Below are 72,089 nucleotides of genomic sequence, written 5' to 3'. Positions count from 1 at the left end.
ATGCTACAGCTTAAAATCTGGAATTTAACATAATGTTTCACACACCGCATGGTGTATATATTTAATTGGAATCCTTTTCTGGGGCAAAAGGAGCTTAAAATATGATATCTTGGGGTAATGTTCAGTAGCAGCATAAGAATGGTAGACTGGCCTCTAAGAGCAGTGATGTGTGGCAATTCAGAACATTTAAAAAAAACAATTTTGGACAAACAACTAATGATCACTTCTCCATATCTAAGCCATTCACTCACACCCCTAATCAATTGTAAAATGACCTAATACCTAACCTCGATGCCCTCTCTGCCCTCTTAGTACCTCAGTTATTCCTCCAAAACTTATTCCATCTTCACCAGTGAGCACACAGTGAAATGTTACTATTAGGAGGAGGCACACGAGAGGTCCGCCTTTAGATGCTGCAGAGCGGCTGAGCAGTTTCCTGCCTCACTGGAACACTTTCTGATCTACCTTAGTGTCACTAATAGTATACCTGATTTACAAAGCATTGTCAATGTCTGATTCAGTGGAGAAGTGTGGCTCACTGGTTAGAGGAGGCAGACCTGGAAGCAGAGGTCAGCCCGGGACCAGGGTTCAATTCCCGGCTCGGCGGGGTCTTGAGTCCTAAAATGTCCATGGACTCGACAATTCTCGCTCCGGTGCCTACTCGATTCACGGGTTCACACTCTGCGACTCTGGGCAATAGCTTGCTTAATCTCCACAACGGCCCCTCACGGCGGGATGCCTGGCTTTCACCTTGTGGATACCCTGCCGGGGTTATCTCACAGGGGAATACCAGGACGGGTTCCCTAAGCAAGCGCTTAGAAACCGCTTGGTGATTTGCGCTATATAAATTCCTGTACATTTACATTCTTCTCACTGTCACCCCCAAAACCTACTTCCCTCCAATCATCCCTCCTGCTACCCTCTGCGTCTCCTTTTCTTTACTCCCTACCTGTTGTAAGATGCCTCTGGTTAGTTACCTACAAATCACTTTTGCCTAGCCAGTGAGATACCATTGTGTTGGGCGATACCTGCTTCACCCATAAGTATCATTTCTTATTGTTTCTGCTTTGCCCATGTTTTCTCTCTTTCGCTTTGTGCTTTTAGAGGATCCTATCACAGCTTAAAAAGCTACACAAATGAGCAAAGTAACATTTAAGACAGACAACAACAGAAGTCCCTTCATTCTAAACATATAAAGTAACAGTTACTTTACTTTGAACAACAAATATGCTTCTGTTTCTCTTTGTGTCTGTCTGGGTATCTCTCTTATTAACTTTTTTTTTTTAATTTTAAAAGACCTTTGTTGAAAATTGTGCACATCAGGTTACAATATGAAAAATAGTGCTGCAACACATGACAGAAGGAAGTAAAAACATTGCATCGATCATAAACAGCATGGAGGCAATGATACAAAGGCGGCACATCGTGTAAGAGAGTCACAGTAGCTGAATGCTGAGCATGGGAGAGCAGGAAGAGGCAACAAACGGGGCGGGATGGGGCGTGGGGGCCGCAGGAGGACAGCAGCGGGCAAGGGAAGGTGGGGGGATACCTTTGGACCATCACCGGTGGCCGCCGTCGGCAGAGAGGACACCGAGGGGGAGGCATTCCGGGAGAGAAGGTACGCAACAAGAGGGTCCCATATATCGCACGGCCGACCGGAGGCCGGCATTAGTTCCCAAAATTCTGAAAGAAGCGTCTGACAGCGCCCAGCATATTCGAGCCATGCACTCGCCTTGGGTGCGGGATCCGACCCCAATGTATAGCAACTCTATGGCATGCAAGAACGAGGAGCGTAGCCGTGAGACGGCAGGAGGCATCAGGGCATTGTCTCACCAAGCCGAGTAGGCAGGTCATGGGATCTGGCAAAACAGGCAAGGAGGTTATCTCTGTAATAATAGTGCGCACGTCCGCCAATATGTAGAGACCAAGGGACACAGCCAAGCTAGATGAGAGAAGTCCGCCGCGGGGGCTGAGCACCTGAGACATCTATCACTAGGGAAGAGCCCCATTCTGAATAACTGAGCGGGGAACGGTACAGCCGGTGTAAGTATTTCAAATGATTAAGGCGCAGGCTGTAGTTCGGAGACAAGAGTATAGTCTGCTTACAACAGTACAGCCAGTCCTCCTGAGAAAGATCAATGCCTAAGTCCTCCCTCCAGGCCATGCGGGTGCGATTCGCAGATAAAGAGGAGGCCTCTAGCACGGTGGCATAGAGCCTAGAGACCAGTCTACGAGGAGAGGGAGAACTGTATGTCAGGTTGAGGGCAGCCATCGAAGGATGGGACTGCGGGAACATGGAATGCAAATCCCGAGAGGACGCTCGAAGTTGGTAATATAGCAATGTGTCCATAGGGCCAGACTCAGCCAGTAGCGAAAAGAACGCGTCGTTGGGTAGAGGTCAGATAGCGTAGTCAGATCCATGCCAGCCGCTCGTTTCGCCATTCCTGTCGTGTGCAGTGAAGGGAAGGCCGGGTGGTATGCGACAGGCATGGCACCGGCAGAGAGCAAGACCGAGCCTGAATATTTGCGAAGACCGTCCCAAGCCCAGTGCAAGGTCTCCACTGTGTTGATTTCTCTACGTGGTGACTTGGTAGGGGCGAAGATCGCAGTCTGTAGGGGCAAGGGGGCGGCCAGGACGGCTACGACCGCCATGTGAGGCTGCAACAGCGTCGGATGTAGCCAGAAATGAAGGAAGCTGGCCTGGGCACTGAGAGCGTATAATTTAAAATCTGGGTCACCCATCCCGCCGCACGCAAGGGGAAGCATGAGGATGTCATAAGCGATTCTGGGCTGACGCCCGGCCCAAACAAGGGAGATAATGAGGGAACTCAGAGTGCGAAAAAATTGAGCTGTGAGAAGGAAGGGCACATTCAGAAACAAATACAAACATTTCGGGATCTTGGCGATGGTGATACGCCCCGCCTGGGATAGAGGTAGGTGCCGCCAAAGGGGAATCTTGGTCTCAGCCAATCAACCGCCCGGACAAAATTGGCTCTCCAAAGTTCTTCCACATTCCGTCTGAGCCAGACGCCCAGGTATCTGGTGGGCCCGATGCCCACACAAAAGGGTAGTCCGGAGTAAAGGGGATAATGGCATCTGTCAAGGGGAATAGAATAGACTTGCTGCAATTAACCTGGATGCCGGATAGACCCCCGAATCGCACCACTTCAAGGACCAGGGGGCTGAGGTTCTCTTGCGGATGGCGGACATAGAGGGTGACATCGCCCACTTACATTGAGACGACCAGAGCTCGGGCCGCGAAGCCCAGGCCCCTCTGAGTGTGGTGCTGCCTGAGCCTGGCTGCAGGGGGCTCCATGGTCACAGAAAAAAGCATAGGCAAGGGTGGGCACCCCTGCCTAGTGCCCCTCGAGACTCGGATGGGTTCAGATATCTGACAATTGATCCGGAGTCGGGCGACCGGGAGGGCGTAGAGGAGAAGAACTTTGCACAGAAAACCCGGGCTGAAGTCAAGGCGGGGAAGGAGATCAAAAAGGAAGGGCCACTAGAGAGTATCAAATGCTTTGGTGGCATCTAAAAGAGCCGCCATGGCTGGAAGAGCGGGATTGATCTGATGAAGTACAGCAAAGATCGTGCTGAGGTTATGTGACGTTGAGCGCCCGGGGATGATTCCGGGCGAGCAATTAGGGGCATGAGGGGCAGAAGGCAGGAGGCCAGAAGCTTGGCGAAGATCTTATTGTCTGTATTAATAAGGGATGGGGGGCAATATGAGTCCAGAAGTTCAGGGGGCTTGTCCGGTTTTAAAAGCAGCGTCAACAGGGCCTCACGAAGTGAGGGGGGGAAATGGCCTGATTCGAAGGAGTCATTATACATGGCGGCAAGATGGGGAATGAGGACGGGTACAAATGAGAAAGAAGCGGGCAGACCGTCGGAGCCGGGCGCCTTGTCCCCAGGCAGACTATTGTTGGCAGCTAGGATCTCTTCCTTAGAGAAGGGTTAATCGAGGTATTCCCAATGACCGTTGCTCAGCCAAAGGAGCTCAAGAGTATCGAAGTACTGGTCCAGGAGGTTGCGCGAAGGAGCAGGCTCGGCGGTATAAAGTTGAGTGTAAAAAGGTGGTGACTCGTGAAATGACCTCAGTAGGAGAGGTTGTGCGTTCCGAACCCCCGTCTTGCAGTGCCGTGATGTAGGATGCAGCATGAGGCAGTCGTAGAAGATTGACTAGGGTCTTACCGGGGCGGTCACCCTCGCCATAAGGGCCCGCCCTCGCCTCCCTACCCAAAAATGAGAGCTCCCTGTCAGTAACTGGGAATTAGTGCGAGGTAGGAGCACCGGGCATAAGGATCTTTGAACTTTACTGCTTACTTTGCCAGCCTGCTGAACTGCCTCCACCCACCCATACTCTCAGGGCACCCTTATCGCTACAAGGAAAGTCTAAGGAACACACTTTACTTTTTAAAAATCGCCGCATTCACTTGAAATTGTTTTTAAACCCACTCACCTCTTTCTGGAACCACACGGGCACTAGGCTGCGCTTCCTCGGTCCACCACGGAGTGTTGCCGTTGAGTGTAGGGAAGGCTACGCAGACCGGAAGTGCTCGTGTGCAACGAGGTTAGCGCTCTAGTCTCCAGCGCTAGAGCTTAAAACCCCATGGCCACCGCGACGTGCAGCGGACGCGCTGAAGGACAGTAACTGGGAATTAGTAAGAGGTAGGAGCCCCGGACATAAGGACCTCTGAACTTTACTGCTTACTTTGCCATCCTGCTGAACTGCCTCCACCCACCCATACTCTCAGGGCACCATTATCGCTACAAGGAAAGTCTAAGGAACACACTTTACTTTTTAAAATCGCTGCATTCACCTTAAATTGTTTTTAAACCCACTCACCTCTTGATGCAACCACATGGGCACTAGGCTGCGCTTCCTCGGTCCACCACGGAGTGTTCTGGTTGAGTGGAGGGAAGGCTACGCAGACCGGAAGTGCTCGTGTGCAACGAGGTTAGCGCTCTAGTCTCCAGCGCTAGAGCTTAAAACCCCATGGCCACCGCAACGCGCAGCAGACGCGCACAGCAGGCGCGCCGATGGCGCACCAAAGGCAAGCCCATCTGCGCCTGTCCGTGCCAGATTGGGCCTAGGGCCAGGAACCTCTGCCCCCTCCATCAGCCCCCATTAGCTACACACGGAATGCATTACTACAATGGAGGCTGGCCACAAACCCTTCATGCCTCCACAAACTTTCCCCAGAGGAACCACAAAGTCCCTGTGCTCACTGCCAGTACTCTCTGTCTCCAAAGAATACCCCACCTCACATCGAAACCCCAGTCAGCATGGCCCTGCTGAACTGCAGATCCCTGCCCAAACACTCCCTAGAAATCTCCTTACTCCTTCATGACACAAAATTAGATATGTTGTTTTTAACAGAAACCTGGTTGTCCCCTAACTCCGACCCTGATATTGTCCAGGCCGTTCCCCCGGGATACCTAATTCAGCGCCTTGACGGATCAAGCGGCAAGGGTGGGGGGGGACTGCAATTATCTATAAAAATAACCTCTCCTGCCGTTTGTTGGACAGCCCCATCCGAGACTGTGAGAACGCCCACTTTATTATCCAACTCTCCCCCACAAAAACACTTGCGGGTATCCTCCTGTATCGCCCCCAGGGAGCATTGGGGCAATTCTGTAGCTCCCTGTCAGAGATGATCACCTCTCGAGCCAGCACTTCCTCCAAATTCTGTTGGGCGATCTAAACCTTCACTTCGACGACCCCTCAGACAAAGTTGCAGGCGAACTAACACTCGACCTAATCTCTTAAGATCTCCACCTTAAGAGCCCTCAAGCCACCTATGTAAAAGGGCACCTTTTAGACCCGATCTTCTCAAACATCACTGCATTAGAAATCAGGGAGCCCTTACCCATCCCATGGTCAGACCACTTCCTAGTTCCATTCACTTGCCAAACCACCATTGAGACCCCCCAGGCACCGGTTACACGCAATCCAGAACGACATTGGTCCAAACTCCCCCTGGATGAATGGAGACGCAAACTAGAGCTTACTGCCCCCACACACGACTCAGATCCCCTGGTAGCAGACAAGAAATTCACAACCTGGATTGAAAACTCACTTGACCTAGTTTTGCCCAGAAAAAGTCTACCAAAAAAAAGCAGAACCTTCAAATCCCCTTGGTTTACCCCAGAACTCCGCGACCTGAAAAAACAATGCAAAAAGTTAGAGCGTTCCTGGAGGAAAAACTGGGCCACTAATAAAAAACCAGAATATAGAGCAGCCATCAGGTCCTATAAAGCCTCCCTAAAACTACCCAGGCAGCCTTCTTCGAAGAGAAAATTCAAGCCTCCGCGAACTCATCTAGGGACACATTCCGCATTGTTAAAGAACTCCTCAAAATCCCAGACCCTCCTCCCGCCCCGACATCTGAGGCCGTAGATGTAACGAACTTGCAGAATTCTTCTCAACTAAAATTCAAAATATCATAAAAACCCTCCCAACCATCGATCAGCTACCAGATCAGCTACCAGAACTCTTTCCCCCAGTCCCTTCAAATGACACGCTCCGCCTAGATTCATTCTCCCCCCTAACAGTGGAGATGCTTCCCTCAATCCTAGAGTCAATAAAAAGTGGCTCTCCTTTAGACCCCGCTCCCCTTAATATCCTGAAGCTAGTGACACCCACTATTGCCTCTTCCATCACTAAGCTAATTAATGCCTCACTAACTCATGGCACTGTCCCACCGAACTGGAAAAGAGCCACAGTAAGAGCCTTGTTAAAAAAAAACATCTAGACCCCCTGGAGATGGCGAACTACCGGCCCATCTCTTTACTACCAGCAATCAGCAAGGTTGCAGAAAAAGTTGTCAACCAACAACTCTCCGCTTTCCTTGAGGCCGGTGAGCTTCTATGCTGCTCCCAGACAGGCTTTCGCCCCGGACAGGGCACGGACACCGCCCTGGTGGCAGTCGTAGAAGAAGCCAGGAAGATCCTGGACTCAGGAGGATCAGCAGCTGTGATCCTCCTTGATTTAAGCGCAGCCTTCGATACGGTTGATCACTGTATCCTCATTCACCGTCTCAGCAGCCTGGGAGTCACAGGATCAGCTCTAGGATGGCTCAAATCATTCATAGAAAACAGAACCTATCAGGTCTCCGAGGGCAACGTCCGCTCCAAAGCAATCCCTCTCCAATGCGGGGTACCGCAGCGCTCGTCCCTGAGCCCTACACTTTTTAATGCATACATGTCCCCACTGGAGGATATCGTCACCCCTTTCGGTATCAAACTGATCACGTACGCAGACGACACCCAACTGGTCGTCTCACTAAACCAGGTGGATCACTCCCCTGATCACTCCCCTGAAAATATACGGTCCTGCCTCTCAAAAATCTCCAGTTGGATGAATAATTCCCTTCTCAAACTCAACGGAGATAAAACTGAGCTTTTGGTGCTGGGCAATAAAGCCACATTCACCCCCAACTCCATGTGGCCGACATGCATGGGGCCAGCACCCCTTCCAAAAAAAAGAAATAAAAAGTCTTGGTGTCTGGCTCGACCAGGACCTCACCTTCCAAACCCAAGCCAGGAAAACCGCTGGTGTCTGTTTGGCCTGCTCCGCACCGCACGGAAAATCCTCCCCTTATTACCACACCACTCTAGAAAACTCCTCATTCAGGGTCTCATCTTGTCTAGACTAGATTACGGTAACACTCTTTATTTAGGCGCCCCGAAGTCTGTCATAAACAAACTCCAACTCATCCAGAACTCGGCAGCCAGATTGCTCACAGGGACAAAAAAGCGGTTCTCAGCCAAACCTGCCCTGAACTCCCTCCACTGGCTCCCAATCCGGGAGAGAATTTAATTTAAGTCCCTATGTATAACACACAAAATCCTCCAGGGCAAAGGCCCCCCCATTCTAAGAGCCTTGATCACTTCTTACAAAGCCAACAGAGATCTAAGATCTGATCACCTCTTCCTTGCAAACACTCACAGAATTAAGAAGGCACCTACAGGTGAATGCCTCTTCTCCCACAACGCCGCAAAGCTCTGGAATTCTCTCCCCATTAACATTAGCAAAGAAGGTGATCCGGCGCTCCTATTGAAAAACTGTCTCAATAACGCTACCTATCACCACAATACTCACCATTAATCATGAAACACAAATAAGGCCCATAACACCAATGAGACAATTTTTGAGCCCATGAATCATGTGGCCTGATTAATAATACTTCTCTTATACTATTTACACTATTATATACAACTGCAGTTTATCTATTTTCACCATGGATTTTAAAACATTTGTCATTTATAATCAAGCCACTAATGGCGATTAAATCAACTGATGGTAACTAGATCATGAATAAACAAGACCAGCTTGTCATTTCAAATCTATTTTATTAACTTTATTCATAAGGATGATTAGCAAAAAGGTTTAAAATCTTTATTTCATAAGCAACTTGAAAGCAGCATTTTATTATGGAGTTAAATCAATGAACTGACATTAAGAAGCAAGTTCAGCATCATGAGTTATTAGCAAATAATAGTTTCCATTCCCTAAACCCTATTTCCCTGTCTAATTCTCTCTTCACCTAGAAAGGAAAAATCAATTAAAGTCTGCTATCCTTACGTGCGCCAAAGTCCAACAGCATGACACGTCAATCTGGAAACGGAAGGCAAGAGCGCCCTCCTGCCCATGAGGTCAGGTTTTATACCTTTCTAACTAGCTAAATTGACTACATTTTGCATACTTTCTCAAAAATCCTGTTTCGCCATTGGCTGAGCCATGTCAGTCCACCATTAGGTCATCCGATTCTGACCAAGTCCAGGCTTCATCATAAGTCCTATTGTTCATAAATTTCTCCATCCTTCTAGCTTCCTCTAGAATGTAACTTTTCTTCGAGTTCAGAACATTACTTCCTAATCTTGGCAATGTCGCTTGACTTCCTGTCCTTGAGCCTGTCTCTCCAAGAGCACGTTCAGCACAGTTAATAGACTGCATTCTTTGTTTAAAATATCAACGTGGTAAAGGTTTCCACTTCTGCACAAACGTAAGGCTCCACTCTGGACAAGCTTTCACGACCACAGCCATTTCTCTGTAAATCTTAGGCCTCTCTTGGAAACTATTATTTAAACAAACACAAGACATCAATTAATTGAAGAATTGAGACCCATTCTGTTACCCACCCCCTTTGCTAAATAAAAACCCGTTAATTTATGTTACCTAGCTGAAGCACACAAAGCAGCATTTATATCTACGTTCTTCTGGACTGCAAGAATTCTCCACGAGCTTTTGTCACAGAAAAGACATGACATAAGCACACAAATAAGCACATGCCATTAATTAAATAGCCGCATTTAATACTGACAAAGACAATAGACAAGGTTAGTTTATTATTTCTCTTCACATTTGCAACATAGAGCACATAGATTAGTCCCGCGTGTTTTCTGAAAAGTGCATTTTAAAACTAAGTTGATTAATAATTTCACCACATGCTTTTAGTACAATTACATTGATTATGGAAGTTTAACTTTGCAAGTTTGAACAAAATATTGCTCATCACCTTGCTCCATCAACTCCCTCATCTGGTGATTTCAAAATCACCAAACTACACCCAAAATTTTAAGAGAAAATTTTCAACCCTTGAACATATTTTGGACTTTCTTAGTATTAGTATTTCTAAAGACTTGATTCAGCTGTTTGTCTGCTACTCTTATATTGAGTTCTACGAAACTCTTCTAATTCTGTTTCTTTTTCTTTTTCTTTTCTGAGTTTGTAAATTCTTTTCTTTTCCCTTATATGTTTCTTTCTCTTGTGTAACATGCAACTAATTTTTAACAAAAGTATCACTATGATTATGACTATTAAAGGATAAAGTATTTTGCCTAGAATTGAACTAACAATCTCTTGAAACCATTTCCCAATTGCTGCAAATCTTTTGCCCAAACGTTCTGAAAAACTTTCATCTTCTATAGGTTCTATCTCAGTATGTAATTCTGTTATATTCTTGATATACATTTCTATATTCTGACTCTTGTCTGGAATGTATGAGCAGCAATGCTGGACATGTAAAATTCCACAGACTCCTCCTTCTTTTGCAAGCAGTATGTCTAGTGCAAGACGGTTCTGCATTACCATAGATCTCATAGCGATGAGCTCTGTGTTTACTAATTGAAATCCACTAGCAGTATCAGTAGACAATCTATCAACAATTGTAGACATTTTTCTAATATTGTTTGCATTCAGGGTTATTCCTACCATAGGAATTAGTGCACCAAATATGTCGCCCATTATTTCCGAAAAGCTTTCTCTTCTGAATCTACTCAGATGATTACTAATTTCAAATGAACCTTTTATATTTCTATCTACATGAAAATTTTTAGGAAAAACTAAACCAACATAGCAGGTCCCATCCCATACCAGTGGTCTGGGAGACTAAAATAAGCTTTGTTTCCACAAACAAAATAAATCCCAGGGAAAATTGGATCTTTACCTCCTTTAAATCCCCATCCCCCTGCGATACGATAAGTATCTTCACGTTGACTAGCACCTACAAAATAATTGTCAAACTGAGTATTATCTCTTCTTATACAGAGTTTTCCACTATCAGGTTTAACTATATGAATCGCAACATTCTCATTTCTTCCATTAAGCTTTTCATCTTCAATTTGCCAAAACTTAGATTTGGTTTGTTTCAGCATTTCATTTCGTTTATAAATTGACCTTCTCTCTTCAACCAAATTCAAAAATAATTTTTCCTCAGTTCTCAATTTACATGTTAAATTATTTCTAAAAGCATATTCATAAGTAAGTCCATTAGTTACTATGAAAAATTCCCTCATCTGTTTAGCATGTTTCAGTTTATTCAGGCTGTTATCAACTCAGCGAAATTTGAGTAATAGTACTCTAAACGACCCGTTTGATAAAACAAACTAGTTATTACACTATAAGTAATGCCATAAGTAAGAAGAAGCATATTATATGTAATACCCTCAGACACAAAAGTAGGTAATTTTACACAAATGTAGCAATCTTTTACATCCATTACCTTAACATATTCAGATAAAAGTCTTGAAAAGGTATTTCTAGAAAAGTCTCCTACAGATCTATCTTGGTGTATTTCTGGTTTATGCTCAATGATTTTATTAGTCTTGCCATGATTATCATGATTAACCACAGCTTTACTGGTCATATTAGTTTTATACATTTCTTTATCTATTCCAAAAGGAAAAATTACAGCTAAAATTAACCAAACCAAGATTAACAAAATCAGAGGCGTGGCCAGCACCATGACTGGCTAGGACGTGACTCTCCGGAGCTCTGGCTAGCTGCCTCACTATCCGGCTTCCTTACCGTCCCAAGTCACACCAAATTGACGCAGGAGCTGCCCCTGACCAGTCGGACCCCGAGGTGACCACTTTCCCGCGGAGCCAGCAGTGGACTGCACCACGGCGCCGACTTGAAGGCGAGCCCCCGGGAACCCTGTGGTCGACAAGATGGCGGCTGCCGAGGCGAAGGTCCGTGATCGGCGCTGACCTGGGGCCCCCCGATCCGCAGGAACCACACGAGCGTGTGGCGTTGTTGCCTGGCCCAGATTCGAGTGCCCCCGCGAGGGTTTGGGCCGTTTGGGGGCCGCTGGTGGAGTATTTGGGGGCCTCGTCGGGTCCGGCACCCTACACCAACATGGCGGCGGCCGCGGCGCTGAGGAGCTGAGGCCGTCCTACAAGCCGCCCCCACACGGGTCCAGCGGAGCACGGGGCGTGAAGGTGAGGAGTGCCTGGAGGGCCCGGGGGGCAGCAGAGACTGTAGGGGAAGGCCGCCTGATCCCCTCTGACCATCGGCGCCTTTACCAACATGGTGGCCGCTACCGCGAAGTAGTGCGTGGTACACCTCGGCTTGACTTCCGGCTGCCGCCCGTCCTTCGGCACGCGACCCCCCCTCCCCCCCGTCTGGCGCCTCCCTTGTTGAGACTGGGACCGCTAGGGGGGAGAGTCATCCAGGACTGGTGAGCCCTGCGGGGGGTTCGGCGACATCAGTAAGGGGCACACCTGGAGACACGGGAGGAGATCGCCCTGCGACCTGTGAGGGGGTCCTCGGAGACTGTCACCGCTCGGCCGCGGGTGAGAGTGACCCACGTCCCAGCCTGTGGCCCCTGGCGGCCCGGACGCTTGTGGCGGCCCTGCCACGCATGGACATTCTCCTGGTGGGGCGATCCGGCGAGGCGGTTCTCCATCGTGCGCCTGCCTATCTCAGCTGACACCTGGCCTGGATACAGGACCTGCCGCTCGTAACCCCGGGGCCGGGGGGCCAGACTCTTGGAAGCGGCCAATAGAGAAGAGGAGATTGATAGACCTCCCTGACACCGCCCGCCGGAGACCCGGACAGCGGGACAAGTGAAAGGTGGACGACGGTGTCCCGTGCGACCCGCGCAGTGAGGCTCCTACACCGACACCCTTGAGAAGACGCGGAGTCGGCGAACCGTCCTCCTGATTGTGAATGGCGCCCGGGGCCTAGGGTGACTCGCCGTTCGCCCAGAGCGCTCAACGAGCTGACCCAGCGAGCCATGGGGAAAAGAGATATACCACCAAAAGGGCCCAAACAGGGGACCATGGACAATTTTACCGCCCCGCGTACGGCGGCGGAGGGTCTCCATAACGCGTCAAGCGCACGCTCGGACACCGAGTTGCTGATGGAGGCCATCCAGGCCTCACGAACAGATATTCAAGAGTCCAGAGCAGCCCTGGAAGTAAAGATAGGAGAAGTGTGCTCGGAGGTGACACTCCTGCGACAGGACTTCCGGAACCTATCCGACAGGGTCACCTCTGCAGAGACGCGGATGGGCGAGGCAGAGTACTCAATCACTACCCTTCGCAAGGACATGGCAGAGCTCAAGGCATCCCATCGCCAACTTCTATGGAAGGTCGACGCCGCCGAAAATAGAGCGCGACGTAACAACCTCCGCTTTGTTGGCTTTAGGGAAGGAATTGAGAAAGCTGATATGGTATCCTTCCCGCGCACGTGGCTCATGGAAACTTTCCCAACGGTGCAATTCTCACCCTGTTTCATTATTGAGAGGGCGCACAGGGCCTTCCTGGCAAAACCTCCGAGGGAGCAAGACCGCGACCAGTCATAGCACGTTTTCCTAATTTCGCTGACAGGGACCTTATCCTGAGAGAGGCGAGGAAACTGGGTGAGATCCGTCTAGAAAATGCACATATCATGGTCTTTCCGGACTACAGTCAGGAGGTTCAGAAACAACGCCGCGCCTTCGACTCCGTGAAGGCGAAACTCAGGGACTTAAAGATCTCATACATGCTCCTCTTCCCAGCGAAACTTAGGGTGATATACAAGGAGCAGTCGCTTTTCTTCACCCACCCGGAGGACGCTTGGCAATGGCTGTAGGAACGCCCGATCCTCAACAGCAGAGAAACTGTTGGCCGAGATCTTCTAGATAGGTCCCTACGAAGTACAACCCAATGGGAACTACCGAAGGCACAAAGACTAAAATCAAGGAGATCTAGGAGGCAGGTCCCGACGACACCCTATCGAGGCCGGGGTACGGGAAATACGCGGAAAGGGCGTTCGGCCTCCCCGACAGGTGCTGCCGGGACGGGTTCAAGATTAGTTGACCTACGATCCACTGCTCGCTCGGAAGGCGAAGATGAGGAGGGCCTAGATAGCCGCACGTCTGGAGAGGAAGAAGTGGAGGACGGGAGTCAATCCGCTCACCCGCTGGTGGAGGAGATTTGAGTGCTGGAACAGGACTTCTCTGGACAACATAGTGTGCCCGAATCAGAGACGCAAGACTCCAAATCATGAACTGTGGAGATTCGGGCCACTGAGTATGTACTGTGAGGTGAAGCTATCCTCACGCTGACACGATCTTTGAATGGTAGTGCACTTGGATAATGGGAATGGCAGCCCGACAGTGGAGAGCACGCAAGTTGACACGCTTCCCTGTTTTACACGTTTTACTGTTCTTTGGTTCTTTGAAGGGAGGGTTCAGTGGGTGGGCGACAGGCCTACTCTTACGGAAAGTTATGTCCTGTGTTGGGATGAGACTGGACGGAGAGGGAGGTGGGGAGGGGGAGGGAGAGGGGGAGTTCAAGTTCCAGTTTATTCAAGTAGGGAATCGGGTGGGAACAGTTGGGGAAGGGAGACGACAGATGTTACGATGCAGCAACGCGCACTGAGCCCCCACGTCACCCACACATGCCAAAGTCTAACCACATACAACCTTCACATCTTCCAATGGCAGGTACCAGAGCAACCCCGCAGGAGGGGGATCGGAGACTGAGCGTCCTGACATGGAATGTCAATGGCCTGGGCTCTAAGATCAAGAGGGCCTAGTGAACGCCTACATTAAAAGGGTAGCCCCAGACATTACTTTCCTTCAGGAAACACACCTCAAAGGTACTCAGTGTGCCTTCATCGCTAGGGGCCGCTACAGGGTCCTGGCCCATGCGGGTTACACGTCTGACTCCAGAGGGGTGGTGGTCATTGGTAAAAAGTCCTTACCATTTTGCATCACCCGCACCTGGGTTGACCCACAGGGGACATACGCGGGAGTACAGGGCACCTGGAATAGACGCACCTATACGCTGATCTCGGTCTATGCACCACCCAAACTACAACCTCGTACACTCACAGCTCTTGCTAACATACTTTTAGATACTGCAGACACTATACCGGTGGTGGGAGGCGATTTTAACGATGTCATGAACATAAGGCTCGATAGATCTGGAGACTCAGCGAGAGCAGCGCACCAAACCGCTCTATTCAATCAGATGTCCAATATTGGACTTACAGATAAATGGCAGTGGCTCCACCCGACTCAGCAAACCTACTCCTACTACTCTGGGGCGCACAATGTGTTTTCGCGTCTCGATTATATTTTCATGTCCCGCCAATATCTGAGGTAGGACGATATTGCAGAATATAGGGCCAGGGGCGTATCAGATCACTCGCCACTGTATGTGAGGGTAGGACACGACCAGGGCAGGGGTAAGGGTTCCTGGCGACTGGCGGCCTGGGATCTCCATAATACCGCCATACTGAGAGACATTCGAACAGACATTAAGGTGTATATCGCAGAAAATGAGGGTACGATAGACTCGTGTGTCACCCTGTGGGAAGCCCTAAAGCCAGTCCTGCGAGACAGGATAAACTCCAGACTGGGGGAGGAAAGGAGGAGGCTCCAGGCCGAGGTAGCTGCTCTAGAACAGGATGTCCTGGGACGGGAGAGAGACTATCTGAACCGGAAAGACAGCGAGACTCTCAGACGATTACTTGACGCCCAGAAACAGTATAGGGCACTGGCTACTGACGAGGCAAAGACACAATCCCTTGCCACCCTACACCGGTTATACGATGTGGGAGACAAGTCAGGGAAACTCTTGGCGTGGCTCAGCAAAAAGGAGCGGGCGGCCAGGTGGATAGACAGTATAGATACCGCAGATGGGATTACTGTTAGCACAGACACTGAGATAGCAGAAGCGTTTGCCACGTACTATGAAACGTTCTATGCTGCCCGTGATCTCGCGACTCATGAAGAAGCTTTACAATATTTGGACACTACGGTCCTACCGGTGTTGCCCCCTGAGACCCTAGAGGCCCTGGAGGCGGACATAACGTCTGATGACATCACGGACGCCATAGCCAGGCTGAGACTGGGCAAAACCCCAGGCCCGAATGGTTTCCCCGCAGAGTTTTTCAAGCGCGCGGCGGACCTTTTGACCCGCCATCTTAAAGGCCTCTTTACTGGGGCCTTCAAAGAGGGAGAGCTCCCTCCGGATCTTGCCATGGCCACGATCATCCCCATATATAAGGAGGGCAAACCACGAGAGAACTGTGCCTCGTACCGGCCTATCTCCCTACTAAACATGGAGGTAAAACTGTTAGCAACCATATTGGGGGTCCGCTTGAGGGCAGTTATTACAGGTTTAGTTCATTTGGACCAATCAGGCTTCCTAACAGACATAGCAACTAAACTGAACCTTAGAAGGACCCATAACTGGCTGCAGGAAGTGGGGAGGCGAAGCGAACCACATTGGTTCCTCTCCCTGGATGCCGAGAAGGCGTTTGACGCAGTCCACTGGCCCTTCCTCTTCGCAGTGCTCCATAAGTTTGGTTTTGGACCCAATTTTATCCAGTGGGTCCAGCTTCTCTACACTGCCCCGAGGGCCAAGGTGAGGGTGAATGGGGAACTATCGCGTGAGTTCCAAATCCAGAGAGGCACTCGACAGGGCTGCCCCCTGTCTCCCCTCCTCTTTACGCTAACCATCGAGGTACTCGCATCCAAGATCCGGCAAAACAATGACATTCATGGCTTCATGAGCAAGGACACAGACCCGACATCGGAAAAGATATCGCTATATGCGGATGATGTCCTGCTCTACATTACTAAACCGGAGACCACCGTCCCGGAGCTCTTCTGAGAACTAGAGCAATATGGGGGGAAGGCGGGGCACAAAATTAACTGGCTTAAATCTGTGCTCTACGACCCTGGGGGACGCGATCGGTGGGGGAGGCTGCCGGACAAACTCTTGACAACCGCGGAAGGTTTCCAATACCTCGGGATCTATGTAACTATGAGTGCGACCCTCTCGTTCCACAGGAATTTGGAACGGATCATAACTAATGCGGTGGCAGATATGGACCGGTGGAGACAGCTCCCATTGACACTCCTGGGTAGGGCGGCCATGTATAAAATGATCACTTTGCCGAAATTTCTCTATGCCCTACAAAACGAATACTATCCGATACCTGTGGCGGTCTTCCACAGGATCCATGCGGACCTGCGGTCCTTCCTTTGGTTTGGCAAACAGGCCAGGGTAGCTCTGTCCACGCTTCAGAGACACCAGTATAGTGGAGGGATCTCGCTCCCCAATCTGGAGGCCTATTATTGGGCTGAACATCTAACACCGATTAACGATTGGCTCCACGCCCCGGCGGACCACCCGACCCACGCCCTGGAGAGGGAAAAAATGTCATCGAAAAACTTATTGCGTTACCTCTATGGGAGCCCTGGTAGGGCCCACCTCCTCCCGGCTATGTCTATCACACTTGGTGCATGGACAAAGGCCGCACGACGTATGGGTTGGGATAAGAGGCCAACGAAGCAGACACCGCTGTGGCACTGCCAATGGCTGGTGGAACTTAACAAACTACGGGGTTTCCAAAGGTGGGACGATATTGGCATTTCCACTATAGGAGATGTGATAGCCAAGGAGGAACTGAAATCCTTTCAAGCTCTTAAAGCAGAGTTTGGCCTGCACAATACACAGCAGTTCAAATATATCCAACTACGGCACGCCTGGAGAGCCCAAAATATCACACTCTCAGACATCCCAGAGTATGCACCACTAGAGGGGAGGCTCCTTCAAGAACAACTCCCGGGAAAGGCGGTCTCCCTGACGTACAAAACATTGACTAATCATATATTGGGAGATCTGGCAAAACTCAGGGCCACGTGGGAGGCTGAGGTGGGAGTGATGGAAGACCTGGACTGAGAAATAGTGCTGATGCATCCCCGGGAGGTGGCTATCAAGTCAAGACTACGGCTCATTCAATTTAATGTACTACATAGAACCTACTACGACAGACTCCGTCTGAGGAAAATGGGGAAGATAGAGGACCCACGATGCCTTAGATGCCTCCAGGGAGAGGGTAATTTCTACCATACAATATGGACATGCGACATAATACAAACCTACTGGACACAGATATTTAGGGAATTAGAGGAGGTCCTAGAGGCTCCGCTCTCGCAGGATCCCAAGATGGCATTGTTAGGCATGACTAACGAGATAGACCTGACTCGCCCACTTCTTACATTCCTGGTCCTTGCGTTGGTTGTTGCGAAAAGGGACATCGCAAAGCACTGGGTAGCGCCGGAACCTCCGGATCTGGAGGAGTGGAGGAGAGGGTTAGATCTGTATATGGCAGCCGAGAGGGTAACCTATAAGGCTAGGGGATGTCCGAGAAAATTTCGCAGAGTTTGGTCCAAATGGCGACACTACCATGGGCTGGATGGAGGACTGTGAGGGGGGGCTTCTTGGGGTGGATCATGGGTCGGGACACGGGGACAATTGGGACGCCTATACGAATGGTATGACGAACCACACCGCACTTGTAGGATGCCGTGAGACCCCGGCTCCTTATGGCTCAGAACTGTGAAAGACTTGGCTGGCACTAGAGGGACGAGGGGGGAAGTAGAAATGCAACTGCTGCTGGTTTTCGTATATGCAATGTTGGGGTTACGAAATTTATGTTTATTGTTCATTAGGGGGGGTGGGGAGGGTCTAGCAACAGAATAAAGAAAAAGCGGATTCCCGGAATGCCCATTACATGCTTGCATTTTCATATGAGTTTGTACATACAGCGCTCTCCTGATACTTGCCGCCCAACCTCCGGGGTGTTGGCTAAATGGCCGTGTATCCCTTTACCGACGGTGAGATGCGCCAACTGCGCTGAATAAGTGGAATACCTGCTTAATTGCTCATGGCTTCCTGTGAATCTGCAATAAAAATATATTAAAAAAAAAAGATTAACAAAATCACATATTGAAGACATTTTGCAACATTTTCTAAGTATAGAATATCTCGAATTATTATTAGTAGAAGAAGGCATCTTTACTTATAACAAGAGCCTTTCAAAAAATATTTTTTTTTTTTTTAAATTACAAATATACACCCCTCTTTTTTTTTTTTTTTTTTAACAAAGTGTCTTAATCTCTAACAGCTTTTCTTCGACCTTATGTCTTACATCAATGTATTTTTCCAGCTAACACAATTTCTTCGACCTTGTGTCACCTAACACAATTTCTTCAACCTTGTGTCAGAACAAAATCAATCATTATCATCATCATTGGTATCATCTAAAACTATTCTACTGCTATCCACCTCAACTACTGGTGGGATAATAATGTAAGTCCACTCAGGGGACTTGTATTTCTGATTCGGTTTTACTACTCTTTTTGCTCTACTACTTATCTCTTCAATTTTCTTTCCTGTTTGATTTTTCTTATCTCCCTTTTGACTTGAGACCTCATTGACTTGCTCTTTTGCTATTTTGAATTTTAGGCCTACATTTTCATTTGGCCAATTATCTCCTTTTCTTGATAGTTTCTGTTTCGGTTCAGTTTGATTACACTCTGCTCTCCAAGCTCTTTTCCTTGATCTTTTCACTCTTGATTCTTCATCACTTTCATCTGTCTCGCTTTCTGTGATATCAGCTTTAGATTCAGGTACTTCTTTACTCGACAGTTTCACTCTGTTAGGAACATCACCCTTATAGCTGGTACTTGGAATTTAGTCTTCTTCTTCTTCTTCAATTACCTCCAATCCACCAGTTTCAGAATCTTCGTTCCTTCTTCCAGAGCTTCCAATCTGTTTTTCAATACTCTCCTGATCTTGAATTACTTCTTGCTCAGATTCCTTTTCTGCTTCTTGTTCTAGCAGATCTTCATCATTTTCAGAGTCTTGTATCACAATCTCTTCATTTTCTTCATTCAATTCCTCATTCGCAATTGAATTTTCCAGATGTCGACCTTCTTGTCGATCTTCAGGATCTGGATTTCTTTCAGCTTCTTCCTCAGAATCTGAATCAGCTGTTGTATCACCTTCTTCAGGATTTTCAGGAGTTGGGACTCGTATGGTATGACTAGCATGAATCCATCTCTTCAAACCTCTACACTTTACTGCATTTGTTGTAACAAGTATCACCTGTCTTGCCTTCTGCCATCTGGGTACTAGGCAGTTTCTTCTTCGGTGAACTTTTGTCCTCACCCAGTCTCCAGGTAACAGATCATGAGCTTGTTCCTTTTCTTTTGTGATTACCTCAGTTCCCACCTGATGGAACACAGAAGTCACCACATCAGATAGATTTTTACAGTAATCCATTACGATGCTATTATTAATGGTCAACAGTTTATCAGCTGGAACAAATGCTTGCCTCATGACTCTGCCCATTAAAATTTCATGAGGGCTCAAACCTGTTTTTCTATCTGGAATGCTTCTCAAAGACATCAAAACAAGTGGAAGTGCGTCTGTCCACTTCATTCCTGTTGCTAAACACATCTTAGCTATCCTGTTTTTTATTTTGCCATTCACTTGCTCCACAACACCTGATGCTTCTGGTCTGTAAGCACAGTGTAACTTTTGCTTTATATCTAAAGCTTCACAAACCAATTGTAGCAATCTGTTTTCAAAATGTGTACCACGATCTGTCTGGACCGTCACAGGAAATCCATACCTTGGTATGATTTCTCTCAAAAGCAATTTTGCCACAGTAATTGAGTCATTGCAACATGTTGGAAAAGCTTCCACCCATCTTGAAAACAAACAAACTATCACCAAGACATATCTAAGTTTGTTATGAGGTGGCATGTCAATGAAATCAAGCTGTAATCTGGTAAAAGGACCACCCTCCCGTCCTATGGTTCCCATGCTCACAAAGGTTTTTCTGTTTGGATTGATCTGTTGGCATGTTAAACACCTCTGACAAAGGGATTCTGCAATTACTCTGAATTTTGGATTGTACCATGTTTGTCTAAATAATCTAATCATCGAGTCTCTGCCAATATGCCCTGAACCATGATACATGCGTGCCATGTCAGAAATCATGCTGTCTGGCATTACTACTCTGTCATCTTTGTAAACCCAAACTTCATCTTCTTCTCTCTGTCTGCAACCTGCTTTTAACCATATGTTTTTCTCTTCATCATTTGCCTCATCTTGCATCTGTTTTACTCCTTGCCAAGTCTCAACTACAGATGTTAGCATAAGTGAGTTCAAAACATGTTCATTATTTTTTTCCCGATTGATTGACACATTATTTTTCGCACAGAATTTCGCAACCTCATCAGCATATGAATTTCCTTTTGTTATGAAGTCCTCTCCTTTTTTATGTGCTGTGCATTTTACAACAGCAATCTTTTCTGAAAGCTGAATTCCATCGATCAGCCTTTTGATCAATTGTGCGTTTCTGATTGATGATCCCGCAGAAGTCAAATAACCCCTTTGAGACCAGAGCTGGCCATAGTCATGGACTACACCATAACCATATTGACTATCGGTCACTACAGTTATTTTTTGCTCTTTTCCCAATTCACGAATCAAAGCAACCAATTCTGCTACTTGAGCTGAACGAATTCCTTTGAGACAAGAAGCTTCAATTACCTCTGCAACTGTGCACACAGAGTATGCTGCACCTAGAACACCTTCATCCGTTCTTAAGCATGAACCATCAACAAAATAAACATAATCTGAGTCTTCTAATGGGACATCTTTTATGTCCTGTCTGGGTTTTGTGCAATATTCTAATACATCCAGGCATTCGTGATCAACCTCATTTCTAATTTCTGGTTCTGTACCATCCGGTAATAATGTAGAAGGATTTAAATTCACACTTCTCGCAATCGAGACAATGTCTGAACCAAGGATAATCTTTTCATATTTTGTTAGCCTACTGTTTGTCAAATGTTGTGTTCTGCTTCTTGTAAGAAGGATATCAACTGAGTGTGGTACATACACTTTTACAGGATATCCCATTATTATTCCTTCACTTTGTTCCAGACTCACACTGGTTGCAGCTACTGCTTTTAAGCAGCCTGGTAATGCTTTTGCAACAGGGTCAAGGACTGCTCAGAAATATGCTATTGGCTTTCTCAGTCTCCCATGTCTCTGAATCAAAACTGATAATGCACATCCTTCTCTTTCACTGCAATACAGCTCAAACTCCTTTTCATAGTCTGGCATTCCCAATGCTGGAGCTTCACACAAACCTTTTCTTAATTGTTCAAAAGCCTCTAATTGAGTTTCTGTTAAGGTAATCGGGTCTTTTATGTCTGCTTTTGTCAGTCTCTGCAATGGCTTTGCAATTACTGAAAATCCACTAATCCATTGGTGACAATAACCTACCATTCCTAGAAACATTCTGACCTGTCTCTGTGTATTTGGAGGTTGCATTGCCTGAATTATTTTTATTCTCTCAGTTGTCACACTTCTGACTCCTTTTGCAATTCTGTGACCAAGATATTTTACTTCTTGTTTGCAAAACTGTAATTTTGCAGGAGACACTTTGGGGCCGATTCCGATCCTGGAAAAACGCTGTACAAATTGTGGTATGGAGCGTTTTCCCCATACAACTCTTACTTGTAAGGAGGCCCCTACAACCTAGGAAGTACGATCCATACAAATAGACGCACTCCATACAAATTGTAAAAAAGACCATACAACTCGTATATACAAGCGATTCCGATTCGGATTGCTCTGTACGCGACGTTCCCATGTATTCCCGGCAGCAGTTTACAACCCAGCAAGTACGATTCGTACAAACGGCACTCCGTACGGCTCTTTTTTTACAAGAGCCAAAAAGTGCAGGAAAAACCTTGTACGCCCCGAAAACAGTACGAGACAGACCCCCACATGTACGCGTCGTACACCCCATGAATACAGGGGTACGGTGCGTATGTACGGTGCGTACGGATGACACGGAGAGTGGGGTACGGTGCAAACATACGCGATGAAGGGGTACTGGTCGTGTACGCACCGTACAAGCACCGTACCCCAAAATCGCCTGTGTACGCACCGTACCCCAAAATCCCCTGTGTACGCACCATACCCCAAAATCGCCTGTGTACGCACCGGACCCCAAAATCCCCTGTGTACGCACTGTACCCCAAAATCCCATGTGTACGCACCGTACCCCAAAATCCCCTGTGTTCGCACCGTACCCCAAAATCGCCTGTGTACGCACCGTACCCCAAAATCACGTATGTACGCACCGTACCCCAAAATCGCCTGTGTACGCACCGTACCCCAAAATCACGTATGTACGGTGCGTACATACGCGATGTTGGGGTACACACCATACACACGCCTCGCATGTGGGGGGACCCCTGTACGCCTCATACCCCTATACGAACCGTACCCCGGTATGAGTCGTACCCCCAGAATGAGTCATACCAGGGTACGAGGCGTATAGGGGTTCGCTTCGTTGCCCGGTATGAGTCATTCCCCGTATACAGGCCATTTTCCATACAAATCGTATGCTGACAACCCGGTACGAATCGCACTTGACGGGTTGGACAGCCGTTTTACAAATTGTATGGTCTTTTTTACAAGTCCGTGTCGTACAGCTTTTCCCGATCCGATTTGTAAGGATCGGGCCGATCTGTATGTATTTTCCCGTACGAATCGTACTACACAGGTTGGAAGGGACTTTTACAATTTGTATGGAAAAAAATACAAATCCTATTTGTATGGAAAATAAAAATCCAGGATCAGAATCGGCCCCTTTATGTCCCTCATCCGCCAAATGATTCAAAAGAGTAATGGTATCTGTTACACAATTATCTCTTGTTTTTGCAGCCACAAGGAGATCATCAATATACTGCACTAACGTAGATTTTCCAGGTAAATCTAGATCTTCCAAAGATTTCTTTAACAATTGATTATAAATGGATGGAGTTTCTGTATACCCTTGAGGGATACGACACCATGCTAATATGCGCTCTTTGAACCCGAACGCAAACATTTGCTGGCTATCTGAATGCAATGGAACAGTAAAGAACGCGTTACATAAATCAGTAACTGTATACCATTCTGCATCATGCGGAATCTGATATAGAATTACCGCTGGGTTTGGTACAACTGGGCAACATGGAACAACTATTTGGTAACCTTTCTCAGGTCTTGAACAATCCTGAAAGTTCTGTTTTGCTTTTTAATTCCCATAATCGGTGAATTACATGGACTGCTCTCAATTTCATTTAGAACACCTTGTTTTATGAATTTGTCAATTACAGGAATGACTCCTTCAATTACTTCTGCTTTCATTTTATACTGAGGAATGTTTGGATAATCTGCTCCTTGTTTTACTGTTATTTTTACTGGATCTACAGTTTTCATCAAGCCCATTTCATCACCAGTTAAATCTCAAATTTTAGCATTGACTGTCTCTTTTAATTCTTCAGGTAGATTATTTTTATCAAATGCAGGAAATATTGTACTCTCTTCTGCTTCAACCATTAACATTGTTAACTTGTAAAGCCCATCTTCCTCTTGAGTTTGGAGCTCAATACCATCCGGTGAGCAATATATTTTACAGTTCATCTTGCAAAGAATGTCCCTCCCTAACAGGTTTACAGGACTGCTGTCACAAACTACAAATCTTTGCTTGTCCTTAAATTTACCAATTTCAACTTTAACTGGTTCTGTTTTAATTTGTTGATTAGCTACACCTATTACTTGGATTGTATCCCCAGACAGAGGTAGGTTTTCTATTTCCACTGATCTAACAGTAGAACGGGTAGCACCTGTGTCCACTAGAAAAGTGATTTCTACATCATTCACTTTCCCATTTACAAATGGACCAGACTGATCTACCTCAAGAGTGGCTCCAAGCACGCACTCTTCCTCCTCTCTCAGGCACCGTCAGAAGTAATCCTCAGATTCACTCCCTCCATCTTCTTTCAACCAAAACTGTGGAGAAACATTCGACACATTCACTCTTGGCGGTCTGTTTACCTGTTCACCTCCGCTGAATCCTGTTTCTGTACTGTATCTCTGCACATTTACACAATTTGGAAGTGGCGGTTGTGGAATCTGACTTTGGTGATTCACTACCTGTCGCTGTAGCTGTTGCTGCTAATTTATCCCATTCTGCATCTGTGGATTTAATGGTGCATTTTTAAAATTTTTGGGCGGATTCTTACATTCGCGCTTCCAGTGTCCAATTTCGCCACAATTAAAACATGGGAGTTTCTGCTTTAACTCTTCAATATTTCCCATTAATCTTGGTTTATTATAATTACCATTAAATTTACTTTGATTCTGATTAACATCTTTGTTTCCTATTGTTGCTATTTGTTGTACAGCCACTTTTACTTGTGCCCAGATGGATTTTTCTTTTAGCTTCTTTTGTTTAGCATCTAATTCATCACTACAGTATTTTGCTTTCCTCAAAATATCATCAACTGTAAGCGATTGCCAACCAACTATTCCATTTCTTATCATTTCACCAATTTCAGGTCTTAAACCATAAACAAACCTGTATATGAAGTGACTCATATCCTTCTCACTCAATTTTTCATAACCACTGTATTGTTTAAATACCAGCAGTAATCTTTCATAGAATGAATGTACTGATTCTTTTGGCTCTTGGTTTGTTCTATCTATTTTAACCCAATCTACCTCTTTTGGTGGAATCTTATTTTTCAACCACACAATTACCTTATCGTACAGATCCATAACATCTGACGAAGGAGCACCTGTTACTCTATCTCGAGCAGGTTCTTCTTTAGGCCAATCTATAGAAATTTTACATTCTGTCCATAGATCTGATGGGACAACTATGTCAAAGAATCCATCAAGATCAACCCACAGAACTTTTGAAACCTTCATAAATCTGTTTACCTGTCGATACACAATTCACAATTCAAAATAGTCTTTATTCAATATTTTTCAATCATAAAAAGACATTTACAAATTTACCCCACCCCCCAACAGATAGTAAGATGGAGTAGTTTCTGTCCTGTAACTCCAGTTCTGTAGTAGGGGTATCTCTGTTATAGTCATAATCTAGTGAATAGTCCCGCCCATGTGCGTGGACCCCGGAGCAATCAAAAATAATCTCTTACAGTGTCAAAAAATGCAGAAATGCATAGACACTTAAGAGAGAATTTAAAGACAGTTAATGCAGCCTAAAAAGGCTACACTGTCCAGTACTTCAACTAGAAATTCCACCATAAAATCCACAAAACAGCAAAGCCTGTACAGATTTCCCTTGCTTTACCAGCAAAATCCCTCAGGAATGATAGAGAGAAGAACCTGGACAGACAAGCCCCATAGGCTGCCATTATGTGGCTCAGAACAGGATACTGTGCCTTTAAGAGAACTTTCCAGAACTTCACAGTATCCCAGAATGCCCTGCAGGTCCCAGTTACTTTCAGTTCTTTTTGAAGGCGTAACTGAAGGCGTAACACGCCAGACCTGTAGCATTCCGTACATGAATATCTCTCTCTCCACCGGGGAGGAGGGCGGGCGCTTATGACTATAACAGAGATACGGGGTGGCTGCAGGAGAGGCATGTAGGTAATCGGCTACGCTCTTTTCTGGCAAACTAATATGTCCCTACCAGAGGCCTACTCCCACCCAACCCCGTGAAGCTCAGAGACCCTAACACAGGAGTCTGTTTTATTCTGTCTCTCTCACCCATCTGTGCCTGAGAGACTGTTCTACTGCAGATTTTTGTCAGTAGTTCGAAGGAATCTAGGATTGGCAGAGCGTTAGTGTACTCTGACCACCCATTTTCCGTTGGTCCTGAAGAAAACCCGGCAACTTCCATTAGCGGGTTGAAACATGTAGACCTCCAACACATAGATACATATGGTCATAACAAACTGTAATTGTATCGCTCACACATTTTTAATATTGTCCAGTAGTCTAGAAATAAACTTTATTAACAATAGTCATACCAGGACAATTTTTAACACCCTTTTTTGCACTAATCACACACAAATAAACCCGCTCCACTGTAATTCAGGTGTCGAAACACACCCTGATGGCATTCGGCTATCAGGGTGGACCCCGATGATGAAGCATGTCACCAACTAGGTTGGTGAGTGAGGGGTTTATTATAATCCAAGAAGGACTTGCTTCTCATCTAATCTTCCCACTCAGATCGCTCCTTGAGCTTTTCCAGGCGATACTCCTCTTATGTTTATTGATATAACAGAGATACCCCTACTACAGAACTGGAGTTACAGGACAGAAACTACTCCTTCTGTAGTAGGGGATCTCTGTGTATAGTCATAATTAGGGCTCCCGGTTTTATGGTATTTATTTTTTTAACATTTCCGTCTGTATTTATCCATATTTATTTTTATGTCATATTATCTGTATATATCTGCATTTATTTTTGTCGCAAGCAAAAAAAGACGTTGCAGCTAGTATTTTTCCACATTTATTTAAATATACAGGGGCAGATTTACAATAACTGGCGCATCCCTGCATATCAGCAGGGATGCGCCAGTTATTGTGGGTCGGGGCTCCGCCACCATGGATGCGCCGCATTGTAAATGCAGTGCACCATGGGGCAAAAACGGCACAGATGCGTGACGCATCTGTGCCGTAAAGGTTGCGCATTGCTGGAGTTGCGTCGTAGCTCCAGCAATGCTCTGGGGGGCCCTATCTGTACAATGCTGCGGAATCTTTACGCCTGCTTCAAGCAGGCGCAGGGTTTTGACGCAGCATGGGCTCAAAAGTGACTGAGTGAAATCTTGTAGATTTCACTCAGCCACTTTTAGGAGACGTTCCTGCGCCAGAACGCCCCCCCAGCGCAGAAATGCCTACTTCTGGGGCAGGGCTTTACAACGTGACGCATCTCCCAGATGCGTCACATTGTAAATACCCAGCACCATGACGCCTCTTTTGCGCCGCCGCTGCGTCAAAAAAGTGATGCAACAGCGGCGTAAAAGACGCACAAGTGGCTCGTAAATCTGCCCCACAGTGCACATGGTTGTTATAGGTTTAGCTATAGTTTATATGCCCCAAATTAAGTAAACACAATACAGTCATCTGAAAACTTTCCTATTGTAATACAAGTCACAGTGGTGTCTCAGAGATTACTTGCAGTAATATCAGTGAGCTGCTTCTGTGTTACAATATTGAAAACACAGTCACTAGCCATGATTATTAGATGTAACCACAATATGAATTTAGACAAGTGAACCTGAGCACTTTCAGTGACCTGGCCAAAGACGGCATGAAAGAGTGGTCTACTTTCATGATAAATTAGAGAGCATGCTCCTCCCTGCAGCATGCTCTGTGGTGCGAGTTGACTATCCACAGCTGAGAGAGCAAACAACCTCCTCTGGAGCAGGAAGCTCTCGTTTCAGAAATAAGTTAAAGGCCCTTGCATTAGTCCTGCCGGAAATATCCAACAACATCCACGTGAGCTGGCAGCTTTTAATTAACTTTTTTTTAAACTAAGTCCTTCGCTAATGTAAAACATATTTGTAGAGTAGAACAATCATAGTTTCTGAGATCTCGGCCAAAGTGAAATACTTCAGGTTACCGAGGCTGGGTGTTTCAGACCCCCTCTGAACCCTTGCTCAGTTCCAGTTGACACAATACATTTTTCTTTTTTGTTTTAGAGTTATTGTACTTGTTTTTAAAGATTCTTTTTTATCATTATTTTAGTAAATGATAATGTGAATCAATCGACTGTACAGTTTAAAAAATGAAGTTGAAGCAGAATGGTGCAGGGATTTGTGAAAGCTTGAGCTTTGTAAAGGAAACGCCGGTCTTTCTGACCTTTTTGGTTCAGAGTCATTTTCCCGCGCCTAACAAAGATTAATGGCCCAGCAGGTGTTAAAGTGGCCAGGCATTCACGGCAATCAGGAAGAGGGGCGAGACAACCGTGAGCTGGAACACGAATTGCCAAACAATTCTCGGGAAACAAGAATACGATTTGGTCGTATTTTTCAGTTTTTATTTATAAATACAGACGGAAGAAAAATATTTTTCCGTCTGTATTTATATGTAAAAATCCGTTTAAACGGAAAACCGGGAGCCTTAGTCATAATCTAGTGAATAGAATGGCAAGCCCATCCCCACACCAAGCGGCGGTGGAGAATAAAAAATCACACCACTATTGTGCGAACAGATTCCGCAGCGAAGCCTGCCCAACCTGAGCGTCTGCCCTGGCATCAGAGTCCAGGCAGTAATGCTTAGCAAAGGTATGGACCGACTTCCAAGTGGCCGCCTTGCAGATCTCTGCAATGGGAACATTACGGAGCAATGCTGTCGTGGCAGCCTTGCCCCTGGTGGAATGAGCCTTAGGTTTGCCCCCTAAGGTCTTATTAGCTTTGTAGTAACACAATTGTATGCAGGACACAATCCACCTAGAGATGGACTGTTTAGAGGTAGCAAGACCTGTCCTGACCGATCCATAATTGATGAACAATTGGTCTGACCTATGAATATCTTTGGTTTTTTCCAGATAAAATTTCAGCACCCTCCTAACATCCAGGGAATGCAAAGACCTTTCCGCTGGAGATGAAGGATTCTGAAAGAACGTAGGTAGAGTAATAGTCTGGTTGATATGAAAATCAGAAACAACCTTGGGGGCGTGGCTAACCGAGCAGCGAAATGGCCGCTCTGTGAGTGAGCTCCGCCGGCTGCACACTATAAATCCTGACACGATCCTTCCTACGCTGTGGAGAGACCCTGACTCGCGGATGGCCGAGCGCTGAATGACCTAGGGAACACTCGGTTAAAATCCTGCGACACGCTGACACCGGGCGCACGAGTTCTGGCGCTGCCGACCTGACCGGCTCTACCCGCAGACCGCTGTGGAACCTGAGGCGGAGACTGCTGTCCACCGGACCCCGGGGATTGTTGGGCCTTCCCGCCTGAACGGTGGCGGAGCTGTAGAAACCCCGGGGGCGCTTACTGCCAACCGCTGTGTCTCGTGGAGCTGCAGTTGCGGTGTCTGAGCCTGGCGGAGGTACTTGCCGGCTACCCTGTGCCCGCGGAGCGGACTGACGCCGGCCCGACAGAGCGGCCGCCATTTTGGTGTGGTGTTGCGGTGCGGAGAGCCGCAGCCTGAACACTCGGCTGGATCGATAGAGAACTGCTCCTGCTCGGCGATGCTCAGTGCTCCTGCAGCCCGCTAGCCACGCGGAGACCTGCTGCACCCCTGGTGAGTGAAACCTGACTGCGCACACGGGGAGGACTAGGGGGCGAAACCACGGGACACACGAAACTCGGCTGTAGCCCGTTGATGGGAGACCCGCCATTTCCCTGTCCTGAGGCCCACCTGATACCGCCGCACCCCCTTCAACACCTACAACTAGTGGGGATCGCCTGCTGAGACACTCGAGAATTCCCCACATGAGTTTAGGGGTTCCTTGCTCTGGGCTGCAATATCCTTAGGGGCGGACCTAACAGCACACGAGTGTGGGTGGACATATGGTGGTGGCCTCCTGGTTCCAGATGGGAGGAAATAGAGATGCGAGACAGCCCAAGCTCACTTTCGAGCAGAAACAGAAGGCCAAACAGATGCCGGCAGATCAGGAGGCAGCGACCCCCCCTTCCACCAGTCCTACACCGGACATAGATTTTGGCGCCTTAATTACGGAGGTCCGCTCTAGCCTCAAAAGCATCGACTCCAAGTTGGACGCAATGGCCACACAGCTGGAAGCGGTCAAAGCTAAGGTGGACACACATGAGACACGCCTGGATAAACTCGAAAACAGACAAACGGAATGCTGCGAGTTCCAGCAACAGACTAAGCAACACATAACGAACGTTGAGCGCGAACTGGAATTCCTGCGAGCCAAGGCAGATGATTTGGAGGCGCGTTCCCGCAGATCCAACATTCGAATCACAGGCATTCCGGAAACTGATAATACTGGGAAGATGGAGGTCTTTATAACGGATCTCCTGCACGAACTGTTTGACCCCGACCTTTCCCAGGTTTTCACGGTAGAGAGGGCGCACAGAACCCTTGGCAAGAAACCTCAGACGGGGGCCCCTCCTCGACCCATCTTGGCGAAATTGCTGAATTACCAGGACCGTGACCGTGTCCTACGGCTGGCTCTAGAGAAGGGCAAGATCACCCACAAAGGGAACCAGCTCTCATTTTATCCTGACTTCACCCCTATGGTTCAAGCGGCCAGAAAGGAGTTTCAGCCGGCCAAGAAACTGTTGATGCAAGCCGGAATACCGTACTCCTTACTATATCCGGCTAAATTGAAAATACTGCACGAGCAAGAAGCGCACTTCTTCACGGACGCGAAATCTGCCCTGAAGTTCTCCAGACACATATGCGGAGCTGGTGCTCGCCGTAAATCACTCAGACTGGAGGAAAGCGCTGACCGGATGAGCGACAATGATTGAACACATCTGACCTGGCTGGCCGAGAGCCCCCCCTACATGGGAACCTAGCTGGGGGGCCCTGGCTTCGTCACGACCATTGGACACTGGCTTGGTTCGCTGACAGCAGCCTGACCTATTTTCCCTGCCCGGGGATCGACCGGGTGCCGAGTGCAGTCCCGGATCTAAGACACTGCTGTTTCCCGTATTGGTACATTAATGGCACTTTCGTGAGACAGGCTATCTCTGGAGAGCTGCAAATATCCTGGGATGTGCAGCCACCCCGAGAGATCGGGGGTGTACACCGGGAGCACCTCGCCCCCATGGGGTATTTCCCGCTGTTCTTGGTTCTTCTTCACTGGGGTGCTGGTCTAAGCACTCCAAGGGTTTTAACGCAACCTGATTGGGGGGTTGGCGTGGGTGGGGGGGGAGAGAGGGGTTGGGTGTTTGGTTATTCGTTTTGAACTGGTGCACAATAGTTAACGACTTTACTTGCATGGTGCGAGAGGGGCTGTTGGGTGTGGGGTACGAGGACGCTCAGAAAATGTTGGGGTTGGTGGCGGGGTGCATTCAGTCACTTCGACCCAAATGCTGGAATGGGGGGGGTTAAGCTATGGACCTGGAACATTAGAGGGCTTGGAGACTACAAGAAAGCTAGGCTGATGCATGGTGTACTGTCCAGGCACAATGTAGACGTATGCTTCCTGCAAGAAACTCATATTAACGCGACTCCGTCGCCCAGGTTGAAACACACTAGGTGGTCGCAGGTGTATTCCGCCATTTATTCCAATTATGCTAGGGGAGTGGCTGTTCTTATGCGTAGAGGGCTAGATTGGAAAGAACATAAATGCGTGCTTGATACTGAAGGCCGCTTTGTCATTTTGCATGGTTCGCTGCAGGGCAAACCTCTGGTTCTGGCTGCTATATATGGTCCGAATGTGGATGACCCGGACTTTTTTCGCGAGGTCTGGGCACAAATTACTCTGTTAAACTGCAGCTCGATTGTGATTGGGGGGGATTTCAATGTTGTGTTAAATGATGAGCTAGACAGGCAGGGTGTGGCCAGGCCCACGCACGTCAAAGCGAGACAGGCTATACTTGATGTGATGGAGGAGGGATTACTGTCCGATGTGTGGAGAGTTAGACACCCTGGGGAGAGACTGGGTACCTGCATCACATGCCATCATGCCGCTTGGTCTAGGTTGAATTTTTGGTTGGTGACACCTGAGGTGGCGACATGGGTAGAGAGGGCCGATGTCCAAGCTAGGTCGCTGTCTGATCATGCCCCCTGTGCACTTGAGCTGAATATTCCTGGTAGCACTGCAAGGGCGTTCACTTGGCGCTTGCCCCCGCATGCCCTCACAGACCAGGTGTTCACTGAAGGCATACGTACTGACATTGAGGACTACTTCAAGGTTAATGAGGGGTCGGCCTCCACGGAGGCTATTGTATGGGACGCCTTTAAGGCGGTAATACGAGGACAGTGCATAGCCAGACAAGCAGGAGTACTACGTGATATTCGACATTCTCTGTCGAAGTTAGAACAGGAGCTGAGGGAATTGGACCTGGCCTTCTGCCGAGACCCGCAATTAGAGCTAGCCAGTAGCATCAAAGCCAAACTGCTCGTATTCAATGAGGAGGCGCAGCGAGAAGTAAAATTTCTGGGTAAACAGGCTGAAGCGCGTAGGTACGGGGAGGGAGACAGACCGAGCAGGACCCTGGCCAGGTTAATCGCCCCTAGGTCACAAACACACCACATACACACTATTCATGACAGCGCAGGCACTCTGGTGGTAGGTCAAGAGGCAGTCTTAAAAGCCTTCACTGATTTTTATTAATCCCTCTACAAGGCTAAACAGACGGACATCCCTGATTCCCTAGATAGCTTCCTTGATTCTATTGCCCTGGTCTGGTTCAATGACAATCACAGGAAATACATGGACCTCCCCGTTACTGCACAAGATATAGCTCAGGTTATTAAAAGCATGCCATCGAACAAGGCGCCTGGCCCGGATGGGCTTACGACTTCCTTCTACAAGACTTATGTGGAGGAACTGGCCCCGAAACTACACTCGCTGTTTGCTGAGGCCCTTGAGCTGAATTCACTACCTGACTCGATGCGCGAAGCCCTAATAATTACGCTCCTGAAACCCGACAAAGACAGCATGGCCCTTGACTCTTATCGTCCCCTCTCCCTTATTAACGTAGACGCCAAGATTTTTGCTAAAGTCATTGCAGACAAGCTACAACCATTGTTACCCTTGATAGCTCTCCCTGACCAGTCCGGGTTTATCCCGGGCCGCGCGACTTCCCACAACCTCAGAACTCTTTTCTCCATATTACACTATCTACACCCATCTGTTCAGGCCGCGGTGGTGTTCCTAGACGCCACCAAAGCGTTTGACTCCTTGGAATGGCCCTACTTGTTCAAAATCTTAGGGAGGATGGGGTTTAGTCTCAACTTCATCACACTCATAAAACTGCTGTATGATGCACCCAGAGCGCGGGTGAGTGTGAATGGCTTGGTGTCCGAGCCCTTTAACATCTCTAGAGGGACCAGACAGGGGTGCCCCCTGTCTCCTCTCCTTTTCGCCATTGCCATGGAGCCGCTAGCGGCCAGGGTTCGTCAACACCATACGGCGAGGGGGATAGGATTCAGCTCCCGGAGTCTGCTGATCTCCTTATATGCGGACGATGTCACTCTCTACATTAAAGATCCCTCTGAAAATATGAACCCACTGCTTCGAGAATTCGTGAGATTCGAGGGCCTGGCTGGAATATCGATCAACTGGTCAAAATCTGTAGCATTCCCCCTAACTGACGCGACTACACAGCCTCCCTCGGAATATCCCCTGAGGTGGGAAACTGAGGCGGTGAAATACCTGGGCATCTGGGTGAGTCGGGACATGCAGGAAATATGGTCCCTGAATTTCGGGAGAGCGGTGGACTGGCTTGAAAGCAAAGTAGAGATCTGGAACAGGCTTCCCCTCTCCCTGGTTGCACGGATAGCATTGGTGAAAATGGTAGTACTCCCCAAATTTCTGTATTTATTTGTGAATGTTCCCATACCAATGACGGCGCACTTCCACGCACGCGTGAGGTCGCTACTTCTGAAACTGGTGTGGTCCGGTGGCCAGGCTAGATCTTCTTGGGCCCTATTGACCCTCCCGCTCAGGCAGGGAGGCCTTGGAGCGCCGGATTTCAAATTGTATTCCCTATGCGCACAGGCGCAGTTCCTGCATTTCTGGGTCTTCCCCACCCCATACCAGCCACACGTGGCGGTGGAACTGGCAGCTGTCGCCCCATCGCCTCTGCAGGTGGCGCTATACGGCGGGGTCACGCGCCCATCGAAAGACATTGACACGGTTGAAATGATCCGCTGGTCTTGGCGTGAACTGAGGATCCGGGCAAAACTCCCGTTACTCTACGCGCCATCAATCCCACTACGTGGTAACCCGATGCTACCGTGCCTCTGCACCAGGGGTGACACCATTCTGCTTCGAGGGAAACGCATACTGACGTTTGCGGATCTCTATCCCGACGGGAAATTCGCTGAGGTACCAGCGCGAGAGGATGGTCAACTTGACTCCTTCTCAGACGCACTGCTGCACCACTCCCTCCGGGAGTCCTGTAAAAAGTTGTGGCCTCAATTCCCTGAGGAGCCGACACGCCTAGACGCACTCCATAATTTGCTGTCACGACCGTCTTCCGTGAAGCTGGTCTCTAGACTATATAATTGTATGCAGGAACAGGCCCCGATCACAGAGCCAGCGGCCAAACAGGCTTGGTCTGCCGACCTGGATGACCCCCTCACTGACGACACATGGGACTACTGCTGTGCACAACTCTCGGCACTGTCGCCGAATTACAGGTTGAGACTGGTCTACTTTAAATTCCTGCACAGGTACTACCGCACACCGGCACTGTTACACCGCATGGGCATCAGAGCAGATGCTTCATGCTGGAAATGTGGTGGGGCGGATGCATCCTTCTTGCATGTGGCGTGGACCTGCCCTAAGTTACATGAATATTGGTCGGCCATCTTCACTGCAATTAACCAAATGCTGCGCAGGTCAGACGAGCCCACCCCGCTCGTGGGCCTGTTGGGATATGTGAGGGACACTGAGCCTTGTGACCGGAAGCTGCACGCGATATTGCTCCTTTATGCGAAACGCCAGGTGGCAATCAATTGGGGCCGCAGGACTCTACCTGCATTCGCGGCGTGGATTAAAGACGTGACTTATGGTCAAACACAACTCACGCACTACTGGGAGTCGATGCCCACTGCCACCAGGCCCAATGACATTTGGGAGCCATTCCTACAGTGGGCCAGGGAAAAAACAGGCTCTGCTACCTCCGAAGATTCCCCTGACGTGGGCGTCTCTGATGACATGGGTTGAGATCCCTGGATTACATGCCCGTTACTTACGGCGGGTTGAGAACTGCCACAGAGACTGCTCCTCTGGCCTGCGAAACACCCTACCCATACCCTAGTTCTGCTTCACCTAGCGCCTGCCAGACCTATCGTTATGCCCCGTTCACTGATCGTACGACACACTAGTTGGTCTGTCCCCCCCCCCCCCCCACCTTCCGGGAGATTCCTGGAATGCCCCTGTCACTGACCCTGCCACATGCTTACATCTTACACCAGCTGTCTGCACCTCGCGCGCACGGCCCCGAGATTGCCATTTCAGACATGTAGATCATGCTCTGCTAGGCACCACGAAGTTCTTTGTTACCCTCAAACTGTTGTGAGGGGTTGGGAGTAAAGGTGCCGCAGATTTGTCTATACTGAACTGATGTTTTGATAAGCCATGACCACCGTGCTCGTCAATATGACGGTGCGATGTCTAGTACATGTGAGATTTTGACTATTTGCGACACCGACTACAAAAAATTTAAGATTATGTGATTTGCTTCTGTTGCACTGTATGTTTAATTACCTTTACCTAAGTTTACAGGAACTGCCAGTTACGAACCCACCCGATGTGCTGGAAATTCCCTCACGGGAGACCTGTTATTGTTTGACACTTGCACATATCGCGGCCTACCTCCGGGTTGTTGGCATGACGCAGTGTAACACTTGTTTTAAACCAATAAATGTCTTACACAAAAAAAAAAAAAAAATCAGAAACAACCTTGGGAAGAAACTTAGGGTGAGTACACAACCTTAGCAGCATGAAATACAGTATAAGGTTCTTGGCAACACAACGCCTGAATTTCACTCACCCTGCGGGCCAATGTAATGGCCACGAGGAACGCCGCCTTCCAGGACAGGTGCTGCAATGAAGCCTTATGAATAGGTTCAAAAGGCTCCTTCATCAATCTGGACAGCACCACATTCAAGTCCCACGAAGGCGAAGGAAGCCTGACAGGAGGGAACACTTTCTTCAAGCCTTCCAAAAAATCTTTGATCACAGGGATCTGGAAAAAGGAAGTCTGTGAAGGGCATTTCCTGTAGGCAGTCAAAGCAGCCAGATGAACCTTAATGGAATGAACATTAAGGCCAGACTGCGCCAGATGCAGCAGATATGGAAGGATGACATCCTCCTTGCATGTAGTCGGGTCATAGTTCTTAGACTTGCACCAGATGCAAAACCTCTTCCACTTGTAAGCATAAGAAGTCCTAGTGGAAGGTCGCTTAGCCTCCTTCAGTATGTCCATACAATCCTCAGGGAGATTCAGATGGCCATATTGCACTATTTCAGGAGCCATGCCGCCAAACTCAAAGACGAGAGGTTGGGGTGCACCATCCTCCCCCCGAACTTCGTGAGAAGGTCCGGCCTGCACGGCAGCTTCATGTGAGGAAGGAGAGAGCGGTGAAGCAGGTCCGTGAACCACCACTGTCTGGGCCATTCCGGGGCAATCAGTATCATCCGCGCCCTGGACTGGGACAGCTTGATGAGAACCGTCGGAATCAGGGGAATGGGTGGAAAAGCGTACAGAAAGCTGTTCGACCAGTTGATCCATAACGCGTTCCCCAGCGTCCCTGGCTGGTAGTACCTGCAGGCGAAGTCTCGGCATTTGCTGTTTTCGGCGGTGGCGAACAGATCTACGTCTGGCGTTCCCCACCTTGCGAAGACTACTCCTAGTACTTCGTCGTTTATGACCCATTCGTGGTTTTCCTGAATCAGTCTGCTCAGTTCGTCTGCCTGAACATTCTGTACACCTGGCAGATGTGTGGCCGTTATCGACAGTCCTCGAGCCAGAAGCCAGTGCCAGATCGCCTGCGCCTCCTGTGACAGAGTGCGTGATCTCGAGCCCCCCTGCTTGTTGAGGTAATGCATCGTTGTCGTGTTGTCCGTCTGAACAAGCAGAGAGTTGGTCTGAAAGGACGGATGAAAGGCCTTCAGTGCCAAGTGAACAGCTCTGAGTTCCAGGAAATTGATGTGGTACGTGGACTCCGTCGGGGACCACGTCCCTTGAATCTGTAGGTCTCCGGAGTGCGCTCCCCAGCCCTGGAGAGAAGCATCCGTCACGACAGTCTGAGTGGGAATGTCCTTGTGGAAGGGAACCCCTCTGAGGAGATTCTCCGCTGAACACCACCACTTCAGAGACTGAAGAGCATGTAGAGACAGTCGTATCTTGTCGTCCCAAGATCCTCTCCTCTGGTCCCATTGATCTTCTAAGCACTCTTGCAGTGGTCTCATGTGCAGCCGTGCATGTGGCGTCAGGAAGATACAAGAGGCCATCGATCCCAGTAGAGACGACACCGTCCTCACTGTTGTAGATGGAGCGGCCAGCAGAGCCTGAGCCTTCCGAAGGAGTGATAAACGTCTCTCCTCTGAAGGAGACACGCTTGCTGACAGCGTATCGATGGAGGCTCCCAAGTACTGAATGCACTGGACCGGAGTCGGGACAGACTTGGACATGTTGATGTGCAACCCCAACTTGTTCAATAGAACGCACGTCTTCTGGAAGTGTGCTTGAGCTTCCGAGAAGGAGGAGGCCTTGATCAACCAATCGTCCATGTACGGGTAGGCAAACACCTTGTTCTTTCTCAGGTGTGCCGCTACCACTGCCATGCACTTCGAGAATGTCCTGGGCGTAGACTTCAGCCCGAATGGAAGCACCGTGTACTGATAGTGATTGGTGCCGACTTGAAACCGCAGAAACTTCCTGTGTTTGCATGCAATGGGCACATGGAAGTATGCATCCTGTAGGTCTATGGCACACATCCAATCTCCTCGCTGCAGCTGAGGGTAGATCTGATGCAACGACAGCATGCAAAACTTTTCTCTGCGAATCCACTTGTTTGCCTGTCGCAAGTCCAGAATGGGCCTGAACTCGTTCTTGTCCTTCTTGCGGACCAGAAAGAACCGGGAGTACAGACCTCTTCCTTTTTGAGACAGAGGTACTTCTTCTATCGCCCTTTTCCTTAACAGGATATCGGCCTCCGCCTGCAGCTCTCGCAGCTGGTACTGTGAGCTGACCGGAGGAATCGATGGAGGAGGGCTGATGAACCGAAGACTGTATCCATTGCAAACAATATTCAGCACCCACTTGTCCTGAGTAATTTTTCTCCACTCTGCCAGAAAAAATTGAACGCTTCCCCCCACCGGAGCGGGTAACGGACGAAGGGGAAGTAACCGCTCAGGGTCGAGACCCAGCCGGGCCCTTGTTCGATGTAGAGGACTGCTGTCCACCTCTACCCCTCTGGCGTTTCTGGAAGGGTCTTCGGAACTGCTGCTGTTGTTGTTGCTGCGGTTGTCCCGAAGTCGGTCCTCTTCCTTTCCCCTGTGAGCCGAACCGCCGTTGGAATTGGCGGTAGGGTTTCTTGTCTTTGGGCTTCTCCAAGCCCAGAGCCGTCAGGGTTTCCGCCTCGGCCTTCATCCGGGCCATTTCGTCATCTGCGTGTTTACCGAAGAGCGTGTCCCCGGAAAACGGCAGATTGGCCACTCGCTGTTGCGCCTCAGGCTTGAGAGATGTGAGCCTGAGCCACGCATGGCGGCGTTGGTTAATACCGTGGCAGTAGCCATGTGCAGCCAGCAAGGAGATATCCGCCGCGGCACTTATGGCCTGGTTCGAGACCAGCATGCCCTCCTTGACGATCTCCATGAAGTCCTCCTTCCTGTCACGCGGCACAAGGTCCGCGAACTGTTCCATGGAATCCCACAGCGCACGGTCATACCGTCCCAGTAATGCCGAGTCGCTGGAAGCCTTCATCGTGGTGGAAGAAGTCCCACACGCCTTCCTTCCTGCCGAATCAATCCAGCGGCTCTCCTTATCCGGAGGCACGGTGGAGGACGGGGAGGTAGAATGTTGTTTCCTGGCCGCCGTCACTATCACTGAGTCGGGCACTGGGTCCACCCTCAAGAAGGCAGGGTCAGAGTCAGGCGCCCTGTATTTCTTCAGCAGTCTGGACGGGGATGCTTTCACCACCGCAGGCGTAAGAAATAGCTCTTGTGCAGGTTCAACCAGTCCTGGCACCAAAGGCAACAGAGGGCGAGACAGGTGCTTCTTGTGCAAAGTCTCGAATATTACGGACGTTGTAGGTGTAGGAGCCGTCACCGTGAGACCCAACTTCGCAGCACCCCTCAGGAGAACCTCCTGGAATGTACTGATGTCATCGATGGGAGACACTCTAGTCTCAGGGGAATCGGACAACGTAGTTGAATAGGAGCGGGTCCTAGAAGTCGTACGGGACCTGGACCTATGCCTCCTATGGCGATGTCTAGAACGGGTAGAGGACCTGTGCCTGCTCCTCAATCGTTCTCTCCGTCTGGAGTGTGATCTCGATCTCCTGGGCCTCGGACGTTCCTCCGATTTTCTCGGGACGGCCGTCCTGGGCTTGGGCGGTTCCTTCGACTTAGGAGTCTTCTTGGGAGGAGTCGGTAGCCTGGGTAACGAGACCGACCTCGGTGGAACCGGTGGAGGCTTCTCAGGTACAGGGGTCCGTGGTCCTGTCGGAAGCGCAGGCAGCGGAGGCAACGGAGGAGGGGTTGGAGCCTTCGGATGCGGCCCTCTTGGTAATGGAGGAGGAGGCGTAATAGACTTCTTCGGAGTATATACCTCCTCGTACACCGATCCCGGTGAGCCACCTTCCTTCCCGGACTGAGGGGAGCCCCCCACAGTCCTAGGCCGTGCATCACGGTCCCTCGACGCCGACGAACGGTGACCAGACGTCGACCGTGTGTCCCTCGACGGTGAGCGCCCCTTCGGCGTCGACCGTCTCATCAGCTTCGGCGTCGAGCGCCTGCCATGTCTCGACGTCGACCCGGACCATCTCGTCGACGAACCTTTGTGTCTCGACGGCGATCTCTTGCGCCTCGACGGCGACCGTGACCGCCTCGAGGTCCCCTTCGAATGTCTCGACGACGACTTCGTATGTCTCGACGTCGACCTTCTTTTCCGCCTTGACGGCGACCTCTTCCTCCCCGACGGCGAACGCTTCTGTCTCGCCGGCGTTCTCTTCCGCTTCGACGGCGGTCTCGACAACGAGGATCCCCTTGACGACGAAGATGTCCTGTCCCTCGACGGCGATCGACGGTGTCGCCTCGACGGCGAGCGCCGATGCCGGACCCATCGACGCCGATCACTCGACGTCGACGTCGAAGACAACGACGAGGAAACCGTCACGGGGTTTGACGGCGGCCTATGTAACTCCCTCGACGTCGACGGGCGACGTTTTCTCGACCCAGAGCCCTGGGGAGACGGGGAGCCGGCCTTGGACCTCTCTCTCGACGTCGTAGTGGGTGCCACAGACCCAGACGGAGAATGGGGACGTTTGCTGGACTTCCTGCCCCTGGGGAGCCCCCCAGAGGCCTCAGCATGGGCAGATGAAGCCCCTCCAGACCCACCTTGAGCCTTCAGTCTTCTTTCTTCGAGGCCCTGAAGCCTGATCTTCATTCTGTCCTTCAGGGTCCTGCCAGAGAAGCCTTGACAGATCTCACAATCCTCTGGCACCAACAAAACCCTTGAAAAGGGAGAGCTCAATGCTCCAGGGTCCTGCTTGCAGGAGCCGGAAAAAAGAACTGAAAGTAACTGGGACCTGCAGGGCATTCTGGGATACTGTGAAGTTCTGGAAAGTTCTCTTAAAGGCACAGTATCCTGTTCTGAGCCACATAATGGCAGCCTATGGGGCTTGTCTGTCCAGGTTCTTCTCTCTATCATTCCTGAGGGATTTTGCTGGTAAAGCAAGGGAAATCTGTACAGGCTTTGCTGTTTTGTGGATTTTATGGTGGAATTTCTAGTTGAAGTACTGGACAGTGTAGCCTTCTTAGGCTGCATTATCTGTCTTTAAATTCTCTCTTAAGTGTCTATGCATTTCTGCATTTTTTGACACTGTAAGAGATTATTTTTGATTGCTCCGGGGTCCACGCACATGGGCGGGACTATTCACTAGATTATGACTATACACAGAGATCCCCTACTACAGAACCACAGTTAATTATTTCAACATTATCTAAAAAAACAAGCATACTAGCTCATCCATATTTACAAAGTTTAAAATATATTATATTAAAAAAACGTTAAAACAGTATAAAAAAGAAATTCATTCAATGCTAAGTACATTGGTTGCTTAATACAATTTGCAAAATTGAATGGCAGCGTATTACAACTGGCCCTAAGGTTATTACAAACTTATTTTACAGGCCCGAATTATCCACATCCAATTAAGAAATTTAGACATAGCTATAACAACTGGCTGGGAAGTATCAGTTCTTAAGATCCTAATGGCCTCGCTAGCAGTTTTGAGGCCTAGCTGGACACAAATCGGTTTTACCCACGATCTTCTAGGTGGATTATACTCTGGGCATGCAAACAATACATGCCCAATATCTTACCTTTGATCAGGGCAAAAGGGGCACCATGAACTTTGGTTCCCTCGCCATTTCACAGTTAGAGCATTTAGTGGTAGTGTCCCCACCCTTACTTGATGATACTTCTTCCGGTCCCCTGGGATGGTAATCCAATCCCAATAAGGTTCTAGGGCCGGTACATGCTTGAGTTCTAAGAAATCGGTGGTAAGGGATGGATGAATACGACATCCAAAGCTCTTAACCCCAACCATGTTCCAATACAAATCACGAAGTATTTTCTTAAGTGGGAAAACATTCCTCACAGGGTCTTCCCATAATACAGATAGACCCATAGCCATATAAATTGCCTTCAACTCCCTCAACCATAAAATGTTTTGGGCTTTGTCCGAGAATCTAACCTCGAGGAAGCCCTGGGCATACTGGGAGAGTTCCGGGGTAACCCACAATCTCCTCCAGTAAGCAACCAATCTATATTTGGCCATATCCTCGAAGCTATAGAATCCCAGGTCATAGTGGAGAGGTATTAAGGGAGTGGATACTGGTAAGCCAGTAATGTTGCGAAAAAATTTATTTTGGGCAACTGTCAACTTTGTAAGATTACTGTGCCCCCAGAGCTCAGCCCCATATAGGACCGCTGCTCCAACCTTTGCATTGTAAATCTTTAAAACCGGAGTGATAGGCCTAGTACGAGATGAATAAAACTCTTTGGTGAGTGCTCCTGTCAATTGAGCATGCCTCGTAACCAGCTGGTTGGTGTGCTGTTTCCAATCTAACTTATATGACAGGGTAATGCCCAGGTAATTGAAAACTTGGGTCTGTTCCAATTGGACCCCGTCCATAACCACCTTCCCTCTAACATGTTTCCTTTTGTGCAGAACCATGAATTTTGTTTTAGCTGTATTAATAACAAGACCGTGGTCTGCGCAGAACACTTCAAAAATTCCAATGGCCTTCTGAAGACCCTGTTGTGTTTTTGATATCAATAAAGTGTCATCCGCAAACAGCAACAGGGGGATCAGTTTTCCGGCCAACTTTGGTGCGTCGGTCGGTTGTTGCTCAAAATACCTGATCACCCTGTTGATGTATAACAAAAAGAGGGTTGGGGCTAATACACATCCTTGGCGTACTCCCCTTGCAATGGGGAATTTGTCAGTTACGCTACCCTGCTGGTTCCATCGAACTTGAGCAAAATTATTCTCGTGCAATCTAATTAAAAAAGACAAAATTTCATTTGGGATGCCCTGATCTCGTAGGGCATTCCACAGCTTAGCACGAGGGACCAAGTCGAATGCTGATTTAAGATCAACAAATGCTGCAAAGAGCATGCCCCCCCAATTAGCACTACGCGCCAGTATAATAAAACAAATCTAAAAACTTGATCAATGGTACTGGTATGACTATGAAACCCTGCCTGTAGAGGTGACAGAATATCATATTCATCTATCCAGCCATAGATACGCTGCAGTACAAGCCTCGCCACTACTTTTTGTATGCATGCGATAAGGCTAATAGGCCTATAATTGCCTGGATCCGAGCATTCCCCTTTTTTAAAGATTGGGATAATCTCGGCTCCTTTCCAGGTCTCTAGGATAGGCGAACCCTTCGCGATGCTATTGGCTAGCAACTGAATGTAGGAAGCCCAAAGATCCTTGTCGTGCATGAATAAATCTGCAGGAACAGAATCCAAACCTGGGGCCCTCGCTTTTGGGATGGTGTTCAAAGTTTTTAGGACATCAGCTTTAGTAAAAGATAGGTACCTAGCACTCATAGTTGTATACCGATACCATTCCACAGGTTTTTCTCTCAGCCGAGGAAAATCATTTGTAAACAGTAAAATGTCTTGTCTTGACCATGGGACATGCACATACCCTCCTCCTGGTATTTCTCTCATTGGAAATTCATTTGCTATTTCTCCTCTTTCTCTTCTGTCTTCCTCTCTTTTCTTTGTCCACTTTACTCTCCATTTACTTAATTCACCTAGTTTTTTGATAAACACAATTAATTCTTTTATATGAATGATTCTTCCTGTGGTATTCATATTTTCAATGTCTTTTTCAGAGAAATCCACTCTATAATGTTTCTGCAAATTTTTCTGTCTACTTAAATCTACTTCTAAATTAGTAGCCATATCCTCCAATTGATCATATTTGGTTTTCGTTTCCCATGTTATGCTTTTACAAATAAATAATAATTCATCATCCTGATACGCCTTCAAACTGTCAGTTCCAATCGTACCAATAATTAATTCCTCCAAATCTGCTTTCAATTTTGCAACATCAAGCAATTTAATTTCTGGAGTTCGTGGAGTGTGTGTTAAATCTATTTTATTTATGCTCTTTTCTGGAGATCCAGAATCAGATTCTGCACCTGACGGAGTTTTACATGGCGAACCTTGATTAAAAGTTAAATCAGGCATCATTGTTTTCTCTCGGTGAATCTCAGATAAATCTGAATAAAATTTTTCAGCCACTTTCTGAATTTCTGCATTTACTGGAATAGTCAAAGCTGAATGTCTAATTTCTCTTTGATCAAATACTGGAACAACAGGTCCAATCGTTACTGGTACTGTTACTGCTTCCATACTTTTAGTTAACTGCTGTATTAATTCTTCTTTTGAACGGAAGTACTCTGAAGTATTTGGTAACTCCTCACATCTTTCTGTTCTCATTACATTTCTTGGAATTTCATTTCTCTGAACTGGGGTTTCAAAATTATTTCTGGGAGTTTCAACACAATTTCTATTTTCTCCTGATATATTAGAATTATATCTTGTTTCTACTCTTTCAGGTGTTTTTCTATTATTCTGATTTGATATGGGAGATGTCTCATCAATAATCTCCCTTGGAGGAGCACTTGGGGTAATTCTTGGTGGAACTCTTGGGGAAGACCATGAACAAACTGGTTGGTAAGGTGGCGGTTTTGGTTTTGTAATAAAAATCTCTTCTAAAACTGCATCTTCTTGATCACTTTCTTCACCAATATTATTTAACTTTTGAGCACTCTTTTGACCAGTTGCCTCACCAAGTAATCTTGCTGGGTACAAACCATCGCACATGTCTGCTCGTCTCCATCGACGCATTCTATACTCATGTGTTTCCCTGTCAATATCTAATCTAGTACCTCTTGGTACGCCTCTATTTTCTCGTTCTAATTCAAACATTTCATCCTCCCATTCAGCTAAAGCCTCAAACTGAGTAGGTCTAGGCCTTGGTACAAGAGTTGTCATCCTTTCTCTTAAGTTTTTCAAAACCTTAATATTAAATGATCCATCTTCCGGCCATGCTAATACACCATCATTTTTAGTATATTCCATCCAATTCTCAATCCAAAGACAAGTATGGTAACCATATTCACCTGACATATAAGCTGCAGGTGTTTTGTACTTATGAAGTAATCGTCCACCTCGCGTTTTAATTTTCTTGTCAGGTTTAATTTTATTTTTCAATTTCTGAAACCATGAAAGCTTCTTTTTCTCCTTCTTGTAATAATAATCCATGTTTTAAAACAATTCCGCTTACTTCGGAATAGATCGTAACTATTTCCTTATTGTTTCAGAAAACCAACCAATCCGTGCGCGAAACTCGCCTACAAGCCAATCAGGTTAAGCTTCGTCACTATTCTGCTGAACCAATAGAATTACTGCTTTTCAGGATGAGCCAATCAGCTGAGTGCCTGTCTAGTCACATGAGCCAATCAGTGCGCGAATACTGTGACGTATGTCAGCCAATCACAGTGCGAACCTAGTGACGTACACTGCCGCTTCGCTGTCTCTCACTCCTTGAACTAACCCCTCCTTTACAAAATATTTTCACAGCGCCATATTTTACAAATCTTTTCAATTGAATTCAGTTAGTAACTCCACAAAAACAAACCATTTGTCTGTTTCGCTAAAATAAAGTGATAGCTTTCCCAGTCATTCAGGTATTCTTCTGCGTGAAATAGACAACGCTATTTTCACAGAATATTTAGATTCGTCGATAAAGTAAGGCTACTCTACCCTTCTATCAGGTAATAATGAACTTGTTTCTCTTTGAATGCACATATAGTGACAATTCTAAGTTTAACTCGCTCATAAATTACAAAATCATTTACGCACATTCAAACGGAAAAATCCCTAACCATTTATACATTAATCTTTTAGTAGGACTTTAACCTATCAAGAGAAACCTACACTCGCCAGTAAGATAGACGACGCTTCCTTACCCTTCACTCAAGCTTGGATAAATTCTACTACTCTTTTCACAGTGAGTTTCAAAGTAGGACAAGTGTCCCTATACCCGAAAGCTACGATTTCATAGACAATCCTCACTATACATTTTACCTTACACACCTATGGTCCCTAAACTTGTGCTGTACGTCCACAACACTAGTGATATATGACAATACCACTATTTCGAAACAGAACAAATGCACTGTGCAACTTCACTTGTTACACTTCACTTTTTATTTGCCGGCAAGCCAGGAATTTTCACACTGCTGGAAAAAACCTTTCGACTACATGTAACAACTTTAACAAACTTAACATGTTTTAGACATGAATCCTATGTAACTACCAAGTAGCATGTCAGTTACCATAGTAACCGTAACTCTGCTACCAAGAAATTGATCCAGCGCTCCTATTGAAAAACTGTCTCAATAACGCTACCTATCACCACAATACTCACCATTAATCATGAAACACAAATAAGGCCCATAACACCAATGAGACAATTTTTGAGCGCATGAATCATGTGGCCTGATTAATAATACTTCTCTTATACTATTTACACTATTATATACAACTGCAGTTTATCTATTTTCACCATGGTTTTTAAAACATTTGTCATTTATAATCAAGCCACTAATGGCGATTGAATCAACTGATGGTAACTAGATCATGAATAAACAAGACCAGCTTGTCATTTCAAATCTATTTTATTAACTTTATTCATAAGGATGATTAGCAAAAAGGTTTAAAATCTTTATTTCATAAGCAACTTGAAAGCAGCATTTTATTATGGAGTTAAATCAATGAACTGACATTAAGAAGCAAGTTCAGCATCATGAGTTATTAGCTAATAATAGTTTCCATTCCCTAAACCCTATTTCCCTGTCTAATTCTCTCTTCACCTAGAAAGGAAAAATCAATTAAAGTCTGCTATCCTTACGTGCGCCAAAGTCCAACAGCATGACACGTCAATCTGGAATCGGAAGGCAAGAGCGCCCTCCTGCCCATGAGGTCAGGTTTTATACCTTTCTAACTAGCTAAATTGACTACATTTTGCATACTTTCTCAAAAATCCTGTTTCGCCATTGGCTGAGCCATGTCAATCCACCATTAGGTCATCCGATTCTGACCAAGTCCAGGCTTCATCATAAGCCCTATTGTTCATAAATTCCTCCATCCTTCTAGCTTCCTCGAGAATGTAACTTTTCTTCGAGTTCAGAACAGTACTTCCTAATCTTGGCAATGTCGCTTGACTTCCTGTCCTTGAGCCTGTCTCTCCAAGAGCACGTTCAGTACAGTTAATAGACTGCATTCTTTGTTTAAAATATCAACGTGGTAAAGGTTTCCACTTCTGCACAAACGTAAGGCTCCACTCTTGACAAGCTTTCACGACCACAGCCATTTCTCCGTAAATCTTAGGCCTCTCTTGGAAACTATTATTTAAACAAACACAAGACATGAATTAATTGAAGAATTGAGACCCATTCTGTTACCCACCCCCTTTGCTAAATAAAAACCCGTTAATTTATGTTACCTAGCTGAAGCACACAAAGCAGCATTTATATCTACCTTCTTCTGGACTGCAAGAATTCTCTACGAGCTTTTGTCACAGAAAAGACATGACATAAGCACACAAATAAGCACATGCCATTAATTAAACAGCCGCATTTAATACTGACAAAGACAATAGACAAGGTTAGTTTATTATTTCTCTTCAAATTTGCAACATAGAGCACATAGATTAGTCCCGCGTGTTTTCTGAAAAGTGCATTTTAAAACTAAGTTGATTAATAATTTCACCACATGCTTTTAGTACAATTACATTTATTATGGAAGTTTAACTTTGCAAGTTTGAACAAAATATTGCTCATCACCTTGCTCCATCAACTCCCTCATCTGGTGATTTCAAAATCACCAAACTACACCCAAAATTTTAAGAGAACATTTTCAACCCTTGAACATGTTCTGGACTTTCTTAGTGTTAGTATTTCTAAAGACTTGATTCAGCTGTTTGTCTGCTACTCTCATATTGAGTTCTACGAAACTCTTCTAATTCTATTTATTTTTCTTTTTCTTTTCTGAGTTTGTAAATTCTTTTCTTTTCCCTTATATGTTTCTTTCTCTTGTGTAACATGCAACTAATTTTTAACAAAAGTATCACTATGATTATGACTATTAAAGGATAAAGTATTTTGCCTAGAATTGAACTAACAATCTCTTGAAACCATTTCCCAATTGCTGCAAATCTTTTGCCCAATCGTTCTGAAAAACTTTCATCTTCTATAGGTTCTATCTCAGTATGTAATTCTGTTATATTCTTGATATACATTTCTATATTCTGACTCTTGTCTGGAATGTATGTGCAGCAATGCTGGACATGTAAAATTCCACAGACTCCTCCTTCTTTTGCAAGCAGTATGTCTAGTGCAAGACGGTTCTGCATTACCATAGATCTCATAGCAATGAGCTCTGTGTTTACTAATTGAAATCCACTAGCAGTATCAGTAGACAATCTATCAACAATTGTAGACATTTTTCTAATATTGTTTGCATTCAGGGTTTTTCCTACCATAGGAATTAGTGCACCAAATATGTCACCCATTATTTCCGAAAAGCTTTCTCTTCTGAATCTACTCAGATGATTACTAATTTCAAATGAACCTTTTACATTTCTATCTACATGAAAAATTTTAGGAAAAACTAAACCAACATAGCAGGTCCCATACCAGTGGTCTGGGAGACTATAATAAGCTTTGTTTCCACAAACAAAATAAATCCCAGGGAAAATTGGATCTTTACCTCCTTTAAATCCCCATCCCCCTAAGATACAATAAGTATCTTCACATTGACTAGCACCTACAAAATAATTGTCAAACTGAGTATTATCTCTTCTTATACAGAGTTTTCCACTAACAGGTTTATCTATATGAATCACAACATTCTCATTTCTTCCATTAAGCTTTTCATCTTCAATTTGCCAAAACTTAGATTTGGTTTGTTTCAGCATTTCATTTCGTTTATAAATTGACCTTCTCTCCAACTAAATTCAAAAATAATTTTCCTCAGTTCTCAATTTACATGTTAAATTATTTCTAAAAGCATATTCATAAGTAAGTTCATTAGTTACTATGAAAAATTCCCTCATCTGTTTAGCATGTTTCAGTTTATTCAGGCTGTTATCAACTTTTAAATTTGCAAAAATTTCAGCGAAATTTGAGTAATAGTACTCTAAACGACCCGTTTGATAAAACAAACTAGTTATTACACTATAAGTAATGCCATAAGTAAGAAGAAGCATATTATATGTAATACCCTCAGACACAAAAGTAGGTAATTTTACACAAATGTAGCAATCTTTTACATCCATTACCTTAACATATTCAGATAAAAGTCTTGAGAAGGTATTTCTAGAAAAGTCTCCTACAGATCTATCTTGGTGTATTTATGGTTTATGCTCAATGATTTTATTAGTCTTGCCATGATTATCATGATTAACCGCAGCTTTACTGGTCATATTAGTTTTATACACTTCTTTATCTATTCCAAAAGGAAAAATGACAGCTAAAATTAACCAAACCAAGATTAACAAAATCACACATATTGAAGACATTTTGCAACATTTTCTAAGTATAGAACATCTCGAATTATTATTAGTAGAAGAAGGCCTTCGCCCCTAACCCCCACCTTGAAGCCCTCCCAAAGTGTGGAGGGGGAGTACACCAAGCCGGCATTAATTTCAAAATAGTTCTCCATTACAGTTTGGATTTTGGCGTAAAACACAGAGTGGCGGAGCGCGTTGGGGGGCAGGTGCCAAGCAAACATCCTCTTCGGAGCATGCGGTGGGAGCAGACTGAGACTTACGGATGCATGGTCCGAAAGGGTGCGCGCCATATGCTCAACCGATGTGATTCATGCATATGCATCGCGAGTGGTGATCCAAAGGTCCAGGCTGGACCAGCAGCCAGAAGTGCCTGTAACACAGGTGCCCTCGCGCACATCTGGGTGGGTATGACGCCAAGCATCCAACAGAGAATTGTCTGCCAGAATGGAATGCAGAAGAGAAGTGGAGCGTGGGTGCGAAGCGCAGGACCCAGAGCGGTTCAGAGTGGCCGAGGGTGTAATGTTAAAATCGCCCCCCACAGCAATGCAGCGGGGCCCAGGGAGGATTTTTGTCGCCATACCCGCACAAAGAAATCGATGTAATCAGAATTGGGGCCATAAATCGCAGCAAGGATCAAGGGCTGGGCTAAAAGGGTGCCAAGCATAAAGTGCCCCTCAGGATCGGCAATGACCTTTGTGGTACACCAGGGGAGCCCTCTGCTTAAAAGGATAGACACCTCGCGGGAGTAGCTAGAGTAGAAGGCTGAGTGTGTTGCGAGGTGCAGATGAGTTTCCTGGTGGCAACAGATGTCGTCTTTGTGATGAATGAGGTGTACGAGGCGGGCCTTACGATAATCGTTCGGGCCACAGACATTCCAAGTCCAGAGTGTAGTTGCCGTCCTGGAGCTGTGCCAGGAAGGAGAATGCTGGATAGGGCTATGTGCAACAGGGGAACGTGAGAAGTGTAAGATGTGGTGTGCAGTACAAAGAGACGTAAATCAGACAGCATGGCACAAAATAGGTCAGAGAAGAAAAAGAAAACAACAACAGGCCTCAAAGACCCCACCACCCACACCAACCCCCAATCAGGTTGAGAGACCAACCCCACCCACCCAGGGAACACCCAATTGGGAAGGGAAAAAGCAAAGTGAGAACAAAGGGGAATGTGGCTCGTTGCAGCGTACACCCCTGCTGCTAGGACAGGGTGGCCAAGCCGTGGGTAAAGGCGGTCAGCAGGGGAAGGGGATGGGGACCCAATATAACTCCACAAAGCCCAGGACCAACCATGTAAGCAAATAACAAATAAATGCAACACAAGTGTCAATGCTGCGTGAATAAGGAGAGAGAAATTCGGGTCAATGGGGTCCGGTACAAAAACAAGAGTCCCATTAACAGAACAGGGCAGTCGGGTCCAAGAGCTGGGGAGCGAGAGGGCAGTCACCGTGAGTTAGCATAGGAATAACGGAGTGACAACAAGAACTAGGACCAGGATGGGCAAGTTTGTGCTATGTGGCGCAGGAGATCATGAGCAAGGGTTGTTCTCAGTCATAGTCACTTAGATCATTGGTATCAGTCGCTTGGGAGCTGGAGTGGGTGGAGCGCTGTGATTTTTCCAGTTTTTTGGCATAGGCCATCACCGTTTTGGGTTCCAGAAAGGTGTGGATCTGCGAGCAGTGTCTGATGCGCAGCTTGGCCTGGTATGCCAGAGAGTAGGATACATCGTGTTTTTGCAACAGACGTTTGCCCAGGAGAAATTCGTGGCGGGCAGCCTGAACCGCCATTGTATAATCAGGGTAGAAGGAGATAGAGTTCCCCTGTTGACGAATTTCCCCTTTCTCCCTGGCGGCTCGGAGGACCGCGTCCCGGTCACGGAAATTTAGTAGTTTCACGATGATAGGTCGAGCTGGAAGACCAGGAGCAGGCCGGGGTCCCAAAGAGCGGTGGGCACTCTTGACGATGAATACCAGAGAAAGGACCTCCCCGAATAATTCTCGGAGCAGTTGTTCAACAAAGTCTTCCATTTTGGCTATGTTGGAGGATTCGGGCACTCCCGTGAAACGGAGATTGCTTCTGCGGAAGTGCGCCTCCAAATCCTCATTCTTACTTTTAATGAGCTCCAAAACTTTGTCCATCTGTAAAAGTGTGTAGTGACCCCGGGCGGCGGCATCCTCGGTGTCAGACACCCTCGCCTCAACTTGAGTTAAGCGTGTATCATGAGAGTCCACTCGAGCCTTGACGGTGTCCAGGCAGGTAGAGAGCTGGTCAAGCTGGGCGGCAATGCCGGTGACTGTAGATTTTACATCTAGCATGATTGCTTTGAGGTCATCCTGGCAGGTAGGGTCATTTTCGGGCTGGGTAGGGAGTTCGCCAGTGTCCGTGACTGCCCCCTCTTGTCGTGATGATTTCGGCTGGTCGAAACCTATCTTCAGTTGCTTTGGATCAGTTCGCCCCATGGTCAAGCACCGGCACACCCCGTAGGTCAGGGAGCAGCGAAGCAGCGTATGTGGAAGCCGAGGCTAGCAGGAGAGGCAGGGATAGAGAGAGAGCGCCTGGGGAGATGATGGCAGCTAGGCCCACAGGTCAGAGCAGGTAAAGGGAATCTCCTGGGTGAGGTACAAGTGGTATTTAAATCAAACGCTGATCATATTGTCAGAAACGTAATGACCACCATGTTTGCTGCCACCAGTCTTTTAACAGCAGCATGGCTTTTTGGCTGGTGGGACTCCCGGGCCACATAGTTTGTCAATGGCGTGTCTACCTCTTTGGCATTGCTGTTTGAAAAGCATGAGAATTGGAATGCTTTTAAAGTGGCAAAGGGCACCCATTTTAATGTAGTGGTTTTCAAACTTTTTATGCAGAGCCACCCTTGAGTTACAAATATTTTGGTAGTCCCCACCCTCCCATGCCGTAACCTGCTAAATTGTTTAACTATGAACATTGATTACTTATGTGATTAGATGTTTCACATTAGAAATGTAGAGTACTTGATTGGACTAAAATCAAAGGTAGGAGAACAAACATTATATTCTCTGGTACCTTATCCTACTTTACCCTCCAAACATGTAAAAGGCTGGGATGTGACACCATTTCTAAAAGCACCAGCCAGGCAAGGGTTCATACTCCAGCAGCAATCATGGAATCTTTTTTAATTCTCAAATATAAAAAAGTACTTGCTACTGCAGATTTGGAAGAAAGCAAGAAAGAGATGTGTAGAATGCTTGAATGTTATCAGTCACTTCTAATTACTTGGGACTATGTTCCAGTCCATTGGTTTTGTTTTTTGCCCACCATACCATCTCACACAGGAACAAGAAATATGCATCTCAGCATTAGTCCTGCTGAAATAGGAATAGTTTAGGCAAACCTCCCAGGCCAGGAGCCCTATGAATGGGAACACAAGTAACCCTAAACCAGTTTTGGCCTATTTGGGCCTCTGCCGTAGGGTACAGCTTGAGCGCTATAGCACATTGAACCTAGGACACAGGTCTGGGCACACCCATTGCTTTTTGAGTGTCTCACCGAAGAAAGCGAAAAAGGGATGGATGAAATGTTTGAATTAGTTGGATGATGGTACAACGCTAGTAAAAACATTGCATGCCTTTAAAACGCATCTGTTATCCCGCATTTGTTTAGCACGCATATGCTTTTATATTACACATGCCATTACCACGCGTTATTATGGTAAGTTTAAATATATATATATTTTATCTTTTTGGGGGGAGACCCCCTCAATTCCCCATGCTTACCTTAAATGCGTGGTAAAAACATGCGTGGTAAAAGCCTATTTGTGCTAAATAAATGCGGGGTAACCAATGTGTGGTAAAGGCACTGCGATGTAAAAATCACGTTGCTAAGACCTTGAATTAATCTCAGCCACTGGTAATTACTTAGAGCCGCTTTGTAGTCCATTGTTTTTTTGCCCACCATGTGATCTCAGACTGGAACCAGCAATATGCTCATCACCTTTGGTCCTGCTCCAATTTTGCATCGCTGCAAATGACGTGTGCTGATCTAAACTAAGTCATATTCATATTAGCAATCCCAGAAAGATGAAAGTTTGAGACACCCCTACTGGAATTCAACATTTGTGCAAGTTGTGAGTAGATGTCTGCAGGTGGCACAGGTACAATAATGGTACATATTACTACTGACATGCAGTTGCCTACGATGTGCATTAAACAGAATCGAGCATTCTTCTTTCATTGCTGTAACTTTGTGCACTTTGTCACTTTATGCTTAATTATTATTGCACAATATCGAAGTCTTGACCGCGCCCAAAAAACATGAGCTAAGATGCAATTAAATGCGTGTTATACTTTAATATACGAGGCTAACTTTATAGACTTTTATGGAAGGCAAAATTCTTCTGGCAAAAAAATGTCTTTCTTTTTACTGCCAGTTGATGGATGCTTATTCTAGCTTTTTGGTTGGAGTGAAAGTGTTGCTGGGTTCCCTGGCTGTTATTCTTTGGTAAGTATGCGATGTGATAATTGTAGCTTTGACCCATTTCACCAGTTGACTTTAAATAGTCAGTCACAACTCTTTACTATGGAAAGAAACAATCATGTTATTTAATGATAACATGGATTTGTATTTTGATTGTCAAAGTAATAAGACACACAGGACTGTCAGGGGTGCGACTGTCCTCACAGGAAAATCTTGTTGTGGCTGAAGGCCAGGCAAGCAGTTCCAGCCTGGCCCAGGAAACCTGAGGAGGGGGGTAAGCCCAATGGTAGTTGCACGCCTGTGTCTTCATAACGTTCCTTGTACTTACTCGCGGAAGACACAACTAACTTTGCCAGTTTGACAACATTTTTGTCACTTGAACTGTCGATAAAGGCAAGAACTGGGACAATGTGTAAAGTCTGGTTTCTGGGTCTGGAATGCTATGCTTAGGCTTTTTGTGTTCAGATAAGAGAATTGGGTCACTGTAAAACAGGCTTCAATGCCTTTAAAACTAGAAAGTGCTAGTAGACCTAAGCCAAGGAAAAACAATGAACTGACACCTTGATAACATTTAATTTGACTCATCAAGGACAAACCAAATTTAATGCATGTTGCCAAAGACGGTGTTTGTCAGAACTTGTTCGGGCCACAGGTTCTGTATGTTCTAAGGGTAGCGCCTAGACACCCTAGGGTATTGTTGCGTTCTATACATATATAGCATCATCATCATCGGGGCACGTAGGGGTTACCGGGCAACAACTGTGGTGGTTGGGGCCTTTTACCACTTATGTTCTGGCGCCTGACATACAGTGACACTCCACGCTGGGTGGCAGGTACACCCTTTCTGCACTTGAATCTCAGGGAAGCTGTTGGCGCAGGAAGCTTGGTCAGGAAACACATGAGGAAGCTGGGAGGCCTGCTCCTACACTCCCTTGATTCAGTTCACTCTTCTTGGTAGGCCCATGCTGTGGGCAAAGCAGCTGTGGTTCTCCTCTTCTGACAGTCAAAACTCCTCCCACTATCTCAGCAAGACAGGCAGGCCCCCACACCCCGGGCAATATAATCATTTTCAAGACTGGAGATTCTCGCTGATCCCACTGTTTGGGTTCTGGAAGAGGTTTGAGGTGGTTCCCTTTAGGGTGTTAGGCTAAAACTTCGGGGGGAAAAACTAATGGGAGCCACAGGGACACTTGCCCCAGGCACAAAATTCTTTGAGGTGCAAAATTGAGGCTCAAATTGCGCCGCCCAATACTTGCCTTGTCCCGGGTGCTGCCAACCCATGCTACCCCACTGGGGCTACCCCCTTCTGCTTGAAAATGCTAGCAATACATTCTAACCTACTGAGGAGACTACTACAACCGCCATCACGTGCTGCGTTTTACAAGGGCCCCCCAAAATGGATCCCCTTAGTCTCTGCATCCATACATTCTCAATAAACTTGGAATCCAGCAACCAGTCACCATGCACATAACACAAACCTTGGGATGTCAGTGGAGGCTCGAGGCATTACATTCAAGCAGAACTTGACTCGATTGGGGCCTGTTGACACACCACCATACCGAAATGGGAACAAAGGTTTGTTTAGTATCATCAATCTGAAAAGCGATATGCTGCTACAGCTGGTTAGTGCATATGTCCCAGGGCGTGTACGGTAGTCTCATTTTGAAAAAGGAGTGCCCTTGGTGCTACCCTGCATACCTCAGGCCTATGCTATGGGTCTCATGGTCAGTCACAAGGCCTAAGCCTCAAGGTACAAGCAGGATTATTGTGTGTGCTGGGACAAAAATGTCAGGATGACAGGTCACTTGTTGCCGGGGTTACTTGGGGATGTGGAACACCGTAGACAACCAAAGGAAAGCCATAAATGTAATGAATGTACATAGGTTTGAGGATGGCAGACAAAATATTGAGGGGAAGGGGACGAGGGATATAATATTGAATTCAGTGGGAGACGATATTGAATTAAGAGACTGGAAAGGTGCTTACTCCTGCCAGGGGCGGCTCTAGGCTCATGGCGGCCCTGGGCAGGGAGTGTAGGTAGAGGGCCCCAGAAGAGGGGGTCCGGGCGGGGTGGGGCGGAGCGCGGAGGCCAGTGAAGAGGGGGGTCAGGGTGTTTGGAAGTGGACCAGAGACGGGGGCCACCAAATCCCTGCCAGGGGCCGCCACGCAAATATGTATACCATCCTGGCTGAGACCCTTTGCGGCAGAGCGGGTGTATTCTTGAAGCCCCGGGACCTACGCTGACACAACAGACCCGCCTCTACCTTACCTGGGCCACGATCTTTTGCTCCTGCTCCCGCCACCAGTCTCCCCCCACCGCCACAGCCTTCATCATCTTTGCGTGGCCGCTGTGCGGGGGAGACTACAACTCCCAGGAGGGCATAGCGGCAGGAAGCCGCTCCACCGGACATACGCGCCTGGAGGCACTTTAAAGCTGAGACCCTTTGCGGCAGAGCGGGTGTATTCTTGAAGCCCCGGGACCTATGCTGACACAACAGACCCGCCTCTACCTTACCTGGGCCACGATCTTTTGCTCCTGCTCCCGCCACCAGTCTCCCCCCGCCGCCACAGCCTTCATCATCTTTGCGTGGCCGCTGTGCGGGGGAGACTACAACTCCCAGGGAGGGCATAGCGGCAGGAAGCCGCTCCACTGGACATACGTGCCTGGAGGCGCTTTAAAGCTGAGACCCTTTGCGGCAGAGCGGGTGTATTCTTGAAGCCCCGGGACCTACGCTGACACAACAGACCCGCCTCAACCTTACCTGGGCCATGATCTTTTGCTCCTGCTCCCGCCACCAGTCTCCCCCCGCCGCCACAGCCTTCATCATCTTTGCATGGCCGCTGTGCGGGGGAGACTACAACTCCCAGGGGGGCAAAGCGGCAGGAAGCCGCTCCACCGAACATACGCGCCTGGAGGTGCTTTAAAGCTGAGACCCTTTCCCACGTCGTGGGACGTGCGCGGGACTGCGCCGGGCTAAGCCCGGGCAAAGGGCGGGCCGTCTGTGGCCGTCAGGGGTCAGAGGAGGCTGGGCTGGGCCACCCCCTTAACAACTGTGGCTGAAATTCCCTGCGCTATTGGGAAGTAAGGTGCAAGACATTCTCATGATACGGTCAGCCTTCCCATTACAGTGACTATATTTGTGTTTAGCCCTACGTATATCGTACATTACTATTTGTTGGCAATTCATATTGTTATGGCTAAATCAATATCAAAAGGGTGCCTTGGGGGTGGGGGAGTGGGGACCTTGGTTGCGTTTTTAAAAAGGGCAGAATCTGTTGTGGCTAAGGAAATAGAAATTTTTGAAAGACGGCTATCTTCGGATCCATCTCTCCAAATTCCCTTATCAATAGCTACTGAGGAGTTGTCTACCGGCACTGCTCCCCTGGTTCCCCGAGTGGTCCGCAGATAGTTAATGGTTCTGTCTAGGATGTAAGCTTGTCAATTTCCATTACCTCTTACTCTTCCCAAATATCTAGCCTACCGCCCTCTCCTCCAGCCACACGCACTAGGCAGCTACGCGCTACTCCAGCCATCAGTACCAAATCCCAATTAGGAAAAAGAAAGGCAACTAATGCCCCCAAGGGCAGTCGGCAACAAGCCAAGCAGCCAAGGAATACAAATTTGGCATCTGGGGTGGGGGGCCAAGAGGGAAAAGTAATTAAACAACCTACTGTAGTAATGGCACAAGTAGCTATTGAGCATATGGATAAATCCGAAGAAACTAATTTGGGGGGGAAATGCGTCTGAGCTTATGAGGCTATTGGACGAACGATTGAGAGTTTTCATCTTGCCACTTATGGATAAACTAGAAAAAATTGATGGCAGACTAAATACAATTGAAAAACACATTGCCCACCAAAAAGTTCCTATGTCGGGGCCTATTCCTCCTGTAGTGAACTCACTGAGCACAGTTACAAGCGTAGTCGCAGACCTGGTGGATTACTTGGTAATTCCTGCACCCGAAATTGCTCCCCTTAATGTTTCTCGTATAGTAGATGGAGTAGGAATCACTCAGGGAGTGAGGTCAGGTCCGAAGGGCCCGCTGGGGAGAGCTAACCTACCAGCACAGGCTTCTTCCAGTGAAATACCGCTGCACCTCCCCCCGGAAGCTTGCCCGTATTCGATAATTTTGGCATACGTCCCCAAGACCCGGGATGGCAGGGAGGAACACTGGTCGGTACTTAAAAATAAGGCACTTCACTTTCTAAGTGCTAAAACTGTGTTAGGAGGACACTAGTTTGACAATTTTAAAATGGTGCGAAGGGTTCCTTGGGTGGGGAATACTAAAAAGACTATGAGGGGGGATTGTGTCGTAGTGAATTTTGGGTGTCCTGCACTCGTCGATCATATTTTGAAGCAGGCTGGATCAGCTAGGATAGACCATGATTTTGTTAATGTACTCCCACTGGGTGTTTTTCTATCCATTCCCACGCACTGGGGCCTCCAGAGAGAGAGGTCCTACCTTCCAGGCAGTCTATCCCATCAACCCTGTCACACTTAGCAACAGATATGAAGTACTAAGCTCACTTGACACGAATGATTGACTTGGTTATGGGAATCATCAGGAACAGGAAACGGTCAGTCCAGTGGTCGATCGCAGTACGCACTCACCCACAGAATCTGGCCCAACGTGTGTGATCCCACCCACCGTGGATATAGCTCATAACCTCTCTCTTGGAGAATTAGCATTACCGAATGTGGAGAACGTGCAAGTGATAAGCGTCAACACCCCAGAGAGATCTAGAGGGGTTGGGGACCAGGGGGAAGGGGGATCAGCTTATACCCTAGAGCAAGCAATCAGTGCCCATTTTAACTTCATTGGTTTCATGGAATGTGGCAGGCTTCAAGAATAAGGCGTCCTCCCTTGATTGGTTGACTTTTCTTGATGGGAGTGACTTAGTACTCCTCCAGGAAACTTGGTTACATGCTCCAGAGTATAGACCCGGATATCTTAGTTTTAGTGTTCCGGCAATTCCGAGTTGTCGTGGGAGAGCAAAAGGGGACTCCTTACGTGGGTCAGGCAAGACAGCAGATACAGAGTGACACAATTAGACTCTAAAAGTAGTGACATACTGGCTATCCACCTCTATAGGGCGGATTGTGGTGATCTTTTTGTTTTTAATGTTTACTCAAGGGGAATGCAGGGGGGAAATCCTCCAAAACAGTAGAAGAACTGGAATCCCTCCTCGAGTCCTACTCAAACAGAGGCAATATTATAGTTGGAGGTGATTTTAATTGTTGTTTCGAGCCGCTGGATGGTAATGATGTGGACCTCACCCTGGAAGAGGATAGTACATGGAGTATCCCTCAGTTAACCATTCCTCCGATTAAAAAATGGACTGAGGCTGCTTTACAGTTAAAAGTCGTCTGTGTTAGCAAAGGGCTACGAGCAACTAATGGCAGAACTGCTTCCGATAGTAATGGGGCTTTTACCTTTAATAACGGTCAAAGTAAAAGCCGCATCAACTATATCCTCATTAACAAAGAGAATTGGTCTAACGTAAAGGATATGGTGGTTACAGAAAGGGTCGAAAGTGACCATGATCCGCTCACTCTCACTTTCTTACTATGGAAGTCTAAAGAAGTGGCAAACTCCCCTGATAGGGTTGACATTGTTTTAGAAAAAATGCAAGACGCATTAGGTGGGCTCACTGTTCCAAGAGTGAGGCCGCGATTGCAGCTATGAGGGAACTTACCATCCAGGCTACGGGTGAAATGCAAGAATGTTTAACCCGCGAGTGGGAAGCAGCAGACTTAATTCCAATTCACTCAGCTTTTTTTTAAAAACGTAAGGTTTTTTTTATTAAAAAGGGACATTTTAAGCAAACTAGGCCTGTTAAAAAGGAAAGTCAGTGGTACGGCAAATCATGCAGGATTGTGTACAAAGCATTGGCTTTAGCTATAAAAACTAAAGATAGAGCCAGCATCAAAGGTGCTCGGGCCTTTTATAAGAAAGCGCAATATGATGCAAAACGCACCTGGGATGAAGAGTACTGGAGGGAACTTTACTGGACAAGTAGGGAACGCTCGATGTGTACCTTTTGTGATATGGTGAAATGGGGCAGGGGAGTTCAACGGGGCGAACCAATAAATTATGTTTCGCCCGATCTCTGGGTTTCCCATTATGCTATCCAGTTTGCCTCTCGGGAGTCACCTATGGAACCCAGAGATGCCCCGGTGTCTCCTAACTTGGGCATTGTTCCCCTAAACTTCGAAAAAATTGAGGTGAAAAAGGTACTAAATACCATCCCCAAGGGCAGAGCACCAGGATTAGACTCTATTCCTGCTGACCTCTTTATCCATGATACAGAGCTTTGGGTACCATACATCCAAGCGCTAGCTAATGGTATTGCCAATGGCTCGCCAGTACCAACTACCTGGAAGGGTGCTGAGATCATTCCGATCTTCAAAAAGGGGGAGCGCTCTGATCCGGGTAATTACAGGCCTATTAGCCTGATAGACTGTATTCAGAAGGTGGTCGCGAGGCTTGTTCTACAAAGAATCCAAGGCTGGATTGAGGAGGAAGAAGTTCTTTCTCCTCTCCAGGCGGGATTCCGTTGTCACACAAGCACTATAGATCAGGTTTTTAGATTTGTTTTAATTTATTGGCGGGTGGTTGTCCTTGGTGGAGGAATGCTATTCGCGGCATTCATCGACCTTAAGTCGTCATTCGATTTGGTGCCGCGAGATAAAATGTGGGCGGTTTTTGAAGCACAGGGCATGCCAGCTAATATCTTGTCCTTCCTTAAAAAGTTACATGAGGACAACTTTGCTCAAATTAGATGGAACCAGCAAGGCAACGTGACTGATAAATTCCCAATTGCGAGGGGTGTACGCCAAGGGTGCGTTCTGGCCCCGACACTTTTCTCACTATACAGCAACAGGGTGATCAGCTACTATGTGAATTATCCAACAGACGCTCCTAAGCTGGATGGCAAGCTGATCCCCCTGTTGATGTTTGCTGATGATACCCTCCTGATCTCTAAAACGCAGCAGGGCCTACAAAAGGCCATAAATGTGTTTGAGGTCTTCTGTAAGGATCATGGACTTACAGTGAATGTTAGTAAAACTAAATTTATGGTCCTTCATAGGTCAAGACAGGTAAGAGGGGTCAGACTTGATCAAACCGGGGTGTTCTCCTATTTGGGAATCACCCTTGCCTCTAAGCTAGATTGGAAACCACATCTTGCCCATCTGGAAACTAAGCATGCCCAACTGACAGGCGCCCTAACTAAAGAAGTACTCCTCTCCCATACTAGACCCATTCTGCCTGTTCTGAAAATATATGAAGCAAAAATAGCCTCAGCCACTCTGTACGGGGCCGAACTGTGGGGCTTCAGCAATCTTACTCTACTCACCTTACTAGGGCCCAAAATAAGTTCTTCCGTGGGATCACGGGTCTACCGGCTTCAACCCCGTTTCTACAGACCGGTGGCGTACTGGAGGAGATTGTGGGTAACTCCAAAACTCTCTCAGTACGCAGGGGCCTTCCTTGATGTCTTCAACGCTGATAGAGCACACCAAATTCATTGGTTCCAGGAGGTTAAATCTATTTATTCAGCCATGGGTCTGGTGAATCTGTGGGTGGACCCTATTGGTAGTATTTTTCCACCTAGAAAACTCCTAAAAGATCTTTATTGGAGATTGGTAACATCGAAGAGGTTTGGTTCAACTATTGGTCCCTCTTTGTCTGCAGACTTCTTGGAACTTAAACATCTAACTGCTTATGAGGGCTATTGGGACTATATTACTGTACCGGAGGCAAGAAAGAGATACCATCAACTAAGGGTGGGGTCCTTACCAACTAATTCCTTCGTCTCTATTTGGCGAGCAGGATTAGCTCCCACCTGTCCTTTCTGCCCTTCCCAAAATGAGAACATAGGGCACATCTTCTTTATTTGTCCCGAATATAAAGTTCCCAGAATGATCTGGCTGAAGCCCCTCTGTGTTCAACTTAATCTTTAATCAGGGTCTGAGGCGCTAAGGATCCTCAGAAGTGATACTAATCAGCTGGTGGTTATTGCTGTTGCTAAATTTTTACATTGGGCATGGAGATTACGTATGAAAAAAGTATGCACAAGTTGATTATTTTAGATTACCACTGTATATACAGTCTATTCCCCTCTTTTTTAATGGTTTTAACATATATTTTTATGAATAGTATTAATTTATTCTTTTAATCTGTGTTAAGTGTGAGAAGTTGGCCTGATATATGATGCTCACTAGTTCTAGTGATCTCCTTGTATCAGTCCAAACAACCCTTATGGTGATTGGTTGTAAGTCAACCTTATAGACCAGCTATCTTAATGGTAGCATGGACAAAGCAGTCTTAGGCTAAACTCTTTTGGCATGTGAAGCCAGCTGTTTTACCACAATATAACCCCTTGAATACCAGATGAAAGGACACCACACAGGTTGTTATGAAAATAAACAGTATATTTATTAATAACAACACCTCTGAACTCTTTATGAGGTCAGAGGGCTAATCACATGACAATCTCTTAGGAAAAATACAATAAGTTGCACAAAACTACAATGGTGCCCTAGGGGCACGGCAAACCATATACTAAGTAAATGGAATGTGAAAGTCGATAGAAGAAATGGAGCTGTCCAGAGGCTGTAGGATCGCTGGGACTACACTACCCTAACTTTAGGTAAGTAATAGGAGGCCCACGGGACGCGTGTGCAGAGTGTGAACTCACACGCGAGATGAGTAACAACGTCTATGGACAGTACAGTTCAAGAAAAAGGTGAGTACGGACAATCCTGACTAGTTAGGACTAAAACGACTGTGGAACTGGACACTAGGAGAGTCAATCTACCCTTGAGCACCAAAATGCTCTTGTTACCTACCCACGGGCTGCGGGTGCATAGGTGCAAAGTTGTGTCGGGTTCCGGCGTTGAAGTCTATGGAGCCTGGAGGAAAAGATGCTGCAGGCGACCAGGAGGAAGATGTCTGGTATGATCCAGGGGTGGATCAGAGATGCTGAAGACCTGAAAGCAGAGGGGACAATGTTCACAGTCACTTGCCAGTGACTGGAGTGGAACCAGGAAGGAACCAGAGGTCGTCGTCGCGATCAAGTGAAGAGTGGACGCTTGACTCTGCAGCCACGTGGACCAGGAGGTGTCTTCGACGACCATGATGGAGGCACGAGCTGTCCCACGCAGGCTCTCGCTGTCGGCGGTGTGGGATCCGGAATGGGAGTCAACAGGCCTTGGCAAAGGCAACCCACGCGGTGAGTGAAAAAGGCGTCTGGTGTGAACTAGGAGAGTCTGGGGTGCTCCTCTTTTGGAAGGGAGCAAGGGCCAGTCTGGAGCAACCAGACCAGCAGTGAAGATTTCAAGGTTCGTCGTCTAGGAGGCCACTAGCCAGCCGGCAAGTGACCAGACAATGCGTCGAGCAACAAACAAGCAGAAGGGCCCCACGCAGATCTCGTGGAAGCTGAAGGGCTGATCTTCGGTGCAGGGGCTGCTCGGGGCTGGGGCTTCTCAATCCCCAAAGTACTTGGTCGAGTTTACCTCGGGAGTTGTGCTGGAAGCGAAGTGCAGTTTCTTCCAAGACGGCCGGTCCCACGTGTCTCGTCGCACCCACGGATCTCAGCTGTGCTGTAGATGTGAGTTGAGGTCGGAGAGGTCTGGGAATCCGGGTCTCGTCGGGCTCTGAAGTCTGGATCCTCGAGGGAAGACGACAAAGTGAAACCGCTGGACGCTTGATGGTGCCTGCAGTTGCAGGGTGGACACTCACACAAGGGAGATTTCTTCAGTCTTCTGAGGAGCAGAACGTCGAAGTCCAGAGTTTCTTCTTGTAGAGTAGTTCAGGATTAATCTAATTTGGAATGGGACCAGCTCCTACCTTTATCCTGCTAAAGGGGGCTGTACTGGTGACTAGGTCCCTCCCCTGGGTGGGACCAGGAAGGGGGGTGGTTACACCCCCTATCCTTTGTCCGGTTTTCGCGCCAGAGCTGGGGCAGGGATGCCCCAGCAACTGGTTTGTACCGGTGTATGCACAGGGCACCTTGTGTGCCCCAGGCATGTCTCATTCCTTTCAGGCCTATCCTACCCAATACACAAAATCCTGTCTGGGGTGGTGCTAGCACCTCCCAAGGCAGGAAACCCTTTGTCCAAGCCTCCCTCGCTGGAAGGACTTCCAGCAGCAGGAGGTCAGACTTGTGTCTGTGGTGGCAGCATCCATTTTGTGATGCCAAGGCTCGAGTTAACTTTAACCGGGGTTCACAGTTACATACATGTCGTGTCCCTCTAGAAGGGTGGAATGCTACCCCGTCGCCAGAATTGGCGAGGGGGTAGTATTTCAATTCGTATGACACCTTACTCGACATGTTTTGATAATGTTATACCAGAGTTAGCATTTAACCGCGAGGTTGATAATGCACTTAAGAGTATATGGTATAGCGTTATCATGGAACAGCTATTAGGACTTGGTTCCGCAAGCTGCAGACGGGCTCAGCTCATGCCAGAGCACCATCTCGCCTAATTCCAAGCACTCTGCCTTCAGGATTGATAAGGCCTGCCATAGGAGTGACTGATAGGAATATATGTGTCCATTTTAGGGTTAGATATAGGTATACTATATCTATAGCAAAGGGTGATTACACCACCTTGCCCCAGCTGTCTTGCAGCCAGTTGTGTCAGTTTTAGATGGCCAGCCAGGGGTGGCATAATACATGCTGCAGCCCCTGGTAGGCCCTGGGTACACCTATGCCCTGGATACCTAAGGTACACTGTACAGGGACTGATAAGGTGACTCAGTATCCAATTAGATATGTACCTAGGGTACATGGAGTCCATTTTAACAGAGAGAGCAGGGAGCCTGGGGTCCTGAATAGCAGGATCCCAGGCCAACTAAGTAAAAAACCAGCAAAACACTAGGCAAAAAGTTGGGGGTAACCATAGTCAGATATCCACCTTCCTACATTAAGGATAATAGTCTTGTCGCAAAATCCAGGCATGTTATACATCAACTGTAATACATACCGAACTGTTTGGATGTGTTCAAATGGGACTCCCCACCTCTAGATATCTGTTTGTTTGTGTCTTTTATGATCATTTTTATCGAAATAAAGACTTTTTGAATTTGTATCCATCCTGAGAGGATTATTATATTAAGGATATATATTGGCGTGGAGGCCCCTGGGGTTTGGTGGCCCTGTGCAGGTGCACAGCTTGCACATGCCTAAGGCCGCCCCTGCTCCTGCACCCACATGAAATGCTCTTTAAGAAGCTCGTCTTCAGCGCTCATTCACTTAGGACTCAGGTTTTCACAACTCAGTTGTCTCTATAGAGACTCAGAAAAACGATATTCTGTTTGGTGAAAGTCTTTAAACCCGGCTATTTGCTTCACCAGTCTTTTCCTTTTTATTATTCTAATTTATTCTGAGTGATAAGTGTAGTTAGAAATCCTTGCCTACATCTGTAAAAAATAAACACTATTTTGCCTTTGGCTAGTAAGGTCTGCTGAACCTGTTTCACTGGCTGCACACTTACAATGGTGAAGAAGTTTCCCTACAAATCGGGAATTCCTATGCAACTCAATTTTATTTCCTATTTTTGAACACAAGCCAGGCCGCACCTTTACCCGAACATGCAGACCACACACACACTTTTTTTCTTTTCCTAGATTGTCACCTAGAGTGGGGCAAAAATGCTCATGAGGACCCACTTGTGCTTTCCTTTCCTCCTCCCTGTGCCTCACCACTTCAAGGCAGGGTGCATGGCTGACCTGGCAGCATAAGGTGGCTTTGCCAGGTCCAGGGGTGCCAGTAGGGTGGGTCTTATGTCTCCAGACATACTCTGCTTCTACCCTTACCTTGGGCATTAGCACAGGAGTGGTAGGGCTGTGGAAGGGAGTGGTAATAGGTACGGGGAAAGGATGGGTTTTCTTTATCTTAAAACCCTTTCTCCATTAGTGGCTTTGATGACTCGGGTACTGTTTTCCTGTCCTTTTATTTTATTCTGCGCCGAGGGCGGCTCGTATTGTTTCGGTAACAAAGAGTTCTTATCAGGCCCCATTGTTTTAGAAGGGTATAAACATTTGTCCATTAGCATTTTGAAGGGAACATCTACACTTGAAATGCAGTCTCAGCCCCCTCCTCCACTAGGTCCATTAACCTTTGTTTGCCTCCAAAAAAAGGTCAAAATTCACAAAATTAAACTTTGTTTTGTTTTTCAAAAAAGTTTACTGCTTGTTCCTCATGCAATACCAAACGATGGAAGGAAGCCCCATGTCATGTTTGACATGTTCACTCAGTTATAGATGTTTGATGTTCACCAACCAGGTTTTGCATTGTAGGACTTGTAGTTTTGCTATTCCCGTTAGAAGTATGAGCTTAACAATCTCAGTATGTAAATTGTTGTAGTGTTAGCTAAAAAAAAAGCTAGGATTAGCAGAATGTATCACTTGCTGTATGGAGCCGTTGGGGAGTCATGAGGCATATTTGTGGGAGCCCATTCTTTCTTTCTCTTCATGCCTAAAGCACACACTGATAATGCCAGCAACATTGGCATTTATCTAGGAAAAGCAATTTTACCAACCTTCATTAACACTCACTGTGAGGCCTGGCTCAGGAGGTCCTAGAGCAGTCAGTGATAACTGGCTTCTGATTTTGACAACTGGAGTTGTTTACTAGTGGTGTCCTGGAGCCATGACACTATTGGACGCCACATTGAACTGCCAAGTCCTCTCCGGCATCAGTTAAGTCTCAGTGGTAGAGAAGCCGACAGTTTATTCAAAGAGGTTGTGTGTGGGTCGGACACTCTGATCACAGCAAAACACAAGAATATCACACAGTATGTTTACCACTTTAGTCAGTGTTTTACTTTATACAAAGAAAAATACTTTATTGCACATATGGCAAGTATTATTAAAAATAAGGCTACATAAAAAAATCTAGAACTCCTTAGCTCATTCCTAACCAGAGGTTGAACCCCAAACATGATGTCACCTATGTGTTAAACAATATAGTTCCCTCATCCCTGGATCTGCAAAGTGTTATTCAATGGGCAGGGTTCAATATACTTGGGGCTATGATCTGAGAACTAGGTCTGAATTTTCTCAACAGTCAATAGCACATGATGATCTAAGTCTTTCACCGGCTTTGTTGGCATCCATCAACACAGGTTGCTGCACTTCTAGGGTATCCACCTGAGGGACACTGTCTCCAGTCGTGACATTTTCACCTAGAAATCGTTGCTTTCAGGCGAGTTGCTGCAATGTAGGCAAAAACACTTCTTCTGGTCCCAGGGAACCTAGACAGATGGTATAGGTTTTTCCTCCTGCATTGCGACTGGGCGACGTTGTGTTCTTGCGCTCTGCAGACCTGGTGAGAGCTCCCAAAGACTATTACCGGCAGGTGGTCTGTCTGCCATTCAGGTCCCTTCTGTGAGGTGCGGTCCAGCATCCTCTTTCATGAACTGAATTTTATTGGTTTTTAAAGCAGAAAAAAACACATAACGTGCCCCCTGGCACATTACAGTAACATAAGCGTGTATTACATACATCTCCATATCCCCCGCACAGATCCATCATGATAGTCCACAGTATTCCAACCATTTACATGTTTCTGCGGACAACCCCTGGCTCATACATGGCATTGTCCTGCGTCACACACTGGTCCATCACCTGTTTCCACGGCATCCTCTTTCAGAATAGTCGCGACTATTGTGTATCACGTGCCCCTGAATTATTTTCCTAGTCTTGGTCCTAGTCTGACAGGGGTAGCAGAAGGCAGACTCTGTCCCTGCAACTCAGTCCTCCTCAACAGTGCTGGTACACAGCTCTGTCCTGGTGAGGAATATTTGTATGTCAGTCAAAAATACGCTTTATTCGATTTTTGTTAAAATCATAAAAGGCAATACATACAGCACAAATAAAAATCACATTGCAATTTACATACAGAATTCAATTCATAGTCAATTTAGATTAAAATTTAATTTAATTAAACACCCAAGACCAGCATTTAAAATGAGACGTTCCCTGGGGCTTGTTTGTTTCTTAATCTAAATGCAGCCGTTAGGTAAGATGCAACACGAAAAATGATGTGCGTGTTGCCCAACATTTGAAGGAAAATTAATGCTGGCCTAAACTGGAGAAAGCCTGCATCCTTCAGAATAGGTGTTAAATATTTCTCCCTAGCGGTGGCATAAAGTCCACAAAAGAACATAAAATGTAGAGTATCTTGCGTAGAAAAACTATCGCATTTGCAAGGTGGAGCGTCCTCGGGTTTTGCCCCAGTAGAAAAACAACCAAGTGTGTAGGGGATCAAGTTCATCCTAAATTTAATAAGCAAAACTCTGTGGAGGGGATTAGTAACAATTTTTAAATAAGGTTCCAGAGAGGGAGTGGTACTTAAGATCGGGTAAGCTCTTACTGACGGTTTCATTACTTCCCTCTCCTCTCTCTAACCGTGCCCTTTCAAGGAAATGATGTTTAATCCACCCAATATCCTGTTTTCTAATACTTGATGGGGCTGAATAAATCTCCGGTCTCCCCAGCGCGGCAAATGAGGTTTTAAGGTATCTCAGCCAGGGTATTCTCAAGGCGTGGTCCCTTGATACCACATCCAACAGAATACCATGGTTCAGCGTCAGCTCAGAGTTCAGCCATGTTTTAATCCAAAAGAGTAGGGGTGCCAACTTCAGTCTGTCTGTAATGTAGGGTAAGCCCAGTTCCTCATGAGTGGAGAACGTAGGGGTAGAATTTGGGACAGATAGAAATTGACGAATGAGCCCATTTTCAACTCTCTGAATACGATCCTGATTGACGTATCCCCACAGAGCAGACCCATACGTGGCAATGGGAATACACTTACTATTATAAACTTTAACCAAGGCCTCCATTGGTTTAGCCCCCAATCTTTTTGAAAAGCCCATCAGAGCAGCTGTTGAACGAGCCAAAGAGACACTCTTTGCCTTTATCTGGGGGGCCCAAGAACCCCTCTCATCGAAAAGGACCCCCCAGTAAGGGAAGACAGGAACCCTCGAAACCACATCACCCCCACAAGTGAAGGTTACTCGGATAGTCTTACTTCTCTGGCGACCTATGATCATAGTGTGCGATTTTGTTGCATTTACTTTCAGATCAAGGCTCTCCATAAATGAGCCAAAGCGGTCCAGTAGGACTTGTAAGCTATTGCCAGTACGCGCAATTAGTACTGCGTCGTCCACGTATAGGAGGGCCGGTACCTGGGCTCCTCCTACACGCGGAACATCTGCCGCCCCTAGCTCAAGATGTTTCCCTAGTCCATTAATGTAGATGGTAAAGAGAAGGGGGGCCAGGATGCACCCCTGTCGCACCCCTTTCTCTGACCTGAAGCTATCGGTGCATCTCCCCTCCCTATTGACCCTTACTTTAGTGAACAGGTCCTGATGTAAACTGGCCATAAAACCTACCAATGGAGCCTCTATCCCAATCACTTCTAGCGTGGACCATAATTTGGACCTGTTGACCAGATCGAAGGCCGAGGAGAGGTCCATAAAGGCCAGATAAACTGACCCCTCTCCGACCACCGTGTATTTAGAGACAAGAAGGTGCAAATTGGAACATTGGTCCAGGGTACCTCGCTTTTCCCGAAAGCCGTACTGTATATTTGCGAGCCCCCCACAAGCCTCCAGATTTGCCCTTAATTTACCTAATAACACTCTGCCCAGGATTTTAATCGCAGAGTCAAGGAGGGAGATGGGTCTATAGCACCCTGGGTCCTCCCGGTTGCCCTTCTTAAAAATAGGGACTATGATGGCAGTGGCCCATATATTTGGAAAAATGTTATCATTTGCGGCTCTAAATACTCTGGTTAAGACTTGTGACCAAATTTTTGGGGAATATCTAAAAACAAAATTGACTGGTACGCCATCCGACCCTGGCGCCTTATTTTTGGAGGAATCCATTATAGCCTTAAAAACCTCATCTTCCCCAAACTCTACCTCAAGGTGGACCTGAACTATTCTTGAGCAAACCACAGATGTACCACATTTATTACCGTATACATTTTTAAAATGGTCAATCCATTTCTCATCCGGGATGACACAGTCAAGGGCAGTATTGTCAGTACCCGAAAAAAACGGGTTATTTATGGTATCCCAGAAGTTTTTACTATCATGAAGGACATCTATATTGAGAAGTTTATTCCAGGCCTCGTTTTTAATGGCATTTCTCCTTCTTTTTAGGGTTAATTTGTATTCCCGCCTCTGGCAAGTAATTAAAGCCTTATCTCTCGGATTGTCCCTTAAGGCTTTTTTTAAAGATCTATGAATGCGTGAGCAATGGGAATCAAACCATTTATAGGGCCTTGGTGGGAACCGTGGTTTAGGTACCGTTAGGTCCCTAGTGACTTGGGCGCAGATAGAGTCAAAGGCCTGTCTAATTAGTAGGTTTGAAGTGCCTTGGGCCAAACAGGTTGCAATTGAGTCCTCTATTTTGGGCAAGATGGTGGCCATAAATTCTTCCTCGACTACTCTATCCCATTTAAGCCTTCTATCCTGATCACTGGGCACCGCAGTGGCGCAAACCTTAGTTTGTCCAACTAAGTTGCGCCGTAAGTCACTCCAGTGAATCACTAATAGCAAGGGGTTATGATCGCTGTGGGGTGAGACAATTGTCTTATACCCTATCGCCTTTGGGATGATCGCGACCGAGATGAAAATATAGTCTATAATCGTCCCCTGCGCTGTCCCCTTGTATGTGGGCACCCTATCACCCTCTCCTGTATAAAATGGCTCATATAGATTTATACTGGCTAGCATCGCTTCAAGCGCCTCTCCTGATTTGGAATGTTCAAAGTGGGGAGTATCTACGGCGCCCACACCCTCACCAGTATCTATAAGGCATGGTAAATTGCATTTGTGAATATTAAAATCGCCCAATAAGATGAGCTCAAAAATGTTATGCGTAGTTTGACTGTAATTGACTAAAAAATTCTCTAAGAAGACTATATGGTCCGTTTCGTTCGCCCTCACCCGTGAGTTATAAAAATGTATTATTAGGAGGGTACAACTTGGAGAAACAATCCATTCAACAATTAAAAGGTTTTGCGAGCCAGGCTCTGTTTGCTTAAATGTCCCAGCTAATTCTAAGGAAAATAGGAGCAAAATTCCCCCTTTCACTCTCCCAGCACTACTAGCGACTGCAGGAGTTACAAAGCTTGAATAACCATCTAACCAAAACCCAGGCGAAATATCCCATGTTTCTTGTAAGGCTATTACATCGTGTGTAGTGATAAAATTGACCCATGACGGGTCCACGCTTTTGCCCTTCAAGCCTGCAATGTTCCAACTAGTAAATTTACAAAATAGGATACCCTCCTCCCTTGTGCCAAGACCTGTTCGTGGCTGCGTTGGAACTGGTTGTCAATCATTAAGGTTCAGGTCAGTGAGTGGAGTGAATCTGTTCGCCAGTGTCATGTTTGGGCCTACCTCATTTGCTGTTGGTCTACTTTGTCGATGTCTATAGGGTACGACTTGCAATTCATTACCCACACATCCTGCCGTCAGAGGTATGTTGTAAGGACTTCGGGTGGACAGAGTCCTTAACTGTGGAGGATAGAAAAACCCCAAGGGGACTGCTCTGAGGCGGCCATTTTCTTGTATATCAGAGCCGTCCCAAAAGAGTCTGTCTGGCAAATGAGCCCTATCAAAGTTCACAACTACACAATCGCCTTTCACCCATTTGGGTCTAAACCCCACCCATCCCACCCTTCTGGCTGTGATGGTCCTCGGTGAGATATTTAACCCTCCGCTACAGGATTCATCACACCATTTTTTAGCCTTCGAGATTAATGCTGCGTTTGTTTCAACCTCCCCCTCAACCAACCAAGGAACTCCAATAAAAACCGCCACAAAAGGGGTGGCTACAGGGGGTAGCGTTAAATGTGCTGCGCATTCCACATGTTTTAAGGCCACTAGGGCAGTGTGCACCTCTGGGGCCTCAACTCTAGGCTGGTTAGTAACCGGGGTGTTTAGAGTCTTGTCCTTCTGACCCTCCCCCGAAGACGGCGCAGCCCTCCCCTGGCCAGTTGGTATGGGTAGGGGTAACGGTAACGGTAACAGTAGCCGCAATATAGCGGAATTTAAATTGGAGCCCTCTAGGGCCGGGCTAACAAATGGCTTCGGGTGGCGAATGCCATCAAGTTTTTTAACCAGATTGTCAATAATTACACATTTTTTTAAGAGACCTTCGAGGCATGTGCTCATTGTGTCTATTATGTCCTTTGCAATCCCTACG

This window comes from Lissotriton helveticus, chromosome 6 (genome assembly GCF_964261635.1).
Source record: "Lissotriton helveticus chromosome 6, aLisHel1.1, whole genome shotgun sequence".
In the NCBI taxonomy this organism is placed as follows: domain Eukaryota; kingdom Metazoa; phylum Chordata; class Amphibia; order Caudata; family Salamandridae; genus Lissotriton; species Lissotriton helveticus.
Note: the sequence above shows the minus strand (reverse complement) of the source record.